Source organism: Equus quagga, chromosome 13 (genome assembly GCF_021613505.1).
Source record: "Equus quagga isolate Etosha38 chromosome 13, UCLA_HA_Equagga_1.0, whole genome shotgun sequence".
NCBI classification, from domain to species: Eukaryota; Metazoa; Chordata; class Mammalia; order Perissodactyla; family Equidae; genus Equus; species Equus quagga.
In genome coordinates this window covers 36,042,219-36,114,307 of record NC_060279.1, presented here as the reverse complement: position 1 = coordinate 36,114,307, position 72,089 = coordinate 36,042,219, and the positions used below count along the sequence as shown (strand labels likewise).

Genomic DNA, 72,089 nt, shown 5'->3' with positions numbered 1-72,089 from the left:
GAGTGCATACTATCCCCCAGGGATGGTTAGATGTAAATAATAGCTGAGAGCAGTTCATCACTGCTAAGGGGGGTCTCAGGGTTAATTCTAGGGTTGACATTACCCTCACTCTGTCATAAATCTACGGGATATACTAGCTCTCAATCCTTGATGCTCAGATCTCAGAATTTAGGTGGTCTTGACAAAGGTGTACTATTATTTGAATATAAAATTTAAATAATAATTTTCACTATTCTTAATTATTTATTTTTTCTGATGAACTTCAAAATTACTCTCTAAATTTTATAAAGCATTCTAAATTATTTTTGGTAGATTAATTATCAAATTCAAATCCCCAGTCATCTATGTCCCTCCTATTGGTGAACTATCTTTGGCAGGGCAGGGGATTATATAAAATGTTAATCAAAGAGGTGTTGTGGTGAAAATTCTGACAGTTGTGTTTGATAATCCTTTGGTTAGAGACTGATATCACTCTGCTTTTTGAACTTTCTTAGTACTGAGTTTAAGGCCAAGTGATAATTATGCATGTTTTATTTAATGAACGCTTACATAATGCTACCTATATGCCGGACATTGTTCTAGGTGATTTACAAACATTTATTTACTCTTCATAATAACCTATGGGTTATCCTCATTTTAAGGTGAAGAAACTGAGGCATAGGAAGGTTAAGTAGTTTGCTCAAAGCTACACAATTAATAAGGGATGGATTTGGGACACACCCGAGGCAGCAGATTCCAAAGGCTGTGGTCTTACTCCATACATGATGATGGCAAGTGTAAAGCATTTAGCATTTCAAAAAGATACAAACACACTATTAATTTTAAATCAATGTGAATTAATATAAAAATTGAACATTCAAGAGTGAGCTATATGGCAAGCTAACTCAAGCTGCTGTTTCCTCCCACAAACTCACCCTAAAGTTTTCACAAAAGCAAGAGAGGATTCAATTTAAAACTTGAGATCTCTGTGGAGATAAAAGACAACAGATATCCAATTTAGGAGGGAAAGAAAAACCCAGAAATGGAGTCTCTTTATGTCACTTCAGAGTAGGTAAATGTGAGAACTTGTCTTTTGTTCATTCTGCTTTCTCAACTCTTTGGATATTGATAGCTTAAGAGAAGATAGCAGAAATAATTTCCTCACATAGTGCCTTGGATATAGTAGCAGTTCAATAAACATTTAACTAATAGAAGAAGATATTGGGAAAAGAACATGATGAGAACCAAAATGATGACACAGGTGGCTTGCCTAGAGTCCCTGAAGCACATTCTGTCTGTGACAGGTTATGAGAGCTGAGCATTTTTACAAGGTCCTATGGCAGTCCTTAGGGCTGCTCCACCCTTGTTTCTGGTCTCCCCCTCTTGTTCCTCCAAGTGTTATGCCTTCTTCACACCAGAGTAGATCACTTAGGAGTCCTAGGAGAAACACACAGAAGGAAGGACTTAAGTGAGCAAGAGAAGGAACATGGTGGAGGGACACAAGATGAAGAACTTATAAGGAGCCTAGCTCAATATGTTCTCCAGAAATGTCCTTCTGGTGTTTTCTGTGAGGAGAAAAAAATTACTGCGCTCTTGAGTTCCTACTTATACCTCACTTCCAGACTTTATGCCCCAAGACACAGAACTGCCATGCTTAATGTGTGGATTTCCATCTTCACATGCTCTTCCGTAAAATCCATCCTTTAATGTTGCCCACTCTGAAGTGCCTCAAAGACTCCATCCATCCTATAGGCCCTCCACCAACATATATCAGACAAAACTCTTCCCAGCTCTAATGCAACTTCCATGGTTTATTATTCTTATGATCTTTTCCCTTTTGGTTTCACTGATCATTCTGTCAGAGCCCATTTTCCTGTCATTCCTCTGTGTTCTGTAGATAACCAAACATATAGAAGGAAATTGGAGACATAAATAAGGAGAGATCCTGTCACACGGCAGCTTGAGTGTGTGGCTGCAGGGACTGCTTAGTGATATCTGTTTCTTTCTCCCTTTTTACAGGTGGGCATAGTGGGACTGAATCTCCTTTTTTCCCTTAACCATAGATCAACATCTAGAGGGGTCGAAGATAAACATCCAGTGGAGATGACTGTGCCTTTTCCATTTTGCTGGGCTATTCACAGACAGAGAAGGAGAATCACAGGATAAGTGATTCTCTATAGGAAGCTGTAGTGGCACAACCGTAAGCCATGCTGGCAGAAGACCCAGCTTCAGAGGCTTAGTAGAGAGTGGCTGGATGACCATCTCCCAGGAAATTGGCTGAGCTTCTAGCAGCCACTTGTTCCTTCAGGAGCAGCTAGGAGCACAGATCAAAGGGCAGGTTTCAAGGTTGCAGCTTCAAGGAAAGTGAAGCAGCAGCTTGAAGGCTCTGCACTGCTAAATAATTGTTGTCTCAATTCTTGCAAAGTTACATGTCAAAGTGAAAACTCTCTAGGTTAGGTGATTTGTTTAATGAATCCTTCCATCCCATTCCAAGACTTCAAGTCCTTTAAAAGAGGCACTTCAAGACCCTCTTCAACTGAGACAATTCCTCCTGGACTTTAGACACCATGATTTTAGATGTTCTCACTCTTGTCTGATTCCATCCCTTTGCCTTGTATCCCAGATTCTCCCTGTCTATTCTCATCTGAATGAAGTCTCAATGGACCTCCTGTCTTTTTTTTTAAACTCAGCTTCTCTACAAGAACCAACTCAAATATCTCTTACTCCTTCTTGGATCTACAGATTTCACATCAAAGGCAATTGATGTTTTGAAGCCTTTATTATGCACACTATGCCACTTTCCTGGGAAGATGCATCTAACAAGAACCACTTTGCCATTTCTCACCTGCGCTGCTGGATGCTCCAACCCTGGGAATAAACCACATTCACATCTACAGGGCCCACTGCAGAGTTCACTGATGTCGGTGGATAAGGGTTCAAATATCATACACATTTCCCAGTCCTCTGCTTCATGACTATCCTCTCAACCCTAAGATGACTCTGAGGGAGTAATTTATTTATTGGGAGTGACTGGGATTCATGGGGTTGAGGTGGTTAAAACACCTCATGGTCTTTTCTCTGTTCTCTCTTCCCTCCTGGCCTCAGCCACAGAGCCCCTTCCAATGGGAAGACTCACCATTGACATACACTGGTTGCTGCTCCTTGATGGCTGGAGTGGAGAGGAGTGGGAGTGGGCTGGGGTGGGTGGACTCTTGAGGGTTTGGACTGGAAGCCTCTCTGTGATAAAGAGAACTAAGTACAAGATAGTCTCCAGGACAGTGAATGACAACTGAGAGGACACAGGCTAGGGAGAGTATGGCACTCTAAGTGATATTATGTCCCTTTGTATAGACTGTGTGTGGTCTTTCAGGTTGTCACTGAAGATGGGCAGCCAGACATAAGTCACATAATCACAAAGTATTTCCTTAATAGGATAGCCACTCTGACTTGGTAAAAATTTTTCTGTTTCTCATGCTTAGCTTTTTCAAAACTTATAAGTAAGACAATGATATTGCCCCAGATTTATTTTTTCTCTTATAAACTCATAGAACTTCATCTGCCTCTTTATCATTACTTTCTCTCTCTCTTTTTCTTAACTCTGTGCATATGTCACATTCCCTCTACAGACAATATGTCCCTTGAGGAAATAAATTCCATTCTATGCATATTTTCACCTCTCAAAACCTAACAAAACATTACTCATACATTATAAATACTCACTAAATAATCTTGAATATATGAACTAGTAAATTAATTTAAAAATATCTAATCCTGTGCAAGATAACACCTAGAATCACATGGAGCACTCTAAGACGGAACACTGATAGTATAAATATAGTAAAGTAGAGACACGAGTAAGTGTTATAGAAAAACATTGTGTAATCAAATAGCCTTTATGTTTATGTACAGAGTAGTAATACTTATTTAAAATTATGAATAAAGGAGGCCTCTAGAGTTGCAATTTTGAATAAGGAGAGTTTTCACTTGGGTGCATTTGCTGCAAAACCTCCTTCTGAAAAACAGATAAAGGAACATTCATTTCAGGGGAGAAAGCTTTATTTTTTAAAGCTTTTGCATGGCTTAACCATGTGTAATCAGCTGGTAAAATATAAGATACAGAATAAGAATTCAATTAAATTCCATCCAAAGACTACTTATTTATTACATCACTGTAGTTGAATAGTCCATTCTTGTTTCCCAATTGATTTGGAATTCCACTTCAAATGGTGAATCCCACAGACATTGCTCACTGTTTCTAGATTTTCTTTCTATTCTGTTCTGATTGTCTCTCTCTAATCATGCACCTGTACAATGCTGTTTTACTTATTATAAAATATTTGTTAATTTTTGATGGCTCTAATTCTACTTTACTACTCTTCTTGTTTAGAATTTACATGACCATTCTTACTTTTTAAATTTTTTTATATTTGCAAAATCCACTCTATAGCAGTGGTCTTGGGGTAGGCTTGATATTGACATTCATAAGACCTAATAGGCTGTGTTTTGCACCATTTAGCTTTACAGAGAGATACAGAATAAGAAACACAGCATATCAGCATGGATGTATCAGATGTGTCACCAGAGGGAGTCTTCATAGTGGTCAAGGAGCTCTTTTCTAGTCCTCCAAGTAACAGCTCAGAGGACAAGGCCACATAGATGGGTATCGGGGCCACTGCGAGGGACATGCTCAGTTTCAGGGGTCACATTGCACTTGAGGTTGCCCCTATTCTGCTTCCCACCAAACTGTTCAGAGTCCTCTCAGTTTAGATATGGTTTACTAATCATCAAAACTGTTGCCTGGTAACAGAGTCCGTGTCCCAGCTTTATCAGGTTTCCTGGAAAACAGTGTTAGAAGATTAACCTAAGTTTATTTTCCCAAGGGGAGGAGAAACTATAGTTTATTTCATCTTCAAGAAGAGGAACAATGACCTCAGGATTTTCTACCAAGCCAAACTGTCCTTCAAGCCTAAGGCAAGAGGCACACATTTTCAAAGAGTGTGAAATCAGTGTATATGATTCTAGCAACTCTTTCTTGAATAAATTATTTTTAAGATAAACTTTAGTCTACTTTCTAAGCATAGTTGAACAATAGCAAAAATTGATGATATGTTGGCTCACAGAGAAAACTTCAAAAATATTCCAAAAACTGGATATGACATAAATAATCCTCTCTAACTATAGCACAACTGGTAATTCATAACAAAACTATGAAAAAATCTAGATATGCCAATAACTTTAAATTTAAGGGAATTAAGTCTCAAGCTACTGAATATGTATAAATATATAAGACAAAGGAAAACAAATGTATTAATACCCAATTTGTTCAAAAGAACGAGACTAACAACAGAAGGAAGAAGTTAACAAAGATGAGAGCAGAAATTCCAGAATTAGAAAACAAAATTCGTACATCAAACAATTCTAATAGCTTTACTTCTTAATCAAAATGACAAATAAAACATTTTCTATATTATTTCAAGAACAGAAAAAGAAGAAATTGTGGAGTAGTAACCAGACACAGGGAAAGCTACAAGAATCACAGGAGACCACTATGTTCAATTCTACGTAAGTAAATTTGGAATCTAGATAAAATGAATGATTTTCTGGGAAAACTTCCTAGAAGAGAAAATGTAACATATTGTAACAGTCAGGATGGAGTATGTTATGCTGTTATACAAACCTCAAATTACAGTGGTTTAAAGCAACAATGGTTTATTTCCAACTTGTGCCACAAATCCATCATATATTTGCCAGGCAGCTCTGTTTACTACAGTTACGCAGGGACCTATGCTGATGGAGGCTGCACTATCCTAAGATGCTGTCAGGTCAGCATGTTTCCATAATCACTAGAACATGGGAAGAGGAAATGGAAAATCAACCCTTCGCTCTTAAATGCTTCTGCCAGGAAATGACGCATATTACTTCTGCTAACATTTCACTGGTCGCGTGTAACTTCAAGGAGACAGGGAAATGCAAACTTTCCACATGCCCGGAAGTAAAAGAGAACTAGATATTGGTGAACATTAGTAGTAACATCTCTCACAAGATTAATCACAAGATCAGAAATAGAGAAAGTTGTCAAAGAACTAACTCCTTCAAAACCCCACCAGGCACAGATGGTTTCACGGGGTTTTCACAAAATCTTTAAAAAACAGATAATTATGTTGCTGTGTAAACTATTTCAGAATATAGGAAAAGAAGGGAAAATTTTGAACTTCCTTTGGTAAAGATAGGAAAATATTGAGTATAAAACCCCAAAAAGAGCACGATAATGGCAAACCTGGCAAATTTCACACATTAATATTTACGAAAAAAATCTTCACTAGAATGCTTGTTTATATTAAAAAATACATCATTAAAATTGGATTTTTACCAACAATGCAAAAGTTATTCAATATTAGATATTCTGGCATAATATAATTAGTTGATTTAAAAGATGAAAAAGAAATATTATATGATTATCTCCACAGGTATTAACAAAGTATTAGCAAAATTAAAAGTTGTTCCTGAAAAATAGTACTAATAAAATAAGAATGCTAGAACTTCATTAAAAGGAGTATTTGAATATATTACATATTAGAGAAACACAACAAAATTTCTTTTAAAAGCATGAGCTAGACAAAGTTACACGCTGTAACTACTATCTTTCAATGTACCAGAGGCCCTGAAGCATATAATTAGACTTGAAAAAATAATTTGCTTAAAACTTGAAAAGGAGGAAGTAAATGTTTTATTGTATTGCAGATTATTTGCTTCTAAATTTGAAAAAATCTATAGAATTGGTGTGTTACTTGAAAAAATGAAAGAATTTAACAGAGTGAATGAATTAGAAATTATTTTACATAAATATCTCTTTTCATATACATATATTTTATAGCAATTAGAAACTCAATGAAAGAAAAAACAATTTCCAACAATGTTAAATTGGACTTTTCTGTTTCCATTTTGGCTGAAGCATGAAAACAATCAGTTGCAATTATGGCCACATTCCAAAATAAGGCATTCCAAGGACTTAACTTAACTTAAACATTTACATTGCAATTCTGTTGTACTCCATGCTTGTTCTGTATCTTATAAATTAAAAAATAACACCTTACTAAAATGAGTGAAACTTATAAGAGGAGAATAATTAAAGTCAGGAGGTGCATATGGTCAGGCAAGTATGGATTCTGGTCTTAGCTTTGCCCTCTACTGGCTGTGTGAACACGGCAAAGTACTTAACTTCTCCAAGATTGTTAAACATGGACAATAATTCACACTTCAAGTTATTTTTTATAATTGCAGATAATGTGTGGTATCTTGCCATACAAAATAAACCCAATAATCGGTCATTGGTAACATTTTTTTGGCCAGTACAATGCCAGTAGGGGTCAGTAGGAGACACTGATTAGGAGAATTATCTAAATTCTTGATCTTAAAAATAATATGTTATAAAGAGATATGGTTATTCTGAAAATACTGAAAACACAACAGCTTTATGAAGGTGTTGGTTATAAAAGATGGAAGCTTTTACACTTTCAGTAATATGGAAGGAGAAATTAAACTAACTTTCTTCTGAGAATAACTAGAAATTCTGGGAAAATACTTTTAAAAGTCTATTTAAAGGTATTGAAAAGGTAATAAGATAGTGAAGAATTTCTGAGACAAGATGAGAGGGAAGAGAGGCTTATGGAGATAAATCCGTCTACCAGAACCACTTGTTCCACAGGGCATTTGCCAAGTCCAGAGAGGGCAACCAAGGGGCTTGTGGGGTTGGGAGGCATGGACTGGAATTCGTGATGGTGTATGTGGAAATTTTAAAAATATGGCTGCAAATTCTTTGACAGTTCTCCCATTTAGAGGTGCAGTCATTACTCTCTCCCCTTGAATCTGGATAAGTTTGTTAGGCACTAGGACTCAATAAAATTGTGGTGGAGGTGACACTGCATAATTCTGAAATTAGTTGATGAGAAGATGTTGCAGATTCACTATCACATTTGCTTTAGAAGCCTAAGCCAACACGTAAAAAGTTTGACTACCCTGAGGTCAAGATGCTACGAGGAAATCCAGGCCACATTGAGAGGTCACACACATGTGCTCTAATTGATGGTCTTACGACGTCATCGATCATCAGACATGTGGGTGACGATGGCCCCATATGGTCCATATAATAGATCCAAGAATTCAAAAAAGAGTCACTGCTCTTGTCATGAATAGGATATCTAATAAGCAATGGATAAATAAAAGAGAAAATATTACACTAAATTGTTTTAATTCTTTTAAATACAGCTCCTTATTACATTTTACTCTACTGCATAAAAACTAAATATGCCTATTGAAAGTTATTAAATGGTATTTAATAATCAGACATTTTTATTTAGAATGAAAGAGTATGTTAATAGTTTTAATCTCAGGTGACTGCATACAAGAAAAATGACATTATAAAATTAGTAATATGGCAACGTTGACCGCTCCTTGTGAAGTTTAAAAAGAATTGAACAGATATTGGAAGGGTTTTTTTTCCTTTTTTCTTTTTTCTCCTTTTCGCAAATCCAACCTGTATCAGTAATGGAAAAGGTCACAGCAATAAATGATAAACAAAATAAATAGTAGATACCAACCTGATATCTTGTGAGACCAGCAATAAAACCAAGGACACTAAACAGCCCCTAAGAACTCTGGCTGTGACAAATTCTATTCTATAGCCACCATTCCCTGAGGGAAGAAACCAGTACTTCAGCCTCAGAGGTTAAAGGCTTGGGCCATGAAATCCTTATGAATACTTTGCAGAAACGGTAAATATAAATTCATGTAATTTTAACTAAGTATAGTGTGTACTTTTCAGTTAGTGTGGAGAGAAGAGAAGCAGCTAGGCCTTTAGATCACTTTCTTCAACTTCCCACACACAGGAGACATGACCTAGAACTCCATCCATCTTCTGAAACCCCAATATGGTACCAATAAAGACTTCTGGAACAGAGCCATTGATCATAATACTCCTGTATCCAGGGATCACCAACTCACTTGAGATGGAGAGTGGCACTACTCCACTGCACAGAGCCCCCAGGCCATAGTCAGCCTCACAGGAGTAGTTTCTAGAATGTCCAGTGGTCAGAGAGAGATTGAAGGATACTCCTCCTTCAGAGGGAGCCAAGACATTCTCCAGGTTGACATCCTCATGATAAAACTGATACAGGATTGGGGGAGAAGCCTCACAGCAAAGCTCCACTGTGTCCCCCATGATAGCCCTGGCTGCAGGAACCCTGAGGGTGAGGACAGGACAAGACACTGGAACTAACAGACACAAAGGGGACTATCAGAGAGGATTTGTGATGCTGAAGTAGATTTACAAACTCCCAGACTATACTAGAATCTCAGCAAAGGGCCTGGCCCCTTAGTCATTGTGTATTCCTTCCGTCCTCACATCCACTCCAGAACAATCAGAGGTTATTTTCTCAACCATGTCTTTAGAAATTTGAGGGAACATCAACTCTGGGGTCCTGTCTAGAGATGTGGTCATTTGTCGTTCTCATCTTATTTTTTTCTAATGCCAATCCAGCCCTTTTTATATTTTCTTCCACAAAAAAGAAAAGTGTCAGCAGTTTAACTTAGAAGAGTAATCCACCTTCAAATTGCTGTTGCTTCTCCACAGCACTGATTTCTGGGAGCTGCTGAAATTTCTTCTTGACTCCTGGGCACTGTGACCTTGGTTTTGGGATTTCTGTCTGAGATGAATGAGCGTGCAACTCCCTGCTCACAGGAATATTCACCACCGTGCTCTGAATGGGATCATGGTTATTGTCAGCTCTAAAATAAAATTGGCCAGCCTCGCACTCCTTCGCAGTTGGAATCTGCAGCTCTGCTGACAGGAAGTGCTGGGTCTTCTTTCCCAGACTTATTCCTGTGGCCTCTCTGTGCCAGGAAAATGTGATGTTTCCTATGCCCTCAGCCACTGAGCAGAGTAGGACAAGATTCTCTCCTTCAATCACCTGTCCCCCCAGGGGGCTGGGTCTCTAAGCTTGGATTAGCAACTGAGACTCCTGAGGACATAGAAGATAACATGTGAGAACACTGATTATAGACGATTCTGTGACCAGAGGATAGACTGATTTCACTATCTAATGACAGGAGTGGGAATATGGGTATTGCATCTGTAAACCATTGTAAGTATACCAAGATAGAGAATCCATGGTAATTATCCTTGAAGGATGTGGATGCAGATACTTGCATGTCTTAACCCTGATCCTGGCTAATTTCATGGGTAGCAATCATTAAAGAATTTGTGATCGGGGCTGGCACCATGGCTGAGTGGTTAAGTTCTCGCGTTCTGCTTCGGTGGCCCAGGGTTTCACTGGTTCGGATCCTGGGCGTGGACATGGCACGGCTCATCAGGCCATGCTGAGGCGGTGTCCCACATGCCACAACTAGAAGGACCCACAACTAAAATATGCAACTATGTACTGGGGGGATTTGGGGAGAAAAAGGAAAAAAAGAAAAAGAAGATTGACAGCAGTTGTTAGCTCTGGTGCCAATTTAAAAAAAAAAAAATTTGTGATGGATCATCCACTCCATGAGACGGGAAACATTTTAGGGGCATGAGTCATGGTGCAGACAGATGCCTTTTGTGTATAATGAAGAGGGTCACTGGTAGCATCCATCCTACCTTGGAAAAGGCACTGTTTCTAATAGCCATATGAAGAACAATTCCTCCATTATTCTCAATTTAAAAGATCAAGACAAATCGCAACCCCTTCCGTAACCTTTCCAGTTCACTTTGATTTCTGATTTCTCTGATGCTTCATTTAGCCCCATACTCTGTAGCACCATGTTGCCTTCTGATAGGTCAATTTGTCTTGCAATCTAGCATGTGGAGCTACTTGGAGAACAGATGCCTTGCCTTTTAAAGTTCCCAGCCCACTGCAAAATGCCAAGACATGCAGCCAGTGATCAACGAAGATTTGGTCAATGAATATTACTTACCTAATAAAGAAAAGAAAGATTATAAGGAGCCTAGTCCACTTGTTATTCTTATGAAGAGAGATGCCAAAGGCAATTTGGAGAGTTTCTGTAGGTCAGTTCCCACTTTCCACAAGAACAGTTGCACAAAGTCACAAAAAGACTAGCAGTCCAAGCTGGAGCTAGAGCACTCCTGTTTTTCCCCATGCTTAGCCCCACTAATACCCACTCTGCACATGAATTTGGGATTGGAAACTTGGTTTTCTGACTCTGTGAGTCCTGTCTCTGCCTTGCATCAGTAAGATCCTGAGTCTTCACTCCACTCGGCATGGATCTGGAGCTCTGGGGAGCTGCTCCAGCCTGAGCCGAGGGCTCTGCTCTCTCTGAAAAAGCAAAATTGGAGATGGGCATCTGATCTCTATGGAGAGAGCTGGGTCTCACTGGTCAGGGGCACTGGGCTACCCTCAGCGGGCCAGGAGGGGCTGGCTCTAGCATAGGTCATTAGGTCATGAAACTAGCTCCAGAGAAGGATCATAACAGTTCCCAGAGCAGTGAGATTTATGGTTCCTGCTGAAAAGTATCTGGTGAGAAGCAATCCCAACAAACAGGACATTCAGAACCAGACATGTCACTCATCATGTCTTCCTTGCATGGTCAAATCACAAACACTCCAGAATAAGCTGGTTACTGGAATAAGGTCCACTATTTTTAATTCTAAGAACTTTCCACTTGAACGTTTTCAAAAGTTCTCTCCTATCCATTCAATGTGTAACGAGGTAGAGATGTATTTTAACCCAAAGCTCTTAGATGACTGATTTTAGTGAGAAAAAAATCATTGCCAAAGACTAATGTCTTCCTTCAAGGCTTCTCTTGTTAGATTGGTCAAGGATTCTCTAATTTCTACCCCGTCACTTCATGTATTTGTAGTACCAGACTATTTTCAATGTTTGTGACATCTGCATTATATTTTAAGATTATAGTTGAGGATTTTGAGCTTAGGTTGAGGAACTAAGTTCTGTTTCAAATAAAAATCTTCTCCCTACCACTGTTCAATTGTACGATGACTGCCAGAATTTGGATGTTCAGTGTAAGGAAGCAGAGGTCAGTCACATAAGGAAGCAGAGGTCAGTCATATAAGAAATGTGATGCCTTATAATATACCACTGCAGGGCCAGAGCCAAAATACCACAGGAAGCTTGTGGAATTAGAATTGTAATTTTTGGAAAAATGTATGGTTTGCTACTGCCTGTTCCAGGTGGAGAGCCAGATTTACCTGTTGGACATTAGTAGACAATGTTTTGGATTTTTTTAAATGAAATTACGAGGGAAGGAAAGGGGGGTTGCAGAAACAATTAGCTTAATTCAAGATTTTTGCCCTCCTTCGTAGATGGAGACTAGATCCTATGGGGATTTGGCTTGAGACTTATAATCAAGACAAGTTTTACACCACTAGTATAGTCTTCATCTAGAAACTGGAAAAATTCCCAGTGAGAATGCTGTCAGGGATAGGAGAGAAATACTCTGAGTCATGGTTAGAGATGCCATTGAAAAAGCACGTGATGGGCAGCCTCACAGGTTTAGGGCTGCAGTTGACTAAGTGAGACTTTGAGTTGGTCATTAAGGATTATTCACAGAACAGAATGAACGCAAGAGATAAGTCTTGCTCCTGAACAAGCTCCAGGCCAGAACTCCTGTAGGTCTCCCTTGACATTCCTGTTTCATTAATGTCTCATCATTAGAAGTGAGAGAATAATCTGTTTATTCCAGCACAGTTTCGTAGAGCCCAAAGAGTTCTTTCCACTTCGTGGTTAGCATTGGATAGGCAAGGGAACAAGTCTCCATTTCTTTAGGTTTAATCTTGGCTCATGGAGATTTTGTGTCTAGAATAAAATATTGTTTTCATTTACTTCCTTTCTTGAGCACAGCTTTAAATTAAGAAGAATAAGATGAAATTAGTTTTAGTTATACAACTTTAGAAAAGCAGCACATTAATGAAAAAATTCAGAATTAAATAATGGTCTAGAGTAAGGGTTGGAAAACTATGACTTGTGAGCTGGTAAGTTGCTTGTTGTGGCAAATAAAGTATTATTGGAACAAGGTCAAGTCCATTCCTTTACACACAGCCTATAGAGGATTTCTTGCTACAAGGACAGAGTTAAGTAGTTACAACAGAGACAAGAAAAGCCTAAACTATTTACTCTCTGGCTTTTTACAGAAAAATCCAGCCAACTCCTGATCTAGAGTTAGAGAAGCAATGAGGACACTGGCCATTCTGACCAAGCATAAATTCTTAGCCATATTCCTCAGAGATGACTTTTTCAGAGCTGTGAGGATGTTTAGTGATGTTGAAGACTTATGGTCCTATGGCCAGGAAAACAATTCTCTCTAAATAGCCCTTCTGTCCAGTCTGCACATCCTCTTTCAGATGTCACTTCCCTCCCTACTCCTGGGGTTTTGACAAGGAGACCAACCCTGGGGCTTTGGGAAGGCTGAGCAGGGCCTGATCACCCAGCCAAGCACACAGTGTCAAGGGCAGAGACTGTGGGATCCTGGAGCAGGTTGGCCCAGGGAAGCAGTAACACTAATACTTCTTCCCAGTCTTTCTACATCCATCTCTACAGGACCTTGAGGTAACCTGGTGACTGATATACCAGAGACCAAGAACAATAAAGACAAGGAGTTCCTCAGCTGCCTGTTCACTGACAAAAGCTGTGAGGGAATCAAAAATCAGATGTTATCACAGAGCATTTGCCCTCACAATTTAGAAACTTATATTACTCTGCTAAATTACTTAAAAACTTTCCATCTTTTCCTCCTTTTCTATTTCCATACTGCATTATCGCCAACAATTCAATCTCCCTCAAGCACACAACTAACCCTCATTCCTTGTAAAATCACAAGGTGAGTTGCAAACTCATCCCTTGACCAAAGGGATTGGCAGGAGCAAGTCCCATGGATACTGGATGTTTACCAATTTTCTCCTTCATTTCATTTTCCTTCTGCCTTACCCCGCCAATGGCCCTCACATCCACGCTTTTCAAGGGTATGTGATAACATGTTCTCCAGTCCCATAGAGTTCATCAGGAAACATACCCAGTGAGAGTTATAAGACTTGAACAAATCCTGAATTGATCCCTTTTCTCTGGTCATATTTTATGTGAAGAGTCCTTTTACTCAATTAACAAATATTTATTTAGTAACAACTGAATGTAGAGAAAGGAATCTTGTTTTCCAGCATCAGCCCTCCTCCCCGTCATTGTCCATGATTAAACAGAGGAACATTAACAAAAGGTTTCAATTCATCTTCTGAATCCAAATCTTGTAGATAACTATCTAAATATTTTTCATAGAAGAGTATTAAGCATTGAAATTATGAAAATTTTATGAGGACATATTACTCTCTGAGATCTAAGATATCAAAACAGAAATTTGTGACCAACAAATGATGAGGTGGGCTGACTTGAACATCAAGGATTAGGATACATTGCAATTTGATTTTCCTGGAGCCCACAGCTTTGCATCTGCCTTTGAAATCTAAGCTGGAAGCAGAGACCTGAGCATTCGTACTGGTCCCTGGGGTCTGATAAATCATTAGACCTTTCTGGAGCTGGAGATCTCATCTTACTGCCACCTCAGTGCTAACTCAAATTATTGAGCTCATCAAAGATGATCAGCAATGACCACAATGATATGAAGACCTAGTTCAGTTAGTTGAGAAGAGATGTTCCCTAAGCCACCAGCTGTGGTCTGTGTGCGGAGAATAGAAACTGCTTTTGCAAAATAAGTTTTGTATAATTAGCAGAAAAGGAAGTAGAAGAGCTCTGCAATATCTGACCTTATCTTCTTTCCTGTAAGTGCTAAGAGGATTAAAGATGATCCTCTCAATGCCAGAGAAACTCCACATCTTGACATGGATGATAGCTAACATATAGATGGCTGTTAATGAGTTGGACACAATTCTAAGTGCCTTATGCTCACAAAGTTATTTAATAGCCTCAGCAAGCTTCTGAAGTCAGCAATATCCCATTTACACAATTGAGGAAATTGAGGCACCAGAAAAGGCAAGTAGACTGATCAAGATCAACATAGACAATTTCTAGTAGTGACAGCTGGGAGTCAAACCCAGGCAGTCTAGTTCCACAGTCTGGCTCTTGCACACTATAATATCTTACTATAATATGTTACTTCTCAATGTTCCTTAAGATAACAGGGCCATTGTTGCAATGGCTCAGGTATCTAAGGTGAAATTTTCCGTAGGTAATTTCTAACTTTCTAGAATAGGATTTTACTAAGATTCAAAACACCTGCTCTATATCAAAGCAAACACTGTCCCCTTCCCTATTTCTAGTCCATATTGCTATTTGTACCACAGGCTGGTCCTAATACAGCCACACCCTGCAAAGCACGCATCATGCCAAAGCATATTATCACTCTCATATTGATTAGCTGTAGTCACCATAAATATTGTACATAACAATGTGCTCAAGATTGGGCCGTCCAGGCAGATGCAAGTTGCCCTTTTGGATCTTATGCAGCATGAAACTTTAAATCACAAATCATGGGTATTTGTAACCTGGTGAGTGACTAAGAGTAAAGTCATAATCATAGACTCAAGGTCATCTGTTAAGGTGAATACTTAACATTATCACTCACTCACTGTAAACCTAGTTTTACTTTGGGAAATTCTGTTGTATGTACGTGATGTCATACATCATTATAAAAGTGTAAAAAGAAAATTCTAAAAATACCCAACAAAGGCAGATTAAAAAGTAAATTATATGCTAGACAGTGGACCACTAAGCAGCCATTAAAATAACTCTGTAGAGAATATTTAATAGCAATAAAAGATGGTCATGACATATTGTTAAGGGAAAAGTGGCCCCCCAGATGCAATTTATGTGCTGCACTCAGCTCTCCCACCCCTCAGTGAAAAATGTCTAGGACAATAAACCCCAAAGTGTTGCTGTAATTATATCTGAATAATGTAATTAAAGGTGATTTTTACTTTTTTCATTTTATTCATCAGTGTTTTCTAGTATTCTTACAATAAACATATGCTATGTATGTATTTTTAAAAGCGTCATAAAAATAAGGCCCAGGTTTTATGCGGTTTGTAGCCTCTATCACCTTAGAGTATGTCAAGTATTGCTACTTTAACTTTCTACATAAACAAATGTTTTACTTGTGTTTGGAAGAGAGTGAGTGAGTTTTTCTCTCCCTGGGACCAGAGCTGGTCACTGAGCTTCTTATCAAGTCCTTGCCTGCTGGAACGGTTTCTAGGTGGCCTGTAATACCTCCTCATCCTGACCAGGTGCAGATTATCTGTAAACTCTGTTCAATGTCTTGAATGGGACACAAAGTGCAGTGCCAAGATGGGGTATGCCAGGATTGAGACAGAGACAAAGAGAGTCTCTATGAAATAAAATTCAGAACAAAATAAATAACATGTCTCATTTGATGAAGTTGATTACTAGGACAGTTAGAATGGAAAAATGAGTTTGGATAGCTCCAGAGACCTTTGGATATATTTGGTTGAACTTGTGGTTCGAAGGTCACTGTGACAGAATTAAGTGTCATAATGTATACAAATCACTTATAGTAAATTTCTGAATACACGGCAGAAAAGTAGTCGTAATCTTGATCATCCTTGTTGCGTGGTGGTAGTTGTAGTAGTAGTTTTAATAGTTACTGTAATTATCTTGAACAACAAGATATCTTTGTTGAGTGGGGCTGGACCTAGAAATTTTATGTCCAGGGTAATAAATATATACTTTGGGAGGTGATACTGTTTGTTGGAGGCCTTCAGAAGCAGGACTGACTAGTGGGCATCTAGATGTTGTCTATGTAGACACTCTCCAGATGTTCTTTAGGCAGACACAGATGACTCTTCTGCCCAGGATATTCCCTACAGTGCAATTCATTCATTTCTGGAAGTCTACTGGAGCCCTGCATAGGCCAAACAGCATGACAGGGAACTCAGAATGAATAAGAATGTCTGCAAGCTGTTGCTCGTTACCTCCCTGGCAGAAATGAAGATGGAGATGCTCCAGAGATCCAGATTCTAAAAGAAGTATCCACATATTTGCTCCAGACAATCACAGAAAAGCAAGAGTAAATTTAAGTTTCAGACAGTGAATGTTTTAAGAGAGTAGAGTTTTACAAAGCTCAAATTTTTCTTTTTCATGAGGAGTCTCATTTTCTTCAGTGTCAGTAGAAGTTATTATAAACTCCATCTAAAAAAAAGGCCTTGCTATTTCAACTGTGGGAAGTGGAAGTGAACCCAGTGTTGGAGTCTGAGGGAAGACAGAGTCACAAGAAGACTTAGTGAGGCTCTCAGTAGATATCTGAGCAGCATCTGCATTAGGGAGAAGTTCCCCCTTCATGTGTGAAAATGCCTCCTGTAAGTGGTCTGGGCTCCCAGGGGACAGCAGGTGTGGAGAGGCCTCCAGGGATTAAAGACAATTCGATCTGAATCCTTCTACTTTCTGTTTTAATTGTATGTGTGTGGGTTTTCCAGAAGGGGGATGGGTTATGACTTTCAAGGCAGGAAGGTGAATGACCAAGGGGAACTGTGGATCATGTGTCATTGACTATACCAACCCTTAATAGTCACTCACAGCAGCTTCCTGTGGGTATCTTCCTGGCAGTTGAACATAAGTTTTTGGTGGCAGGAGAAAAACCAACAACCAAGATCCAGATTGTACTTCCAGCTTTCAATCTTAATTTCCTTTCAAGGGTTTTGCTCACTCTTGTAACATAATTTACTAACATCTCCTTCTCAGTTCACAAATGTTGATCTCCAGTCAGAGGTGGCCTTCATTCATTCATTCATTGATGGGTAAATGTTACATAATTTTTTAAATGCAAAGCCAAATAGGAAAGAAATAAGGGAAAATCCCCCAATACACCTAAAAAAAAGAAAGAAGCAAAGTGTTAAACATGTAAATTGACATTATTGTTCCCCTGGGGAGGAGTGGGGAGGGAAACATTCCACTAAATAATTTTTGTAAAATTAGCATTTAAAGTCCATGTGGAACTAGGAAACAAAACCTTGGGCCTGCAAAGGGCATAAACTTGAAACTAAAACACCTACATAAAATACAGACCATCAGAAGACTTTCCTTTTAATAAATGTGTGGTTTGGTGGAGAAAAAGTTCACCCACGGGCACAGAGAGATGACAAGTAAGCTTATGTTTGTATGAGCTCTGGGAGAAATAGAAAGTTTCCCCTGAAATAACAAAACCTCAAGACTGTGCTACACTCATGGGTGTGCTCTGGGAAACTCCAAATAAAGAATTGTTATAAAAATTACTCCTGGGCCCATGACCTCCCAGGGCTTAGAAGAAGCAAATACAAAATCACTTTTGATGGACACCATCAGAAGTCCAGGTCACATGGAATTCCTACACTGCACAAGAAGCTTCTTAATCCAAACTCACAAAACCCACAAAAATATGATGAACAAGATTCGAAATATGTGATAAATGTAGGCTTAAATAATTAAAAATTCAGGTAGAAAAAACTATCTAAGAATTATAATAAATTAAATTTATTTAAACTAATTCAGGTTCTAAAATGAAGTATTATGCCCGTAACAGTAAAATACTATAAATAACAAAGAGACAAATTTGAAAATGGATAATAACAATAATTCATTTTTGAGCACTTAATGTGTGCCAGGTACACTTTTAAGGATTTTAAACGAATAATTTTACATAATTAGCAAAATGACAGAATACATTAGATACAATTACTATCTAAGTTTTAAGCATGAAAAAACACAGAAAGGTTAATTAACTTGACCAAAACTTCAGAACTAATAAATGGTGGAGCCAAAATGTAAATCCAACAATTCTTCAGAAACCATGCTTTTAAACATTTTGCTATCAATACCTCTAAAAAAATGTAGTCATTGAAATAAGAAGGAAGCAGATTAAACAATAAAGTAGATATAGCTGAAAAGAGGATCACTAAACCAGAAGAGAGAGATTAAGAAATCACCCAGGATGCAACAGGAATGATAAAGAACTTAAAAATAAGAACGACTAACTAGGAGTCATGAGAAAAGAATAAGAAGGTCCAGCAATCTTCTAATATGAATTTATTAATGAGAGAATTAAAATAATAATGATGTAGCATAATAATAAAGAGATAATAATTAAATATTTTCTAAACTTGAAGAAAGACATAAATCCTCAGATTTAGGAAGCATTTATCTTGAGTAAAATAAATTCACATTTAGATATATCGTAGTGAAACTATAATACCAAAGATAGAAAGACTTAAAAGCAACTGGTGGGGGCAAACCCTGTGGCATAGTGGTTAAGTCTGGCACACTCCACTTTGGTGGCCCGCATTCATAGGTTCGGATCCTGGGTGAGACCTACACCACTTATCAAGCCATGCTGTGGTGGTTACCCACATACAAAATACAGAAAGATTGGCACAGATGTTAGCTTGGGGCAAATCTTCCTCATCCAAAAAAAGAGGAATATTGCAACAGATGTTAGCTCAGAGCAAATTTTCCTTACCAAAAAACAAACAAACAAACAATACAACTGGTGAGAAAAGACAGATTAACTACAAAGGAATAACAAACTGAGAGAAGATTTCTCAAAGGCAACAATAGAAGCTGGAAGACCATAGAATAAAATAGTAAAACTGTTGGGCAAACCTAAACTATCAGTCCTAAATTCTGCTTTTGGACTTTTTGGACAAATGAAGTCACAGACTCTAGCAAAAAAAAAAATAGAAAGTCGGAGTTCATAAAGAAAGAAATTGAACCATAGTGACATCATTATCATGGAAGAATAAGAGTTTTCTTCTATCATTCTTCCAAGACTACCAATTTAGATAATCATTCAAGAATAAAAGAGCTTTTGTGGAAACCCAGGAGTCTAGCAGAGAAGTCCCAACACACTGTTGGAGAAAAAAATCAGATATTAGATACAATAAAGACAATTACTAAGGTGTGCTGTGTTACTGAGATTTAGGGAGAAGCTTGGAAAGCATAAAATAGTGCTCTCAGAGGGGACCAGAGGACGCAAATGCTAGTAAATGCATCACGGAATCTGTTAGGAAGACAGCCCATGAGCCATTGGGGATGACTCACCTGCAGATCCCTCCAACTGGCCCACAGACACCAATAGCACTCTGCAGGCCTCACTCACACACGTCCCCAACTCCATGGCTGGCTATCTGTGCATGCTCCCCATGGCAGTGAGAACCAGCTTTTGAAGAAGGCAGATGAACATACACAGAAAGCCAGACCAACTCTGCAGGTCTAAGAGAAATGACACAACTTAAGCATTCAGCACTACCCAAAGGAAAGTAAAAAGAAGTCTGTCAGCACCTAGGCTGGCTTTGCAGGATCAACAGAAGGAATACAAGCTTAAGAATTCTACTAGAAGAGAGAACACATAATGTGGACCAGGTGTACTCATAGAAAAGATCTAAGAAAGCCTCAGAATACCTAGCAGGATTGACAGCAGGTATTTCTCTCCCAAAGTCAGTCAGTAAAGACGGGGGAAGTAACTGATTTCTCAAGTGCAAAGACAGGAATGCAAGGCTTCAAGAAACATGAAAAATCAAAGAAATATAATGCTACCAAAGGAATACAATAATTTTCCAATAATTGACTCCAAAGAAATGGATCTATGATTTACTCAATAAAGAATTCAAAATAGCTGTTATAAGGAAACTCAGTAAGCTACAAGATAACAGAGAAAGACAATTCAACAAAATCAGGAAAAAATACATGAACAAAATAAGAAGTTTAACAGAGAGATAGAAATCATAAACAGGAACCAAACAGAAATTCTGGAGCTGAAGAATACAACGAATGAAATGAAAAATGCAATCAAGAGCATCAACAATAGAGTGGATCAAGCAGAAGAAAGAATCAGCGAAGTAGAAGATAGAGCCTTTGAAATTATCCAATCTAAGGAGAACAAAGGAAAAAATGAAAAAGAGCAAAGAAATTGTATGTGAACCATCAGATACAATTAAGAGAAACAATCTATTCATTATTGGAGTCCCAGAAGGAGAAGAGAAGGACAAAGGGACAAAAAGCTTATTTAAATAAATAATGGCTGAGAACTTCCCAAATCTGGAGAGATATTTGGGCATCCAGTTCATGAAGCTAATAAGCCACCCTAAAATTTCAACCCAAAACAATCTTCTCCAGGACACATTATAATAGAATTCTTTTAAAGCAAAAACAAAGAATTTTAAAAGCAGCAAGGAAAAAAAATCCCTCATACAAGATAACTCCCATAAGGCTATCAGTGGATTTCTCAGCGGGAAGCTTGCAGGCCAGGAAAGAGTGGGATGATATATTCAAACTACTGAAAGAGAAAAAATTACCAACTAGGAAAACTATTTGGCAAAGTTGTCCTTCAGACATGAAGGGAGATAAAGACCTTCTCAGACAAACAAAAGCTGAAGGAATTGATCATCACTAGATCTGCCATATGAGAAAAGCTGAAAGGAGTTCTTCAAGTTGGAATGAAAGGATGCTAATTAATAACATAAAAATATATGAAAATATACAACACATTGGTAAAGGTAAGTATATAGTCAGATTCAGAAGACTGTAATATTGCAATACCGTGTTGCATTAACAACTTAACTGTAGTATAAAGGTTAAAGGACAAATGTATTAAGAATAATAATAGCTACAATAATTTATTAATAGCTACGCAATACAAAAAGACATAAATTGTGACGCCAAAAACATAATGTGGAAGGAGGAGTAAAAGGTAGAGTTTTTATATGTAATGGAAATTAAGTTATCAGCATAAAATTGACAAGTATATCTATAAGATGTTTTATGTAACAACATAGCAGAAACAAAGTAAAAATTTACAGTAGATACACAAAAGATAAAGAGAGGAGAATCAAAGCATACTGTTACAAATAATCATCAATTCCAAAAAGAAGACTACAAGAGAGGAAGAAAGGAGCAGGAAACTACAAGATAGCCAGAAAACAATGAATAAGATGGCATTAGTAACTCCTTACCTATCAATAATTATTTACATGTAAATGGATTAAATCTTTCAATCAAAAGTCTAAATGGATAATAAAACAAGATCCAACTGTATGCTGCTTACAAGAGAAACACTTCAGCAAGAAGGACACACATAGGCCCAAAGTGAAGGGATGGGAAAAGATATTCCAAGTAAATAGAACCAAAAAAGAGCAAGAGTAGCTATAATTATATCAGACAAAATAGACTTTAAGTCAAAATCTGTAACATGAGGCAAAGAAAGTCATCACATAATGTAAAAGTGGTCAATTCATCAAGAAGAAATAATAATTACAAATATCTATGCAGCCAACATTGGAGTACCAAAATATATAAAGCAAATGCTAACAAAACTAAAGGAGAAATAAACACCAACACAGTAATAGTTGGGGACTTACATACACCATCTTAACAATGGATAGATCATCCAGAGAATCAATAAGAAAACAATGAATTGGAGCAACGCCATAGACAAAATAGACTAAACAGACATATATAGAACATTCCATCTAAAAGCAGCAGAATACACGCTCTCCTCAAGTACATATGGAACATTTTCTGGATATATCATGTTAAGCCACAATACAAGTCTCAACAAATTTAAAACGAAAGAAATTATATCAAGTACTTTTTTTCCTATTAAATTAGAAATCATAAACAGGAGGAAAGCTGGGAAATTCACAAATATGTGGAAACTAAACACACTCCAGAACAACCAACGGATTAAAGAAAAAAATCAAAAGGGAAATCAAAAAATATCTTTTCAACAAACAAAAATGTAAACATAATATACCAAAACTTATGGGAAGAAGCAAAGCAGTTCAAGGAGAAAAGTTTATGGCTACAAATGCCTACATTTTAAAAAAAGAAAGATCTCAAATCAACAACCTAACATTACACCTCAAAGAACTAAAAAAAAGAGGAACAAATTAAACTAAAAGGAAGAAATGAAACTTCCTTTTGCTAACTAAACTGCTAAACAAAGTTACCAAAAGGAAGGAAATACTAAAGATCAAGCAAAAATAAAGGATAGAGAAGAGGAAGACAATAGAAGAGACTAAGAAAAATGAATTGATTCTTTGAAAAGGTAAACAAAACTAACAAACATTTAGTTAGACTAAACAAGAAAAAAAGGAGAGGATTCAAATAAATAAAATTGTCAGTGAAACAAGAGACACTACAATTGGTATCATAGAAATAGAAAAGATCATAGAAAACTTCTATGAACAAGTATATTCCAGAAAATTGGACAATCTAGAAGAAATGAATAAATTCCTAGAAATATACAACCTTCCAAGACTGAATCATGAAGAAACATAAAATCTGAACAGATCAGCAATGAATAAGGACATTGAATCAATAATCAAAAACCTCCCAATGAAGAAATGCCCAGCACCAAATGGTTTCATGGGTGAATTCCACCAAATATTTAAAGAAGAATTAAAGCCAATACTTCTTAAACCTTCAAAATATTGAAGAGGAAGTAACATGTACAAAAACATTTTTGAGGCCAGAATGACCTTGATACCAAAGCCAAATAAGAATACTATAAGTAAATAAAACTACCGGCCAATATCCCCAATAAATATGTATGCAAAAATTATCCACAAAACACTAGGAAATCAAATTCAACAACACATTAAAAAGATTGTACACCATGATCAAGTGAAATTTATCCCTTGGATACAAAGATGGTTCAATATATGCAAATCAACAAATGTGATACATCAATTTAATAGAATCAAAAATAAAATGATCATTTTAATAGAGGTAGAAAAAGTATTTGATGAAATTCAACATCCTTTCATGATAAAAACACTCAACATTGAGTATTGAAGGAATGTACCTCAACATAATAAAGACCACATATGACAAGCCCACAGCTAACATCATACTCAATGGTGAAAAGCTGAAAGCTTTTCCTTGAAGATCAAGAACAAGCAAGAATGTCCATTCTTGCCATTCTTATTCAACATAATACTGGAAGTCCTAGCCAGAGAAATTAGACAAAAGAACAATCAGAAACGAAGAAGTAAAATTATCTGTTTGCAGATAACATGATCTTGTATATAGAAAACTCTAAAGACTCCACCAAAAAAACTGTTGAAAATAACAAACAAATTCAGTTAGGTTTTAGGATATGAAGTCAACATACAAAAGTCAGTTGTACTCCAATGTCATCAACATAGTGGTGTGAGAGGATCCCTTTGTCTCTCTCCTTCAATCTACAGCAAGTAAAACATTCATAACCCAACAAAGGCTACATTACCCAACACACCAGGACACTGGAGAGATCCACACATCAGTATATATGAAGGTGGGTGGATTGGAGCATGTAGAGGAGGCAAAATGGGGGAACAGCAGAGGTGGTGCCCAGAACTGTGGACCCCCAGTCATGGCAACTGAGCCAGCCACCCCTAGCACCAGAGAACTCAGTAGGCAGCAGTGGAGCTGTATGTGTGACTTTAGCCAGCCAGCTGTGACAACACCTACAGCCATGGGGAGCCAAGCATAGTGAAGGCAAAGGCCCATAATTCCGGGACCTCCAGCTATCGCTCAGAACCTGGTAACAGCAGCAGAGGTTCTCATGTGACTCTGACATCCCAGTAGTGGTGCCTGCAGTCACAAGGTAACAGGAAACAGCTGTCAGTGCCCCCACAAACTTGTCTCCCTCCCCACCCCCCCAATACAGCAGCAGAGCTTCTGACCCAGGTCATCCTGGATCTGACGGAGGGATCAGCCGTTCCTGTACTCCACACAGTGAAGCCAGAGACCACAATGACACTGACAACAGTGAGGCATCAGTGACCCCTAGAGGTGCAGGCAGCGATGACGAGAGTATCAGTGACAACCTGTACAGAGGTGGTGCAGGGTGGAACTTGCCAATCCTCAGATATAGCCAGAGGCGGCTCAATTAAGAGAAACCAAAAACCAGTGCTATAGCGCCACCTGCTGAAAGACAAAAGAAAGGCTTCTAATTTTCAACCAGTTGAATAGTTTGAATCAAAACAAACGAAGCTATACCTAAATAAGAAAAGTGTTCACTATGACAAATGCACCAGTGTCAGAATAACTCAGCAAGCACCACAAAAAGCCACAGTAACATGGTATCACAAAAAGAAAATAACAATACTCCAGAAAGCAAATGTAGAGTCGTAGAAGATTGTGATCTAACTGATAAAGAATTCAAAACAGCTGTCATGAAGAAACTTAATGAGCTACAGGAAAACTCAGAAAGGCAGTTCAATGAGCTTGGGAATAAAATCAATGAACAGAAAGAATACTTTACCAAAGAGATTAAAACTCTCAAAAGGATACGAATAAAAATTCTGGAGCCGAAGAACTCAATAAATGAGATGAAGACTGTATTAGAAAGCATTGGAAATAGAGCAGACTATATGGAAGAGAGAATTATGGAGCTCAAATATGGAAACCTAGAAATGATGCAAGTAGAATTGGAGAAAGAACTAAGATTTTTTAAAATGTATAAGTTGTACAGAATTATCTAACTCCAATAGAAAGGGTAACATAAGAATAATCCCAGAAGACAAGAGGAGGGGAAAGAGTTTATTTAAAGAAATAATATCTGAGAACTTCCCAAACCTGGGGAAAGAATTGCATATACAAATTCATTGAGCTAATAGAACACCCAATTATCTCAACACAGAAAGACCTCCAAGATGCATGATAATAATACTGTCAAAAGTCAATGACAAAGAAATAATATTAAAGACAGCCAGGGAAAAAAAGCAATAACTTACAAGGGAACCCCCATAAGTCTATCAGCAGATTTCTCTACAGAAACTGTACAGATCAGGAGATACTGGAATGATATATTCAAAATATTGAAAGATAAAAACTGTCAGCCAAGAATCCTCTGTCCAACAAAGTTATCTTCCAAATATGAAGGAGCACTAAAGGTTTTTCCAGAGAAAGGAAAACTGAGGGAGTTCATTTCCACTAGACCTCCTTACAAGAAATGTTGAAAGGAGCTCTTCTACCCTGAAACTAAAAGGCTAAGGTACATAAAGCTTTGAGCAAGGTAATAAATAGGCAGACAGAATCAGAAAATTGCAACTCTATATCAGGACAGATTAGCAAAGAATTAAAACATAAAGGTTAAACAGAAAAGAAGCATAAAACTAACCTCTTTGATTTGGTGACAAACTCATAATTTAAAAGGAGATAATTTGTGACAACAAAAGCATCGAAGGGAAGAGGAAAAGGATAGAACCTGCATAGGCAAACGAAGATAAGGTGCTATCAGCAGAAAAAGGACTATCTTGTTTAGGAGACCTTTTATACAAACCTCGCAGTAACCGCAAAACAAACTTTCAGAGCAGAGACACAAATCATAAAAAATGAGTTGACTGAGAAGAACGTCAAAAAAACCCCACCAAATTGAAATGGCAGACAGAAATGATGGAAATATAGAACAATCAGAAAACAAAAGACAAAATGATAGTAATAAGTCCTCATATATCATAACCACCCTAAATGTAGATAGATTAAATTAACCAATCAAAAGACAGAGTGGCTAGATGGATTAAAAAACAGGACCCAACAATACGTTGCCTCCAGGAGACCCGTTTCAGACCTAAAGACAAACATAAGCTCAAAGTGAAAGGATGGAAGATGATATTCCAAGAAAATGGTAGCCAAAAGAAAATGAGTGTAGCCATGCTTATATCACACAAAATAGACTTCAACAAAAATGATAAGAAGAGATAAAGATGAACATTATATAACGATAAAGGAGATGACCTATCAAGGCATAGAGCATCAAAATATATAAAACAATTATTAACAGACCTAAAAGGAGAAATTGACAACAACACAATAATACTAGAAAACTTTAATATCCCATTTGCATCGATGGATATGTCATCCAGACAGAAAATAAACAAGGAAACAACAGCTTTCAATGAAAAATTAAACCAGATGGACATTCTGCCCCCAAACAGCAGAATATACATTCTTCTCAAATGCATGTGGAACATTCTCAAAGATAGACCATGTGTTGGGAAACAAAACAAGTCTCAATAAATTTAAGAAGATTTAAATCATATCAAGCATCTTTTCCAACCACAACAGTATGAACCAGAAATCAACTACGAAAGAAAGATGAAAATGTCAAAAATACATGGAAGCTAAACAACATGCTACGGAAAAATTATGGGATCAACAAAGAAATAAAAGGCTAAATAAAAAATATCTGGTGGCAAATTAAAATGAAAACATGACATACCAAAATCTATGGGATGCAGCAAAAGCAGTACTAAGAGAGAAGGTTATAGCAATATAGGCGTATCTCAAGAAACAAGAAAAATCTCAAATAAGCAATCTAAATTTACACCTAAAGGAACTAGAAACATAAGAAACGAAGCTCAAAGTCAGTATAAGGATGAAAATAGTAAAAATCAGCAGAAACATATAAAATAAAGACTAAAAGGACAACAGAAAAGATCAATGAAATTAAGAGCTGAGTCTTTGAAAAGATAAACAAAATTGACAAACCCTTAAGTAGACTCACTAAGCAAAAAAGAGAAAAGACTCAAATAAATAAAATTGAAAATTAAAGAGAAGAATTACAACAGATATCACAGAAATGAAAAGGATTATAAGAGAGCACTATGAAAAGCTATATGCCAACAAATTGGATAACCTAGAAGAAATGGATAAATTCCTGGGATCATACAACCTTCTAAAATGGAATCAATAAGAAATAGATAATCTGAATACACTGAACACTAGTAAGGAGATTGAAAAGTAATCAAAAACTCCCCAAAAAAGCAAAAGTCCAGGACCAGATGGCTTCTCTTGTGAATTCTACAAAACACTCAAAGAAAATTTAATACCTATCCTTTTCTAACTCTTCCAAAAAATTGAAGAGGAGGGTATATTTCCTAACTCATTTTACAAGGCCATTATTACCCTGATACCAAACCACACAAGGACAACACAAAAAAGGAAAATTATGAGTCAATATTGCTGATGAACATAGATGCAAAAATCCTCAGCAAAGTACTAGCAAACAAAACACAACATTACATTACATGGATCATACACCACAATCAAGTAGGATGCCAGGGATGCAAGCATGATTCAACATCCACAAATCAATCAGCCTGATACATTACATTAGTAAAATAAAGAATAAAAATCACAAGATCATCTCAGAAGATTTGGAGAAAACATTGACAGGATTCAGTATCCAATTATAATAAAACTCTGATTAAAATGGGTATAGAAGAAAATTACCTCAACATAATAATGCCCGTGTATGACAAACCCACAGCTAACATCATACTCAATGGTGAAAAACTGAAAGCTAGCCCTCTAAGAACCGGAACAAGACAAGGATGCCCATTCTCACCTCTGATATTCAACACAGTACTGGAAATCCTAGCCAGAACAATTAGACAAGAAAAAGAAATAAAAGGTATTCAGATAAGAAAGGAAGAAGTAAAACTGTCACTATTTGCAGATGACATGATTTCATATATAGAAAACCCTAAAGAATTCACCATAAAACTGTTAGAAGTAATAAGCAAATACAGTAAAGTTGCAGAGCATGAAATCAACATACAAAAAAAAAGTGACATTTCTATACGCTAAAAGTGAACAAGCAGAAGGAGAAATCAAGAATACAATCTGATTTACAACCACAACAAAGTGAATAAAATACCAAGGAATAAATTTAACCAACAAGGTGAAAGACCTGTACACTGAAAACTAGAAGGCTTTGTTGACACAAATCGAAGAAGACATAAAGAAACGGGAAGTTATACCATGCCCATGGACTGGAAGAATTAGCATAGCTAAAATGTCCATACTACCTAAAGCAATCTACAGATTCAATGCAATCTTTATGAAAATCTCAATGACCGTCTTTATGAAAATAGAATAGCAAATTCTAAAATTTATAAGGAACAACAAAAGACCCCTAATACCCGAAAGAATCCTAAGAAAAAAGAATAAAGCTGGAGATATCACACTTTCAAAGTATACTGCAATGTTGTACTAATCAATACAGAATGGTACTAGCAGAAAAACAGACATACACATCAATGGAACAAAAATGAGAGCCCACAAATAGATCCACACATTTACGGACAGCTAATTTTCTACAGAGGGGTCAAGAACATACAAAGGAGAAAGGAAAGTCTCTTCAATAAATGATATTGGGAAAACTGGATAGTCACATGCAAAAGAATGAAAGTAGACCACTATCCTACAGCATACAGAAAAATTAATTTAAAATAGATTAAAGACTTGAATTTAAGACCTGAATCCATAAAACTCTTAGAAGAAAACATAGGCAGTATGCTCCTTGACATTGGCCTTAGCAGTATCTTTTTGGACATGTCTCCTTAAGCAAGAGAAATAAAAGAAAATATAAACAAATGGAAGTACATCAAATTAAAAATCTTCTGCACAGCAAAGGAAACAACTTACCAGTTGGGAGAAAATATCTGCAAATCATATATCCAATAAGAGTTTAATATCCAAAATCTATAAAAACTCATACAACTCAGCAACAACAAAATAAACAATCCAATTAAAAAATGACCAGAGGATCTGAACAGACATTTTTCCAAAGAAGATATACAGATGACCAACAGGCAACAGGCATGAAAAGATGTTCAACCATACTAATTATTAGGAAAATGCAAATCAAAACCACAATGAGATATCACCTCATTCCTGTCAGAATGGTTTTATTAAAAAGACAAGAGTGACATCAGCATTATGGTAGACTGAGCTGTTCCAGAAATCTCTCCCCTCCACCACACAATGTAAAAGACATTCATACTCCAACAAAGGACATCCACACAACACAAAAGACCTCTGAGAGACCCATGCATCCACATGTCTGAATAAACTACTTAGGGTGGAGAGGCTGGAGTTCCCCTTGGAGGAGGTGGAACAGGGTAAGAGAAAACTTCATTCCCTCCCCAAAAGACTGCTATCCAGGACTGTGCACAGCCTCTGAGAGGGAAGAGGGGAGGGGATGCTAATGCAGGGATGATCTCATTAAGCCCACACCACAGAAGAGCAGATAGGGAGAGCAGAGCCAGTAAGCCCACAAGAGCACACAGAAGAAAGTGCCCCTCCCACCCACCTACGCAGCACTGGCCCCAGAGCCTGGGATCCTGGCAGAATGCAGAAGGCTCAGAATATGCAGCTCTTAACCCCCACCTAGTGGTGATAGTTGGTAACTGCAACCAAATAATAGCAGGATGGGAAAGAACAAAGTCACACCCTCTAGCTGTATCAAAAATTATGTTAAATCTCCATATCAGAAATAAAATGACAAGTACCCAGAAATCAGTCCTGAAGACACAAAAATATGTAATCTAAATTACAGAGAATTCAAAATAGGTATAATCAAAAACCTCAATGAGTTAAAGAGAATGTAGAGAAACATTTCAACAAGTTCAGGAGCTACTTCACAAAAGAGATTGCAACTATAAAGAGGAATCAATCAGAAATGTTGGAGATGAAAGACACAATCAATGAGATAAAACAAAATATAGATTCCCTTAATGTTCAAGCAGACGTCATAGAGGAGCAAATCAGCATAATCAAAGATAGGCATATTGAAATGCTCCAGATAGAGGAGGAGAGAGAACTAAGACTAAAAAGAGGTAAAGAAAGTTTCCAAGAAATATCTGACTCAATTAGAAAATGCAACATAAGAATTATGGGTATTCAAGATGGAGAAGAGAAGGAGAATGGAGCAGAAATATTATTCAAAGAAATAATAGCAGAGAACTTCCCAAACCTAGGGAAAGAGATGGAAATCCATATGGAAGAGGCTATCAGATATCCTAAATACACCAATGTAAAAAGACCTACTGCAAGGCAGATAGTAGTGAAACTGGCAAAAGTGAATGACAAAGAAAGAATCCCAAGGACAGCAAGGCAGAAGAAAATAACCTACAAAGGAACCCATATTAAGCTTTCATCAGATTTCTCTGCAGAAACCTTATAGGCTAGGAGAGACTGGAATGACATATTCTAATCTTTGAAGGACAAAAACTTTCAGCCAAAAATACTCTATCCAGTGAAAATATCCTTCAGATATGATGGAGAAATACAAACTTTCCCAGATAAAAACAAAAGCTAAGAGAGTTCATAGCCACAGGACACCGCCCCCCACCCTCAACAAGAAATTCTCAAGAAGGCTCTCATACCTGGGGAAAAATAGGTTAGCAAATTCTCAAGTATAACATTAAAGATAAAGGGAAGGAAAACACCAAAAACAGACATAATCTTATCATTTTAACCACAAACTCACAACACAAGATTAATAAGATGTGAGAAAAACAACTTAGGTGGGAAAGAGGACAGGGACTGAATCAGTTTAGTCTAAGGAAATAAGAAGCCATCAGAAAATGGACTATCTTATCTATGAGATGTTGAATACAAATCTCCTGGTAACCACTCAACAAAAAGCAGAACAGAGACACAAATAATACATAAGGAGAAAACAAAGAAACACAACATAAAAAAACTACATAACTCAATTGATAGACCAAAACATATGACAAGAAACAAAGGAAAAGCAATAGAACAGGAAAACGAGTGATAAAAATGGCACCATTAAGGGCTCATATATCAATAGTCACCTTAAATATAAATGAATTGAATTGTCCACAAAAGACACAGAGTGGTGAGATGAATTAAAGAACAAGACACAAAAATATGCTGCCTCCAGGAAATACATCTCAGCTCCAACGACAAACACAGGCTCATAGGAAAGGGATGGAAGACGATGCTGCAAGCTAATGACAAACAAAAGAAATCAGGTGTCTCAATACTTATACTAGACAAAGTAGACTTCAAGATAAGACAGATAAAGATAAAGAGAGACAAAGAGGGGCAGCATATAATGATCAAAGGAACAGTCCACCAAGAATACATAACACTTATAAATATCTATGCACCCAACACAGAAGTACCAAAGTAAATAAAACAATAAAACAACTATTAACAAACCTGAAAGGAGATACTAATAATAACGCAATAATAGTAGGGGATGTCAATACTCCACTCACATCAATGGATAGATCACCTAGACAGAAAGTCAACAAGGAAACAGTGGAATTAAATGAAAAGCTAGACCAGGTGGACTTAATAGACATATATAGAACACTCCATCCAAAAACAACAGAATACACATTCTTCTCAAGTGCACATGGAACATTCTCAGGGATAGACCATATGTTGGGAAACAAGGCAAGCCTCAATAAATTTAAGAAGATTGAAATAATAACAAGCATCTTTTCTGATCATAATGCTATGAAGCTGGAAATTAATTACAAGAAAAAAGCTGAGAAAGAGACAAAGATGTGGAGACTAAACAACATACTATTGAACAACCAGTGGATCACTGCAGAAATTAAAGGAGAAATAAAAAAATTTCTGGAGACAAATGAAAAGGAAAACATAATAATTCATATGGGGTGCAGCAAAAGCAGTACTAAAAGGAAAATTCATCACAATACAGGCTCACCTTAACAAACAAGAAAAATCCCAAACAAGCTGTCTCAAACTACACCTAACTGAATTAGAAAAAGAAGAACAAATAAAGCCCAAAGTCAGCAGAAGGAGAGAAATAATAAAAATCAGAGCGGAAATAAATGCAATGGAAACCAAAAAAGGCAGCAGAAAAGATCAATGAAACAAAGAGCCGGTTCTTTGAGAAGATAAACAAAATTGACAAACCCCTAGCCAGACTTACAAAGAAAAAAAAAGAGAAAGATCAGATAAATAAAATTAGAAATAAAAGAAGAAATTAACAACAGATACCACAGAAATACAAAGGATTATAAGAGAATACTACGAAAAGCTATATGCCAACAAAATGGACAGTGTAGAAGAAATGGATAAATTCTTAGATGCATACATCTTCCTAAAGCTGAATCAAGAAAAATAGATAATCTGAATAGACAAATCACAAGTAAAGAGATTGAAACAGTAATCAAAAACATCCCAAAAAATAAGAGCCCAAGACCAGGCAGCTTCCCTGGAGAATTCAACCAAACTTTCAGAGAGGATGTAATAGCTATCCTTCTCAAGCTATTCCAAAAAATCAAGGAAGGTGGAATGCTTCCTAACACATTCTACGAGGCCAACATCACTCTGATACCAAAGCCTGACAAGGACAACACAGAAAAGGAAAACTACAGGCCAATATCACTGATGAACATACATGCAAAAGTCCTCAACAAAATATTGGCCACCCAAATACAGCAATACATCAAAAGGATCATACATCATGATCAAGTTGGATTTATACCAGGGACACAGGAATGGTTCAACATATGCAGAACAATCAATGTGATACATCACATTAACAAAATGAGGAATGAAAACCACTAAATCATTTCAATAGACACAGAGAAAGCATTTGACAAGATCCAACAGCCATTTATGATGAAAAACTCTTAACAAAATGAGGATAGAAGGAAATTAGCTCAACATAATAAAGGCTGTGTGTAACAAACCCACAGCCAACATCATATTCAATGGGGAAAAACTGAACTCCATGCCTCTGAGAATAGGAAGAAGACAAGAATGCCTACTCTTACCACTCTTACTCAACATAGTACTGGAGGTCTTGGCCAGAGCAATTAGGCAAGAGAAAGGAATAAAAGGAATCCAAATAGGGAGTGAAGAAAAGAAACTCTCGCTGTTTGCAGATGACACGATCTTACATATAGAAAACCCTAAAGAATCCATTGGAAAACTATTAGAAATAATTAACAACTACACAAAGTTGCAGAGTACAAAATCAACTTGCAAAAATCAGTTTCATTTCTATACTCTAATAATGAATTTACAGAAAGAGAACTCAAGAATACAATTCCATTTACAATTGCAACAAAAAGAGTAAAATATCTAAGAATAAATTTAACCAAGGAGGTGAAGGATTTATACAGTGAAAACTATAAGGCATTGTTGAAAGAAATAGATGATGACATAAAGAGATAGAAAGAAATTCCATGCACATGGACTGGAAAAACAAGCATAGTTAAAAATCTACAAAGCAATCTACAGATTCCAAGCAATCCTAATCAGAATCCCAATTACATTCTTCATGGAAATAGAACAAAGAATCCTAAAATTCACGTAGGGCAACAAAAAACTCCGAATTTCTAAAGTAATCCTGAGAAAAAGAACCAAGCTGGAGGCATCACAATCCCTGGCTTCAAAATGTACTACAAAGCCATAGGAAGCAAAACAGCATGGTACTGGTACGAAAACAGGCACATAGATCAATGGAACAGAACTGAAAGCCCAGAAATAAAACCACACATCTACAGACAGCTAATCTTCAACAAAGTTGCCAAGAACATACAATGGAGAAAAGATAGTCTCTTCAATAAATGGTATTGGGAAAACTGGACAGCCACATGCAAAAGAATGAAAGTAGACCATTGTCTTATGCCATACACAAAAATAAACTCAAAATGGATCAAAGAATTGAAGATAAGTCCTGAAACTATAAAACTCCTGGAAGATAATGCAGGTAGTACACTCTTTAACGTCGAACTAAAAAGGATCTTTTCAAATACCATGTCTTCTCAGAAAAAGGAAACAAAAGAAAAAATAAACAAGTGGGATTTCATCAGACTAAAGAACTTCCACAGGCAAAAGAAAACTAGAATCAAAACCAAAATACAACCCACCAACTGGGAGAAAATATTTTCAAATCATATATCTGACATGGGGTTAATCTCCATAGTATATAAGGAACTCACACAACTGAACACCAAAAAACAAACAGCCTGATCAAAAAATGGGCAGAGGACATGAACAGACATTTTTCCAAAGAAGATATACAGATGGCCAATAAACACATGAAAAGACGTTCAACATCACTAATCATCAGGGAAATGAAAATCAAAACTACACTAAGATATCACCTTACACCTGTTAAAATGGCTATAATCACTGAGACTAAAAATAACAAATGTTGGAGAGGGTGTGGAGAAAAGGGAACCCTCATATACTGTTGGTGGGAATGCACAGTGGTGCAGCCACTATGGAAATTCCTCAAAAAACTAAAAACATAAATACCATATGACCCAGCCATCCCACTACTGGGTATCTACCCCAACAACTTGAAATCAACAATCCAAAGTAACATATGTACCCCTATGTTCATTGCAGCACTATTCACATTAGCCAAGACATGCAAACAATCCAAATGACCAATGATTGGATAAAGAAGATGCGGTATATATATATACAATGGAATACTACTCAGCCATAAAAAAGACAAAATCATCCCATTCGCAACAACATGGATGGACCTGGAAGGTATTATGCTAAGTGAAATAAGCCAAACTGAGAAAGACAAACACCATATGATTTCACTCATATGTGGAATATAAACAAACACATGGACAAAGAAAACAGTTCAGTGGTTACCAGGGGAAGGACAGGGTGGGCACAGGGGTGAATGGGAGCACTTATGTGGTGACAGACAAGAAATAATATACAACTGAAATTTCACAATGATGTAAACTATTGTGAACTCAATTTTAAAAAGACAAGAAATAAGCGTTAGAGAGGATGAGGAGAAAAGAGAACCCTTATACACTACTGGTGGTAATGTAAACTGGTGCAGCCACTATGGAATACAGTATGGAGTTTCCTCAAGAAATTAAGAATAGAACCATCATATGATCCAGCTATGCCACTTCTGGGTATTTATCCAAAGGACATGAAAACATTAATTCAAAAAGATATATGCATCCTTATGTTCACTGCAGCGTTATTCACAACAGCAAAGACAGAAACAACCCTAAGTGCCCATCAATGGATGAATGCATATAGAAGATGCAACACATATATTATATTATATATATCATATATACAATGGTATACTACTTAGTCACAAAAAAGGTTGAAATCTTGCCATTTGCAACAACGTGGATGGACCTTAAGGGTATTATGCTAAGCAAAATAAGTCAGATGAAGAAAGGCAAATACCATATGATTTCACTCATACGTGGAAGATTCAAAATAACAACAGACAAACACATAGATACAGAGAACAGATTTGTGGTTACTAGAGGGGAAGAGGAGTGGGGAAAGGGTGAAAGGGATAAAGGGGCACATTTGTATGGTGATGGATGGAAACTAGACTTTTGGTAATGAACACAATGCAGTGTGTACAGAAGTTGAACTATAATGACATATACCTGAAATTCATGTTACAAACCAATGCTGCCTCAGTAAAAAAAGAAACTCAATTGCATTTCTATACACCAACAACAAATTATCTGAAAAGAAATAAAGAAAACAATCCCATGCATTATATCATCAAAAACAATATCATACTTTGGAATAAATTTAACCAATGAGGTAAAAGATGTGTATACTGAAAACAGTAAGACTGATGTAACACATCGAAGAAGACACAAATAAGTGGAAAGATATCCTATGTTTATCAGTAACAAGAATTAATATTATTAAAATATTTATATTATCCAAAGTCATCTACAAAGTCAATGTAATCCCTATCAAAATTCCAATGATTTTTTAAAGAAAAGGAAAAAACAATCTTAAAATTTATGCAGAGCCATAAAAGAGCCCAAATAGCTAAAGTAATCTTGAGAAAGAAGAGTAAAGCTGGAGACATCACTCTTTCTAATTTCAAATAATATTACAAAGCTATCATAACTGGCATTAAAACAGACACTTAGGCCAATGTTACAGAATTGAGAGCCCAGAAATAAAACCACGTATATATGGTCAACTAATATTTGACAAGAGAGCCAAGAATACTCAATGGAGAAGGTAGACTCTCTTCAATAAATGATGTAGGGAAAACTGGATATTCACATGCAAAATAATGAAACCAGACTCCTATCTTACACCATTCACAACAATTAACTTGAAATGGATTAAAGGCTTAAATGTAAGACCTGAAATCTTAAATCTCCTAGAAGAAAACAGGGAAAAACCTCCTTGACATTAGTCTTGGCAACAATTTTTTGGATATGACACCAAAAACACACGGAACAAAAGCAAAAATAAACAAGTGGACTACATCAAACTAAAAAGCTCTGCACAGCTAAGGAAACAATCAACAAGATGAAAAGGCAACCTATTTAATGGAAAAAAAATTTGTAAACCATATATCTGACAAAAGGTTAATATCTAAAATATACAAGAAGCTCATACAACCCAATAGCAAAATCAAATAATCCAATTCAAAAATGGGCAAAGGACAGAAATAGACATTTTTCCAAAGAAGACGTACAAATGACCAATAGGTTCATGAAACGATGCTCAACATTACTAGTCATCAGGGAAATGCAAATTGAAACCATGAGATGTCAACTCATACCTGTTAGAATGTCTATTATCAAAAAGATAAGAGAAAATAAGGGCTTGCCAGGATGTGGAGAAAGGAAAACCCTTGACACTGTTGATGGTAATGTAAACTGGTACAGCTACTGCAGAAAACAGTATGGAGGTTCCTCAATAAGCTAAAAAGAGAAGTACCATATGATTTAGCAATCCCACTTTTAGGTATATATCTGAAAGAAATCATTTTCTTGAAGAGATATCTGTACCATCATATTCATTACAGCATTATTTGAAAAAGCCAAGACATGTAAATAACCTGTGTCCATCGACAAGTGAATGGACAAAGAAAACGTAGCGTATATACATACAATGGAATATTATTCAGCTACGAGAAAGAAGGAAATCCTGCCATTTGTAGCAACATGAATCAACCTGAGGGCATTATGTTAAGTGAAATAAGTCAAAGAAAGACAAATACCAAATGATTTCACTTACATGAGGGATCTAAAAACATTGATGAGTAGAAACAGGGAGTAGAATGGCAGTTTCCAGGGGTTGGATATTGAGGGAATGGGGATATATTGGTCAAAGGATACAAACTTCCAGGAATAAGTTGAATAAGTTCTTGGGATCTAATACACACCATGGTGACTAGAGTTGCTAAGAGTAGATCTTATATGTTCTTACCACACACAAAAATAGGTTATTGTGTGTGGTAATGAAGGTGTTAAATAATCCTGTTGTGGTAATCATTTTATAATATATACGCGTATCAAGCTTTGCACCTTAACCTTACCCATCGTTATATGTCAATTATATCTTGGTAAGGCTGGGGAAAAAAAAAGAAAGAAATTGATTAAGAAGTAAGGAGTGGAATGTAAGAAGTGATGGAGAGGTTTGCTGCAAGTGTTAAGGTAAAAGTTGATCATACTAAGAAGTTCAAGCTTTTCTGAGCACGTGGTGCTCCAATTTCATCCTTTGAGACCCTCCTTGAGGTCCAAGTACATAGCAGTGGCAGACAAAATATAAAATATAAAAATCTACATTTGTCCTAAAAAAATGCTAAAAATTTTTGTGGGCCAGAAACAGAAACTCAAAGCAGAAAATGCAACTAAAGGAAATAAGAGAGCAAGGCTATCAGGAGGAATAACATTCAAGGCATAAGAAATAGCAAGTATAGAATTCCTGAGTTGGGACTATATTTGATGTATTTGAGGAATTCTAAGGCTAATGTGGTTGAAGCAGACTATGCAACAGGAAGAATGGTAGGAAGATCTGTAGTATTAAACAGAAAGTTCAAATAAGCCATGTTGTATTTGGATGAGATAAGATAGCATGGAAATAAAACAAAAAGGAACACTGGTTGGCCCAGTGGCACAGCGGTTAAGTTCGCACATTCCACCTTGGCAACCTGGGGCTCCCCAGTTTGGATCATGGGTGTGGACCCATACACTGCTTGTCAAGCCATGCTGTGGTAGGCGTCCCACATGTAAAGTAGACGAAGATGGGCATGATGTTAGCTCAGGGTCAATCTTCCTCAGCAAAAAAGAGGATTGGCAGCAGATGTTAGCTCAGGGCTAATCTTCCTCAAAATTATTAATTAATTAAAATAAAGTCCTATTTAAAAAATAATAAAAAAAGAACAGACTATTTAATAAATAAGAGTGGGCAATTTTTATGTTTGAAAAAAATGAAGTCAGATCTCTATCTCACATAATTTTTTAAAATCCAAAAAGATAAAGACATAATAAAAACAAAAACAGGAAAAGTTAGATTCTTACCCCAACCAAACATATACATGACAGATTGGATGAATATAAAAATAAAATTATGAAAACATTATAAGAAAATATAAGAATATTTTTATAACGTAGTAACGTGGTCTGATAGAAGATGACCCAAAAGAAAAGCAATTCAAGCCAAGAAGGAAAAAATTGAGATTTAGCAGCACAGAAACTAACATTCCATATTTCAAAATTCACTGTAATTAAAAGTGAAGTGAAAAATTAGACATATACAATGGAGAAATGATTAAAAGACAAAGTTCAGTAGTTGTTTCTAGAGGGGCAGAAATGGAATGGGAGGGGATATGAGGGAACCTTCTGGAGCAACGGAAACATTTTATATCATGATAGGTTTCTGGATTACTTGGGTGCATGCATTTGTCAGACTGATGGAACTGTGCACATGAAATCTGTGCATTTCACTGTATATAAATTATACCTCAATAAATAGTTCCTATAAAAGCTATAACAAAAAGCCAAAGGAGCACACAGAAGGTGAGCAAAGAGTAAGCATAGGAAATTTTTAGAAGAACTACAAATTCTCAGTGAATGTATGGAAAGATGCTTGACTGCATTAACAATTTTAAAAATTGTAATTGATACTTTTCTCCCACTAATTGATTCTCTCATATACTGTTGGTGGACGTATGAATTAATACAGCCTTACTGGAGAGTAATTTAAGAGTATTTAACAAAAAAACATCTAATGTGCATAACCTAAAATGCAGTAATACCAAATTTACAAATTTATCCTTCAGATGAATTAACAGGAATGCATAAATATGTTTGTATAATGACGTATTTTAGCATTGTTTTTATAATACAAAATTTTTGGAAACCACCTTAACGTCCCTCAGTGGTTGAAAGAATTAAAATATATTGAGATAGTATTTAATGGTACTGAAATGTACACATTAAAATGGGGGCCTGCCTGGTGGGGTAGTGGTTAAGTACACACACTCTGCTTCAGCAGCTCAGGGTTTGTAGCTTCGGGTCCCCAGTGTGGACCTAGCACTGCTCGTGAAGCCATGTTGTGGCAGCATCCCACATAAAATAGAGAAAGACTGGCACAGACATTAGCTCAGTGGCAATCTTTCTCAAACAAAAAGAGGAAGACTGGCAACAGATGCTAGCTCAGGGCCAATCTTCCTCAGAAAAAATTAAAAACTGGTTAAAATGGTAAGTTTTGTTATATATATTTTACCAAAGTAAAAGAAGAAAAATACATACTATGATTTACCTATGTAATAGAATACTACTTTTAAAATAGTACAATAGATCTTTATACAGACTTGAAAGTATTTCATAATATTTTGTTAAATGGATACTTTTATAAATTTGTACATATTTACATGTATGTATGTGTAAGTGTGGGTACAAAAATAGAAAAATATCTGCAGAGCTAAGATTTTAACAATGCTAAGTTTTTAACAATGGGTGCCACTTGTGGTGTAAAATTATAGGGAAGACTTTAAATTTTTACATTATATACTTTTAAATTGTTTTAATTTATGAGTTAGTGCATGACTGTTTTAAAGTTAAAATACAGACTCCAAACTATATTATCATGTTTTCAAAAAGTTTGTGAATAAAAGAAGAAAATTTATATTCATAAAGCTTCTAGAGGCAGCAATAAATACCGAACTTTGGATGTGGTGAAACTTACAAAGATTGTATCTCATTATAAACATGAGAGCGTCTAGATTGGCCTGTGCATACAAAATATGTCACTAAAATTAAGTGTAGCCACAATAACTTCTTATGTAACTTTATTTTAATTCTAATTTGGTAACAGTGACACCCAATGCACTGTCATATTTTACACAGAAACAGGATGATTGACATAAGTGACAGGTCTGGAGTTCTGTACTGTCTGAGCAGAGAAAGCCCTTGGACAAAAGGATGGACACAGCTCTCGGTATGGAGGAGTCCCACAAAATCACTAACCTTGGGTCCATGCATTCTAAGTATCACTGTCACTCTACCCCAAGATCCCAAGTTCTTTTTGTCCCATCCTGCTTCCTCTTGTAAAAAGAAGTTAGAGCACAATTTGACCTGTGCCTAAAAGAGCCAGTAGGAATCCGGTTCTAGTAACAAAGTCCTTCCCATTTCTGCATTCATGTCGGTTCTCCTGGGTGAGTTCTTCAGGGTTTGAGCCTACTTCACTTCACAGTAGTTGCAGGAATAGTCTCATGGAGGAAAGCACCTGGATGAGGTGTACTGGAAACTGACTCCCCCAGGACCTCTGAAGAACATATTGGTTCTGAGACATGGGGTCATGGATGGTTGCCAAGGAGCAGAACTTTCCATAACTTTACATAGCATCTTCATAGTCCAAATCTGTAATGCTTGCCTTCTTCAGCCAAGAATATATGGCTGAGGAGTCCTAGAAGCAAAGGCACATGAATAGGACCAGAGCAGGGAAAACAAGAAGAACATGCCTCCCATGGTTTCTCTTCCCCAATCAACCTGGATGCATCCTATCATGGTGCACCACACAGCATATAAATTGGAGACTCTTGGAAGACTGTGGCCCTAGGCTAGCATTTTCAAAGGGCTGCATCCCACTCATGGGCCACAGAAGTGCCTCTACTGTGCTGCAAGCTGATCAAAACATGCAAGGCCTTCTCTCATTCTAATGGGCCATTGTTATTTCCATGGGCTGTCATTTTTTAACGATGTCAAAATTTTATATTCATAAACTAAATTTAGTGTGTCTCTGGAGTTAACCAAGGACACAAATTCTGTCCTGAGTCATCTGGCTGCCACATCACTAGACAAAATTACAATGCACCTGCTGTCCTTGAACACATGACCAGTTGGAATACCTGCAATATTCTGAAGGTATTTTTGTATCATCAGTGATGTCTTGAATTGTTCAAGGTTTACAAATTACTGAGTTTTAATGACATAAATCACTATTGGTTTAGCTTCGTTCAATATTAATTTCATTTTCTACGGGTGCTTGGTTAACTTTAGAGCATGGTGGTGTGTGTATGGTTCAACAGTATTTCCTGATAAAGATTTTTAAGTAAATAGAACTCTTAGACTAGGCACGCACTACAATTTAACTGCAAATCATCCATATGCGCATTGTTAAAGGAAATGTATATGTAACTTCCAAAGTTTCCCTATACAGTGACACTTTATTGTTATAACCAAATGTCTTGATCCCCATTGTAGGGGGAAACAAGGGAGAAGGTAGACCATGGGATCTTTTGACTTTCCAAAGTGGCCATCATTTTAAAAGTTAGAGAACCAGTCCCCAGAATAAAGAGAGAAAGAGCATACAGGAAAGAACAACAGGGATTCCAACTCACCTTATCCTCAATATGTGTCCTTGGGGGTCCTACTGTGGAGGAAAAGGTACGATACATGCTGTCAGATTCCACTTATACTTAAAGTCCTTCACTAAATTAGTGTTAATAAGGGCTTCTTCCTCTCCTGTCTATTTCCTGTGGATTTATTTCCGTTAATACTTTTTGTCTCACTTTCCTGCCTATCACAAAAATGATTCCTTTACTATAAAGAGGAAAACTGGCAGCCTGGGAGTGGGAGGGTAAGTAGGTCCCCCCTGGCATTTATACCTCTCAGCTGTTCTGGGTCCAGCATGTATAGGATAGGACAAAACAATAGTAACTAGGCAGCTTGATGCAGTGCAACAGGGAGTGCACAGGGCTACTCAAAGAGGGCAGGCAGAAGCCACCATCTCCAATCTTGCCATCTCACTTGGGTGTGAGATATGCAGGAGATGAATTAGCATCAGCACTGGGCTCTACTGGAGGCAGCTTCCAGGTCAAAGGTCAGTGTTCAGATAGGCATAGAAATGCTCATGGTCAGCTTCAAGGGCAGAAGCAGCAGCAAGGAAGAATGCTGCCATATACATACTGCCATACACAGCCACTGATTATCCTCTTGGTTCCAGGAAAAGATAAAAGTCAGAGACAAATTCACTCCCTTATGTCTCACCTGCTGCTGGTTGCAGTTCCTGCTGCATATGGTACACCAAAGAATAAACCTCATCCCCGCGTACAACATTCACTGCAAGGGAACAAAGGATGCATCATGACACAGTCGCTTCGTCCTGCCGTTGAACTTACTCCATACTTACCACCTTCACAGCCAAAAAGACAGATGCGTCACCTATTTGCAGAAGTGGCTAGGGCACAGCAGTGTCAGGTTTGCCCAGCAGACATTACTCCGTTGCCCCTTCCCCCAGCTTGCTCTACCTACTTGTCCCAATTCACTTGGGAAGCCTCACCATTTTCGTATACAGGATGTTGTTGCTCCGGGTCAGGTGAGTTGAGGTAGGTAGATTGTTGGGGTACAGGGCTGGGAGGGCTCCTGCAAACACAGAAACACACGCTATCTATCTGGGATAGCATCCCAGATATCCCAGACATCACTATCTGGGATTATGAGTAAGACACTGAAGGAAAGAAGCCTGATAGAAAGTCCTGAGCAGAATACTAATTTACAGGAAAATCAGCAATCAGCACAGCTGTACGGTACAAGCCACGGCCCTATACCTAGGCTGAGTAGGGCATTGCAGAGTATCACTAGAGAATGTACCTCATGAATGTAAAGTCCTTGTCTGACTGACTCATTGTGGTATTGTCCACACCCAGAATAGTACCATTCACATCACAGGTGCTCAGTAAATACTGAATGAAGAAATGTTGATTCACTCCAGATGGAAAATATGTTGCTAGGCAGAAGAAGCAGCTTGAGGAGAAAACAGTCTTGCATGTACATGCACCACTGAAAGTGTGCTACTCTGATTTGGGGAAAAAAATCAATATTTTGTTGGCATAAACAATAATACACTATAAAAATATATCATCTAAACATTGGTTATCCCCAGATGGCAGAATTTTCAAAAATCTTTTCCTCCTCTAAACTTCTAAAGAACTTCATCAACAATTTTTCATTATGTTTATTACTCTCTGGCCTATATTACAGAAACGCATATATATCTTAACTACTCAAAGACTCTCAAGGCATTTCCATATTTTCATGCCTTTCAGCACTCAACAGAATGACTTATAGACCCTCAGATATTGGTTAATTGACTGAATGAATGCGTGAAACGGGTCAAAGTAATGTAACTTTCTTATTCTGCAGATTTAGTGAAAGAGATAATCAGGAAGAATGATGAAAGGATTTAAATTAACTAGCTATTATATAAAAGAAGAGGAATCACAAATGAATGTTCAAAGTTGTCAGTGGGACGACTCTCAAATGGTAGTTTTGGGTACAATAAAACATGAAAAAAACTCATGAGAGAGGACAATTCAAATTTTTTGAATAGATTTTTCTACATTGCCAGTGAACACAGAAAAAGCAGAGACCTCACCTGGGTGGATCCCTGGCTGCACGTCTTCCTGCAAGTCAAACAAATGAACATACATGTCAACGGAGGAACTCTTTCTTGGGGCTTTTATGTAGCCCTTGTGTGAGGAATGTTCCTCGTGCCAGGATGCCCATCACAAGGTGCCACCGTGTGCCCAGAGGACATCCTGGCAATCGTTTAGGCAGATCCTTCATTTTTTGACGAAGAGACTCAGGCCAGAATAGTCAAGTGAGCTTCCCAAACAGTTTATACCAGAGCTAGGACTTGAGTCCAAGTCTTAGAAATCTTACATCTATTATATTTTTTCTTTTGGTATTACAATCATACCACCTAATCTTATCAGAACAAGAGTCCTCAGAAGCAGGAGCTGCCACAGCCATGTTATAGAAGGATGAGGTGCCCAAAGATGCAGGAAAAGCTTGGAATTTAAACGAGAACTCACATTGTCTTCTCTTGCTCCATCTCCAACTTGTTCAATGGAGAACAGGAGACCAAGATTAAACACACAAACCAATATGTAATTACCAATTGTGATAAATATGAAGCTAAATAACTCAGTACTCTGATGAATAATAATAGAAGAGAATTGTAGGCTGTGTGGCGAGGAGGAGCCTCTTGGAGAAAATGATATTTACAATGAAAAGTGAGAAAGATCTAGCAATGAGTAGAATGTATGGATGTGTAGATGAGCATTTCAGGGAGAAGAAAAACCATGTGACAATACTCTAAGATGAATAAGAATTATTGCATCGGTTGGGGGAGGGCAAAAGCAGTAAAGGTGGACATTTGTATGGTGATGGATGGAAACTAGACTTTTGGTGGTGAACACATTGTAGCGTTTACAGAAGTCAAATTATAATGATGTACACCTGAAACCTATATAATGTTGTAAATCAACGTTACCTTAATAAGTAAAAAAGAAGTGATGCATTGACTTTAACTAGGAGATGATTGGTGTAGCTGGAACTGTTAACTGTACTTCTCTTCCAGTAGCTGATTAGTTATTTTAAATAGAGTTACATTTTTGTATAAAAATTAAATCACAGAAGCACCAGATCTAAACTGATAACACATGGTGGATGGAGAACTTTAGTAAAAACGTTGCACTACTTTAATAGGTGCCATTCCCATGCTGGGAGTTATGAGTAGATCTATAGGCAGATGGCTAACAGGATATATTCATCCTTTACAGTATATATGTCACAAATCTAGCCTATTTCCGTGAAAACAAAGGTCATAGTAACCAAATACCAATCCCTATAGATACTCACCTATTTTTCTCTTGAGCCAGCAGCAGAATAATAGGGCCATAGTGCCAAGACCAAGGATGCCAAGCAGTACTTCAATGACTCCTGAAGTAAGAAGTTCTTTTCTGTCCCTTGTAGGCACTGAGGGGAAAGACCTGTACATGAGCTGCTAAGGAAAATGGCTTGGGTTTGGAGAGCAGACATCTTGACTGTGGGTTGAGGCCAAGATCTACTCTTCCTGGAGGGAGGGGAGGGATGGAATTATTTATCTAGGGACTTGCAACTTGTCACATTGATTAAAGGAGAAGAGAGGCACCCAGCCTTCATGTCCTCCATGCCCCCTCAGATATACCTCCCAGGACAGCACCACCTGCAAAAGCCCCATCTTTGGTAGCACACCACCGAAAACATTTGGGGTCAGCAAAACTCTCTCACAATGCTGGAAAAGAGACATTGACCAAGACAATTCCATAGCCTGAGCTATACCTGTGATGTTGAGTGGCACCAGCTCACTACGCTGGGCCCCCAGGCCATTGTTGGCCTCACAGTAGTAGTTTCCAGAATATTCTGCAGTCAGAGAGAAGTTGAAGGACACTCCTCCTCCAGAGGGGGCCAAGCTGTTCCCCAGGGTGACATCTTCATGATAAAACTTGTACAGGATTGGAGGAGAGCCTCTCTGGGCCTCACAGTGAAGCTCCACCACGTCCACTACCACAGCCTCGGCCCCAGGAGCCCTGAGGGTGAGGACAGGACGAGACACTGGAACTGACAGAGATAGTAGACTGTCAGAGAGGGTCTCTGATTATGGGATAGATTCATAATCGCTACCCACAGAGGCTCAGCCCCAGTGAACTTCCTCAGGGTGCCCCAAGGGAGCATGGAACCCAGTCTGCAACCTGCTGGTTGAGCTGAAGCGTAGTGGAACTTACTTCTGACAGTGATGCTCACCAGCCCACTGAGACTGGGGCCATAGCCATTGTCAGCTGCACAGTAATATTGCTCAGCATCACTCTCCCTCACCGTAGGTATCTCAAACTTCGCCATCAGTGAACGCTGGGTCTTTGTTTCCAGGTTTAAACCCAGGGCCCCTTTGTACCAGAAGAAGGTGATGTCTCCTGTGCCCCCAGCGACCAAGCAGACAAGAACCAGCTTCTCTCCCTCCATCACAAGTCCACCTGGAGGTTGTGTCTCCAAGCTCACATTACTGACAGGAACTCCTACATGAACACAAGAAGACACAGGAGGACCCTGAGTAGGGAGTATTTCAGGGACATAGAGTAGGTGTGACAGTCCTGAAAGCAAAGGCCTCAGATAAAGTCAATACTTTATATAGTTTAATGGCAGGGGTGAGGTGGGGCGGAGGGCAGTTCTGCTTATTTGGAATTGGTATGGCTGAGTTGATGATGGCAGGGTAAGAAGGGCACCTTAATATTACCATAGAGGATGCGGCATCACCTCCCTGCCTAGGATAATGTGATTCCCAGAACCCTGATCTCTCAAACTCATTTTTCAAAGCATAGTAATATAGTGGTTACAAGTCCAGGTTACAAATCAAACTGCCTGGGTTTGAATGCTGATTCCAACTCTTACTGTTTGTTTGATCAAATTACTTAACTTCTCTGAGACTCAATTTCCTATATGTAAAATGGAGATGATAATGACAGTTATCTCCTACAGTCGTGAAGTTTCAGTTGAACAACATGTGTAAAGCTCCAGAACAGGGCCTGCAGCATATGAACTGTCCAGTGTTTGTGTGTGTGTGTGTGTGTGTGTGGTGGTCCAGGTTCACCAGTACTAAGTTCTAAGGAAGCCTGGGGAAGCCCAGCCTTCTGGAGGAATTAGACATTTGCTTTATGGCATGATGGATACATCTTTGTCTGAGAAGGGGAGAGGATGTCAGAAGTGGCAACCCTAACATGGAATAACATGGTTCAGAATCACAAAACTCTCTCTTTTCTTTTTATCTTTCAAAATCAGGCCCCAACTTCTCCTCCTTAAGCCCTTCCCCAACATCCCCTTCCACAAAGCCTTCTCTTACCACCTCAGTCAGATTTCTCCTTTCTCTAGGGTTTCTATTAACACTCAGCACTACACCTCACATATTTCACCCTAGTTGTTTAGGGCGCTGGTTGAGCATCAGCTTCTTATAATCAGGGACGATGTATTATGCAGCTATTTCCCCTACACTCTCCAGCACAGTGAAGACACACAGTAAGGGTTTCCTAAATATTCTTCTGTTTGCTTGAATGGGAATAGCAAGGATAAGGGAAGATTCATTAAGGACTCTGATAAAAACAGAAGCTCAGGTATATCTCTTAAACAGCTCCTATTCCTTCAGGATACAATAGTCAGGGAAGGCCAGCCTCATGCCTCTGCCCTTCTCAGCCCACCCCAGCAGAGGGCCCCCTGGCACTCACTCTGCACTTGTATCTGGATTCTCCGGCTCCATGTCTCTATGAATGGCACTGTCTTTGCTCCACACCAGTAGGACCCTGAGTTTTCCCTCCAAATGGTGGCGATCTGGAAGTCTGGTGAGCTGTTCCAGCCCTTCCCCAGGACCCGACCATCTTTGAAGAAGCAAAACTGGAACTGGAAATTTGACTTCTGTGGAGGGTGCTGGATATTACAGGTCAGGGTCATTGAAGTCCCCTCTATGGGCTGAGAGGGGCTGGCTGTCAGAAACACCACTAGAGAGAAAGATTAAACACATATTCCAGGACAATGAGTCAGAGTTTCTGGTAAAGGTGCTTTGTGTTCTCAGAATTTGAAACAAGATTCAAAGAACCAGCCATTTGAACAGACAGACCACCCCTCACGTTACCCCCCCAAGTGGCCCATGGGCTTTTCTGCTGACCCCTAGCACAGCCTGCCCCTGTGCAGCATCACCTCCTTCCACAAGGCAGCTCTTACCTTTGACTTGGTTCTTACTCTTTGAAGTTTCTATCCATGAACGAAAAAGACCTTTTTCAGACGCAGTGCAGGGTTATTGATGACTGTCACTGGCGTTGGCATTGGACATGGTGAAGCTTGAAGTTTTAGGAAATGTGAATATATTTCATTCATCCTTGTTGTAAACTATATTGGTTATTTTCTTCTGTTCCCTTTCCTCTGACATCTCAGACCCATACTATCTCTTTCAAAGACAGAATCTGAGGACTGGAGAATCAATCAGTCTAGGAAAGACTTAAAGGAACTCAATTCCTTTGTTACTGTTTCTCATCTGCCCCTATTATTTCTATTCCCAGTGGAAGGAACAGGCGGGCACTTGCCTGGACATGCCCTGCATCTGCACATTCTAAGTCACAGCTCCCCTGCTCTGGGACTCCTATACAAACCTCTGTAGAAGCCATGGTCATAAGAAGCAAATTCAGTCCATACCTTACTTCTCAGGGATGTATCCCTTTTTCGTCAAAGGGGCTCTTTTCTGTATGAATTAAAGATGAGCAAAGTTGTGTCCTGCTTTCATCTCATCTTCTTATTGGCCCCAATTGCAGAAGCCCATGAAACATCAAAGCCCTGGTAGTATTGACTCTTTGGGTATTTGTTTTTCCAACCCTCAGAGCCTCTGCTCTTTGGGAAATTTAAGAATTTTCTTAAGAAAACCTTTTTCTTTCTTCATCAGATGAAAATGCTAAATTGGGATGCTTTACCCTGGAACTTTTAAGAAATCAATTCAACCATGGTAACAGAATGTTTGCTCTGTAGTGAGGCATGGAATACCCTGCACATTAGTGTGACTTTATCTCCTTAGAAAACTGTAGTCCCCAGAAGACTGGGGAGCAGCTTTGGGGCTGAGCAAAGAAAGGAATAAAAAAATGCATTAGGCACTTGTAACCCACTCTTCTGAATGGGACTGGGGTGGAGTTGGACTAGGATACCAGACAAGACAGTTTGCAAGGATCTAGAGCTTGGTCTTGCAGCCCAGAGTTTCTTTTAGATAATTCTCGGGCACAGAGACTATCTGGCAACTTACTAGCAGCAGAAGCTTTGTTACTTCATCCTGGATGTGACTTTAGGTTTCAGCTTAGGCTAGGATTGGACACATACAATTATAGGGTAAAAGCTGTTCCAGGCATAAGGCAACATGGCATTAACACAAGGCATGTGTTAGACTTGGACAAACATCAGGGAAGGAATCCAGAGGCTGAGTTGGTTCTAAATACCTCTGGTCATGGGAATTCCTAATCCTGTGTTCCCTAGTTGCACATGCAGCCTGTGTTCTTGAGGTCAAGGATAACCTCTTTTAACCCTATGGTTAGTATGTACAAGAGAGCAGTTCTACTATAGATTAGATTTAAACATGCTTTAGTGAAAGATTCCTTGTGGGGGGAAATTTCCTCCTCTTTTCATATGGTAAAACTAAGACTTTGAATCAGAATCAGAGCAATGAAGTAAGTTTGCAGAAGCCAGAGTCTGAGAGAAAGAAATTGCACTGGGGTAATGGTAGTGGCTGCAGAGCAGGGCTGAAAATAGAAAGGAGGCAGCAGTACCACTTTGTTTTGTGCATGGCCCAAGGATTGAGTGTAATGTTCTCCATGGATGTGTGACTTTGGCATTTCTTCCATCACTTCTGGTGGAGCACCCGGTTGGGAATACATAGAGGTCTTGAAGCCCCAGAGGCTGGGAAGGCAGAGATTCTTCTAACATCAGTCTTCTACACCCTCTGACTTCCTTGGGCAAACAGCATCTTCCTCCGTAAGCTGGGATTTCCCAGAGGAAAGACTGTGATCTTGAGAAGGTCAGAGCAAGCGTGCTCCTGAGGTGAACAGGCATGTGTCAAGTACAGAAACTGGTGTGAACACAAGCAGCCCTGGCCCAAGGGAGCCACTGTCATTTGCATATCTCAGCAGCTGTCACCCGATGTCAGACAGCCATCCACAGGCCTTTTGCATTGGCTCAAGTGACAAGATACCCACAGACCGTGAAGAAGAAAGGGAAGTGCAACTCACCATTTGGTTCACAGAGTGGAGCTGGGAGAGAATTCAGCAGAGATCAGTACAGAGAAGCAAATCCCAAATGTACACAAAGTTTAACATCCCCAAGAGCTTTCCAAACAACACATCTACCTTCCCCATCCTCTCCCCACATCTCTCCCTCCCTCTCTCCTTTAGTCTTTCTCTCTCCTTTCCTCTCCAACTTTTCTTCTCTCCCTCCCTCCTTCTTTTTCTCTCCCTTCCTTCTTTCTCTCTGTTCTTTTTCCTACATTCCACATCACCCACAAAACAACACCTAGTTCATCTTTATGACCCTAAAGTACTTTCCAATAACTTTTCTAATCTATGGTTAAGAGGTGGTGCCTTTGACCTATAACAACCTAGCAACTCCCCTCTCCAAGCCCCTGATTCTCATCCCCTCCTCTCAAAAGTCTTGATGATCCAACTCCAGACTGGCTGACTCATGGTAACAACAGTCAGGCAAGGACAGTGGAAGGGCTCATGCTCGAGACATGATGCCCCTTTATTTACCAACTTCAGATCAAAGGTGATCTAGGTCCAGAGAAGTAAGTCAGATTCCTGCAAAGATTCTCTTTAATCTCAAGGATTTGACCGTAATATTATGGCATAATGATCAAGAATGGAAAATTCTGGGGGAAATGCAGGCTCTGCAGCCAGATGGCATAGATTTGAGTCTTGGCACTTCCTCTTACAAGCTGTTATACCCTGGGAAAAATGCTTCATCTCTCTCTGCTTTAGTTTTCTTTTCTCTAAAATGGAGATAATTATTGACCTACTTCACAGAGTTTTTGTGAGGGTTAAATAAATTGATATCCATAAAACGCTCAGAATAGTGCCTGGAATTTATTTAGCATTCAATAAATATTATCTCATTATTATTATCTATTTTAGCCCATCTTTAGTCTAAGATGCCTGCTTTTTTTAGGTTAAATGCTTATTTGAATAATTAGTTCCTCAGGTAGGAGAAGGGAATCAATGGGGGCTAGCATTTATTCATCCACACAACAGACTATTTTGAGTGCTTACTATATCCCAGGCATTGCACATGGCACTGGGGTCACAGGAGTAAATGTGAATGACAGTCTTTGCTGTCAAGGAATTTACATTATAGTGGGAGTGAGCCAATTAAAAAATAATATATAACATGATTTCAGAGAGTGATCAGTGTTATAAGTGAAATAAAGCAGAGAAATGTTACAGAGTATCTTAGGATGATTTTGACTATTTAGATAGATGTCAATTGAGCAGAAACCTGAATGAAATTAGAAAGCAAGCCTTCTGAATATTTGAGAAAGAGCATCCTGGCAGAGAAAAGGCAATTTCAAAGACCTTGAGAAGGAATGAACTTGTCCAAGGAGGAATGAGAAGGCAAGTGCACCTGGAACTGACTAGGTTGGGGGACAGTGGTAGATACTGGTGCATTAGAAGTAGTCAGGAGGCAGTTGTGGAGGACTTTCTGGACTTGGTAACAGCTTTGGATTTCATTCTAGATATGATGGGGAGCTATGGACAATGTTGACAATTTATATTTGTAAAATCACTCTTAATGTGAGAAAAACAGGCTATGGTCATGCAAGAGAAGCAGGGAGAACATTAGTGGGAATTTAGTCTGGAAGAGTGAGGATGATGGCTCAGGTTAGGCAGTACTGGTGCTGTGAAGCAGCCAGATTTCAGGATAAATTTTGAAAGTAGAATCAATAAGAATTACTTATGGATTGGATATAAAGTACAAAATAAAGAGAGGAATTAAGTATGATTCTTAGATTTTTGGCCTCTGCAACTGGAAGAATGATAGTGACATTTACAGAAATGGAGAAATCATGGGGAGAAATAGGTTAAGTTTTGTGGTGGTGGTGGTACATGTGGAAGATCAAAAGATCTGTTTGGACATGTTGAGTTTAAGATGTTTGTTAGACAGCTGAATGGCAGCTAAATACATGAAAGGTGTTCAAAGGAGAGATGAAAGCTGGAGAAATAAGCATGAGTTTAAGCAGTTTAAGCTTAAAGTGGCAGGTAAAGTGACTAAATTGTGTAATTTTGGAGTGTGAGTATGGATAGAGAAGTGTAAGTATCAACCTTGGGAAAGTGAAACATTTTGAAGTCAGTAAAGCAGCAGGTATTGAGTTAGACAGGGAAACAGCAGAATATGATGTTCCAAAGCCAAGTGAAAAAGTATTTCAGGAGGAAAGAGTGATTAACCATGTCAAATACCCCTGAGAGGTTAAAAAAAATGAGAAATGGAAATTAAATCCTAGATGGGGCAACATGGAAGTGGTTGATGATATTAGCAAGAGAAGTTTCAATGGAGTGGTGGAGATGAAAGATTAATTGAAGTGGGCTCAAGGAAAGATGAGGAAGAACTACAAGGACTAGAACAGTTAAACAGAAGTTAGGAATGGGGGAGAATTCTATACATAACTAAGATATATGACTAAGAGCTGATTCTTTGAAAAGATAAACAAAATTGACAAACCCTTAGCTAAACTCACCAAGAAAAAAACAGAGAAGCCTCAAACAAATAAAATCAGAAATGCAAGAGGAGAAATTACAACGGACACCTCAGAAATACAAAAGATAATAAGAGAATACTATGAAAAGCTATACGCCAACAAATTGGATAATCTAGAAGAAATGGATAAATTCTTAGAAACATACAACCTTCCAAAACTGGACTAAGAAGAGGTAGAGAATTTGAATAGACCAATCACCAGTAAGGAGATTGAAAGAGCAATCAAAAACCTCACCAAAAATAAAAGTCCAACACCAGATGGGTTCCCTGGTGAATTCTACCAAACATTCGAAGAAGACTTAATACCTATTTTTGTCAAACTCATCCAAAAAATTGAAGAGGAGCCATTCTATGAAGCCAACATTATCCTGATACCAAAACCAGACAAGGACAACACAAAAAAAGAAAATTACAGGCCAATATCACTGATGAGCATCAATGCAAAAATCCTCAACAAAATACCAGCAAATGGAATACAACAATACATCAAAAAGATCATACATCATGATCAAATGGGTTTTATTCCAGGGATGCAGGGATGGTTCAACATCTGCAAATCTATCAACGTGATACACTGCATTAACAAAAGAAAGAATAAAAATCACATGATCATCTCAATAGATGCAGAAAAAGCATTTGACAAGATACAGCATCCATTTATGATAAAAACTCAAAATAAAATGGGTATAGAAGGAAAATATCTCAACATAATAGAGGCCATATATGACAAACCCACAGTTAATATCATACTCAACGGAGAAAAACTGAAAGCTATCCCTCTAAGAACAGGAAGCAGACAAGGATGCCCACTGTCACCACTCTCATTTAACATAGTATTGGAAATCCTAGCTAGTGCAATCAGGCAAGAAAAAGAAATAAAAGGGATCCAAATTGGAAAAGAAGAAGTAAAACTGTCACTCTTTGCAGATTACATAATTTTATATATAGAAAACCCTAAAGAATCCACTAAAAAACCTTTTAGAAATAATAAATGAACAGAGTCAAGTCACAGGATACAAAATCAACACACAAAAATCAGTTGCATTTCTATACACTAACAACAAAGTAGCAGAAAGAGAAATTAAGAATATAATCCCATTTACAATTGCAACAAAAAGAATAAAATACCTAGGAATAAACTTAACCAAAGAGGTGAAAAACCTGTACACCAAAAACTATAAAACATTGTTGAAAGAAATAGAAGACACAAAGAAATGAAAAGATATGCTGTGCTGTTGGATTGGCAGAATTAACATCATTAAAATGTCCATACTTCCTAAAGCAATCTATAGATTCAATGCAATCCCTATCAAAGTTCCAACAACATTTTTCACAGATATAGACCAAAGAATCCTAAAATTTATATAGAACAACAAAAGACCCCGAATAGCCAAAGTATTCCTGAGCAAAAAGAACAAAGCTGGAACTATCATACTTCCTGATTTCAAAATATACCACAAATCCATAGTAACCAAAACAGCATGGTATTGGCACAAAAACAGACACACAGGTCAATGGAACAGAATCAAGAGCCCAGAAATAAACCCACACATTTATGGACAGCTAATACTCAACAAGGGAGCCAAGAACATACAATGGAGAAAGGAGAGTCTCTTCAATAAATGGTGTTGGGAAAACTGGACAGCTACATGCAAAAGAATGAAAGTAGACCATTCCCTTACACCATACACAAAAATTAACTCAAAATGGGTTAAAGACTTGAATGTAAGACCTGAAACCATGAAACTTCTAGAAGAAAACAGAAGCAGTACATTCTGTGACATCAGTCTGAGTAGCATATTTTCAACTACCATGTCTGACAGGACAAGGGGAAAAAAAGAAAAAATGAACAAATGGGACTACATCAAACTGAAAACCTTCTACACAGCAAAGGAAACCATCAACAAAATGAAAAGACAACCTAACAAGTGGGAGAAGATATTTGCAAGCTATAGATCAAATAAGGGGTTAATATCCAAAATACACAAAGAACACATACATCTCAACAACAAAAAAACCAAAAACCCAATTAAAAAATGGACAAAAGATCTGAACAGAGATTTCTTCAAAGAAGATATACAGATGGCTAACAGGTATATGCTTAACATCATTAGCTATTAGGGAAATGCAAATCAATACTACAATGAGGTATCACCTCACTCCAGTCAGAATAGCTATAATTAACAAGACAGGAAACTGCAAGTGTTGGAGAGGATGTGGAGAGAAGGAAACCCTTGTACATTGCTAATGGGAGTGAAAACTTGTGCAGCCACTATGGAAAGCAGTATGGAGTATACCCACAAAATTAAGAATAGATCTACCATATGATCCAGCTATCCCACTGTTGGATATTTACCAAAGAACTTGAAAACACAAATGCATAAAGATACATGAACCCCTATGTTCATTGCAGCGTATTCCCAATAACCAAGACTTGGAAGCAACCTAGGTCCCCATCAAGGGACGAATGGATAAAGAAGATGTGGTATATATACACAATGGAATACTACTCAGCCATAAGAAGGGATGAAATCCAGCCATTTGTGACAACATGGATGGATCTTGAGGATAATATGCTGAGTGAAATTAGTCAGAGGCAGAAAGTCAAATGCCATATGATCTCACTCATAAGTAGAAGATAAAAACAATGACAAACAAACACATAGCAATGGAGATTGGATTGGTGGTTACCATAGGGGAAGTGGGGAGGGATGTGGGCAAATGTGTCATTAAGCTCACATATGAGGTGATGGACTATAATTAGTTCTTGGGTGGTGAACATGATGTAATCTACACAGAATTTGAAATATATTACGATGTACATCTGAAAGCTATGTAGTGTTATAATCCAAAGTTACTGCAATAAAATAAATTTTAAAAAAAAGAAATTGAGGGCATGAGGAAATGTTTGAAGTGATGGAAATGTTCCGTTTTTTTATTGTGTTAGTGGTCACATTGATATCGACTCTGATATCAGTTTCCCCACATTAAACCCAGCATATATGAGGTTAGAACAAAAACACTCTTTCTCTGCTTACTCTCTGGCTTCCTGGCTCCAGAATCCACTATCCTCTGTGGAGACAGACACCACCAAGGACAAGCACCTGCATTCACTATCTCCTCCCTGCCAAGGAGATACAGGCTGGTGGGAAAGCTGCTGACCAGCAAGGTCCCAGGCTCCCTCCTCTCTGTGAGGAGTCTCAAGGCCACAGACAGGCTGGTGGGAAAACTGGCCAGCAAGGCCACATGCTCCCCCTCCCCTACCTGAAACCCCAAATAAAAACCCTTCCTTTTAGCTTTTCAGGGAGTTTGGGATTTCAGCGTTAGCTGCCCTCTCTCCTTGGTCAGCGCTGTGCAATAATAAAATTTCTACTTTCTTCCACTACACCTGGTGTCAGGTCCTTGCTCATTTGGGAAGATCTGCATAGCATATCTTCATTTGTTGGGTGTCCCCCGAGTGTAGGACATGGACTAAGCTGGGACTGGAAGCACTTTGGTTTTTGGTTTTGGTCTTTGTTTTGGCTTCTGTTTGTGGCCCAGGGTTTTTGGGAAAGTGTGCTTGTTTGGTATTTGTTGCTGTCTGTTTGTCTTTCCTTTTAAAAGTATTAACATGGGAGGTGCCGCATCTATTCCACCTAAAAGCCCCTTGGGAAAACTTTGGCTAACTGGTCGACCTATAGTTATAACCCAATGTCTAAAGAGGGAGATTTCCTTTTGTAACACCATGTGGCCACAATATTCTTTAGACTCTGGAGGAAAAAAACAAGGTCAAACAATGGATCCTTAAGTTGGGAAACTTTTTAGAGAGCTCTTATGATAAACAGCTGTTTTATTGGTACCTACGAAAAGACCAAATTAAAAGGAAACTATAATGACTAGTCTTAAGAACTTAATCAAACTTGGGGTCTCAGCTTCTTCTCGTGGTCTTACAGATGCTAATGAAGACATTAAGTTAACAAAGAGAAATCAGAAAGGGAAGAGTCACAGGACTCATCCCAATGGGATAAATGGAACAGACGTGAATAAAGTTAAAACAAAGGTTTTAATAAAACACTGCCTAAGGTTGAATGGGCTAAAGGGACCCCCGTATTGGCTCCCCAACATTAAAGGGCATCAGACAAGCCTGTTCTTTCTTTTTTTTTTTTTAGTAATTTATGACTCTTTTATTTTCCACTGTATTTGTGGATATTTCCCTGTTATCATTTCTAATGTGAGGTATTTGTGTTGTTTTTCTCTCTTTTCTTTTTTGCTTTGAATTGGTTAGCCAATGATTTATCTAATTCGTCACTTTTCACAAGCAAATTGTTCTTTATTTTTTTTTTTTCGGATATACATCATATTTCAAATTCTGGATACATTGCATCATGTTCACCACCTGAACACTAATTATAGTCCATCCCCTCACATGTGACCCTAATCACCCCTTTTGCCCTCCCCACTCCCTCCTTCCCCAATGGTAACCACCAGTTCAATCTCCAGTGCTATGTGGTTTTTTTTTTTGTCATTTTTATCTTCTACTTATGAGTGAGATCATATGGTATTTGACTTTCTCCCTCTGTCTTATTTCACTCAGCGTAATACCCTCAAGGTCCATCCATGTTGTCACAAATGGCTGGATTTCGTCATTTCTTATGGCTGAGTAGTAGTCCATTGTGTATAAATACCACATCTTCTTTATCCATCCGTCCCTTGATGGGCACCTAGGTTGCTTCCAAGTCTTGGCTATTGTATATAATGTCGCAATGAACATAGGGGTGCAAGTATCTTTATGCCTTTGTGTTTTCAAGCTCTTTGGATAAATACCCAGCAGTGGAGTAGCTGAATCATATTGTAGATCTAGCCTTAATTTTCTGAGGATACTCCAAACTGCAGATAAGCCTGTTCTACTTACCACAGTTTGAAAAAATTTAAAAGGTCAGGAGGCAAAAATCAGAGAGAAAAACCTGACCAACGATTGTTTGGGGCAACAGTTAGGCTACTAATGTTAATAAGACTATAAATATTAAAGTGTTTAAGCTAATATTATATGAAGAGGTTATGTCAACTTTGCCTGAATGTTTGCTTTGGGAATAAATGTTATGTCTAACTGGGAATGCTTCCCCTACACAATATTGTAATACCAAAACTTGTTAATGGAATTCTAATGTAAGTTATAATTAAAAGTATAAGAGTTAGTAAAATTAAAAGTTTTGTAAAAATTGATATACTTAAGTGGGCCAATTTCAGTTCACACTAACTGATATATGCAATTGGAAAAGCCAGCTGCAACAACGGGGAGCCTGTTTGAATCTTTTGAGACTTCTAAATAAAATTAGAAATACTTTACTACCTCTTTAAGAAAAAATAATTACATAATTAAACATGCCAGCAGCTAAACCCAAATCTACTGCTTTTGTCTACTCTCTTGCTGAGCTTCCCAGCAAGCTGAACTTCTCTTCAACTCCCCCAAAATTCCTGCTCCAAAATTAAACAAGTAAAAATAGGTAAACTTTTGAGATAATTAGAAATTACAATGGTCATTCTGGGAAACCTCTGTTTCAGAGAAGAGAGGATTCAAAATCTCTCATAATGAAATGCAGTCTTCAATTAATATGCAAAAACTTTTAAGAGACAAAGTTATTTAACATGATATAAAATGATTGATGAATGAAAGCCTGTTTAATTTTGCTGGTTTGATTTAAAATAGAGATGTCCTCAAAGTTATCAGCATTGGCTGTGATGCAGACATACAGCCTGGGTTTACTGCTCAAATGAGCTCATGTCATGTCTGTTACAAAATTTATCAGCAAAACTAATAACTCAGTATAATAGCTAATTTTGTTTAATGTCTCATGAGATTTTTGTAGATGATCTAAATATAATTGCTAAAGACAGGTAAACTAAATAAATACAAAAGGATAAAAGTTTTTGGAAAAACTTTTCAATGATAATTATATGTATTATGATATATGTACTTAAAACAACTGAGGATGATAGTTAACTGCTGTAATGTCACATGAAGTTTTAAAGAGTAATTTTTAAAACTGGGTAAGAGTTTTAAGTACAATAATTATGTTTTATAGTCTGTATACTTAAAAAATAGCTTCCAAAATCTTTTTGTAAACTTAAACTTTATAGTTTTACTAAGTTAAGTTAAATAATAACAGTTTATTGGGTATCTAGGTCATTTCCACATAAGATACAATATTAAAGGTTAACTACTAAGCACATATTTGTCTGGCTTTGGTTTCTCATATCAAAAAAACTATAAATGTGCTTAGGTTTATTGATAAACATGTTTTATGTATGCTGAGAAATTTTCTATGAGAAAACATATATTTCTAAAAGGTCTGTATACAAAGAAAGTAAAATATACGTTTTCAGTAAAAAGGTATAAAGAATAGAAATATTTTTGTTTCTTGAGTTGAGAAGGATAAATTTGTCCTAAAGTACTGGGACAAATTCTGAATGTAAACGAAGTAACCAAAGGTTTGTAAAAGTAAAGCCCTAAAGAGTTTTATGTCTGGTCAAGTTCGCTAAGATTAAAGTAAATCCAATGAAGTAAATAAATTTATAAGTCAAAAGTCGACTGGTACAAAATTAAAATTTGGTCTCCTCTTTCTTAAAAAGATAATTTTCCTAAACTTTTAATCTGCTCTTGATAAAAAAATTATAAAAAAAAGTTTTTTTACTATTTTAACTCCGTTTCCCCTTGACTGTTTCTGTTATGACTTTGAATGGATACCTGAACACGGTTTCGCAGTGAACCTGGTTTCCTATCTGAACAAATGTTTTAAAGCTTTTAATATTTTTGACAAGCTTCCCCGCACGCATAAATATTCAAGTCCTGAGTAAAACCTCTCTTTTGAACTGGAAGTAGAGGGAGGGTTTCTTTGGGGATTTTCAGAGGGCCCATGGGACTTCTTAGAGAAATTTGCTTTCTTCCTATAAGAAAAATGCTAAACTAAAAAGGCTTATTTTGTATGTTAAATTACATAAGAAGCATTGTCAATTAAGTAATGATAAACTTTTTTAAATGGTATTATGTAAATGAGTTTTATTGATATAAGTATTTTAAAAGTTATCTGATCTGTTCTGATTGTCAGTCATAATTCTGGTTATTATCTCAAAATGTTGTATATCACAGAGATGGTCAAATACCTTTGTCAATTACCACTTCTGAATGTTTTGTTATTTACAGACAGCTGCTGTTTTACTTTGATGTTTTTGCAAATATGTTTCATCTTCAGGGAAATTCATAGAAAGGACTCTGGCGCTTACTCTAGAGTACAGGTTTTAATAAACGTTCAGATTGTAAAACTAAACAGGGTAGAAATTACAGAACTCCAACAGAGAAACTGATGACCTCACAAACTGCTGACAGAAGATTAAGATCAAGAACCAATTACATGGGACAGAATAAACTGATAGGGATGATTATAACTTTTATGGCTTTTTACTTAAGATATTGCTGATTTTTGATGTTTTGTTTTTTTCAGATTTAAGAAAGCCTTTTTCTCTATTCTCTTAAGGAACTATGACTTATAGCAATTTGTAAACAAAATTGAAACATTTATCTTTTTCTCCCTATCTGAACCCTCTAAAACGTAAAAACTCCTGATAAGTAAGTATTCTTATTCTCATGGCAATATGGTTGTTTGCATAAGTCCAATAAGACTCTGTTCTTCTTATAACAGGATACAATTGGAAACACTGGTTATAACACCAAGGCTTTGACTTGAACTCATATTTGAGAAAAACACACAAGCTCGGATATGACTAGGCAGCTTTTGAGGAATGAAGGTTGACATCCTGGAATAAAGCCACTTGGAAATATTGGCCTGGTACCTTGCTTATGGATTCAGTGACCTGGTAAGGTTGAGCAAAGAATCTTGCTCCCTCTGGCAGGCACAAGGAACCTCAATATTTTGGGGAACCTCACAAAGAGAGGAATTCACCCAAATCTGTAGGTACCGAAGGCAGAATCTGATGACAGTTCCTTTGCTTGGCTTTCCTTGAGAGGCTTTTAAAGTTCAACCTGAGATTCTTTATAAGGTCCCAGCAAAGCAGATTTAAAAGAGCCTATATAATCAATTACTATTCTTGCTGTACTTATGTAAATAATTATGAAAAATCTATTAAAACTAGACTTATTTTGCAAACCAGTTAGTCTTAATTTGGCTATGTCTAGTGAAATTGAGGGTGATTTTAGAGAGGAAGATTATGTTTCCATAGAAAGTATAATATACGCTTATAGATATTGGATTTTAGTTCTTTTAATTGTCTGAAATTTTTGTTTTACATCTGTTAACTGGAATGGATCTTGAATTCTTCCAGTCTCCTGAAATATCTGGCTACAAACCTCCAAACTAACATTTTCAGGATTTTTTCCCAACATTTTCATCTGGAATCATTGAAAACTAAATCTGCTCTTTTTCTTGAAGCCTTACAAACTGAAGCTGGAGGACCTAATACAAACTTAAGAGAGATTCATGTCTACTGCTGTGTAAGCCACTCAAAAAGCTACCTGAGTGGCTGATGACACCATGAAAAACATTTCAAACTGCAACAGATGCTTCAACCCTGACTTCTAGGAATCTTGATTGACTGCCCCCTGGGCTCAGAAACTGGTTTATGATTTTCTCCAACCATTAACCTTGTTTTTCTCTTTATTTTTCTCTAGAAAAATTTCTTATTAAATATCTGGCTACTTACATCACACAGGCCTAACTTCAGGAGCCCACCAGCATCACTGCCTTATTAAAAGACTGGTTCAGTAAGATGAAACAACCTACGCCCCATTTCAACAGGAAGTAGCTGGATCAGTCACCACCCCAAATCCCTCAAGATTGAGGGATGGACATAAAATAAGGGGGAGTTGATACAAACTCTGATATCAGTTTCCCCACATTAAACCCAGCAAATATGAGGTTAGAACCAAAACACTCTTTCTCTGCTTACTCTCTGGCTTCCTTGCTCCAGAATCCACTATCCTCCATGGAGACAGATACCACCAAGGACAAGCACCTGCATCCACTATCTCCTCCCTGCCAAGGAGATACAGGCTGGTGGGAAAGCTGCTGACCAGCAAGGTCCCAGGCTCCCTCCTCTCTGCAAGGAGTCTTAAGGCCAAAGACAGGCTGATGGGAAAACTCTGGCCAGCAAGGCCATATACTACCCCTACCCTACCTAAAACCCCAAATAAAAACCCTTCCTTTTAGCTGTTCAGGGAGTTTGGGATTTCAGCGTTAGCTGCCCTCTCTCCTTGCTCAGCGCTGTGCAATAATAAAGTTCCTACTTTCTTCCACTACACCCAGTGTCAGAGATTGGCTTGCTGCGCAACGAGTGAGCAAACTCACTTCAGGTTCGATATCAACATAACCCTAAATCTTTGTCAAAATCATAGATGGTGTATCAAAAAAGTGAATGCTACTATCATTTAAGGTAAAATGAATTTTAAAAAGAAAGGATGGGACGAGGTGAAGTAAAGATAGCAACTCGCTGAAAACTTTATGAAAGGAGACAGAGAAATGGTGCAGTAAATACAGAGACCATCAGGTCGCATTTCTATTACTTTAAGATAAAAGATACTGTAGAATGTTTGTATATTTAGGGAATGGGGAATGGAGAAATCTTTTGGTGACGGAGCAAAGTTTTTGAGAAAGCAAGAGAGTCTGAGACCCAATGTACACATGTAGAATTCTGTCTTTGATAGGATGAGAGAAAATATATTCATTGTAGGGGGAGAAAAGGCAGGGCATGAGGATGCAAACGTAGGTGGGTTGGTAGACATGACAATAGAAAGATGAGGAAATTTTCTTCTGATCACTTTTATTTTCTCAGTGAAATATGAAGCAAGATTATAAATTGAGAGTAAGAAGGGAGAAGTTTGAAAAAAAAAGAAGGTATGAAATAGTAATCATCAAGAATGGGAGAGCATTGACTATGAAAATGTAGGAGGATTCCCTGGTACTGCTGATGGTCATCTGAGATTTGCGGTCTTACATGTTACCAGAGATAAGTCAACAGGATTGGACTTTTTGTTTAAAGTCACATTCAGCTGCTTAGACACAGGTATGAAGCATGCAGAAGAGTGTGTTAATCAGGAAAGTGCTATGGAGGAAGAGAAACGACGGTCTATCCAAGGGAGTATTGTGATGGACTACAGAATCTAAGCTGAGTACTGTGAGAAGTGAGGACATGGAGTGTAGTTATTGACAATGGAAAAGTAATCCTGGGGACTCGAAGACATGTTGGAAATGGAGAGTTAGAGAAAGTAAGCTGAAAATACAATACAGTTGTGGGGGCGAGGGCAGGGTGGGGATGCTGAAAACAAAGATTTTGAAAGTCGGGCAGTTGTTAGTGTTGATAAATTCTAGGGTTAGATGGTAGGAATGGGGAGGTCCAGGAGGGATAAAGGGAAATAATATTGATAGTAGGAAGGACAAGGTACTAAGAGGGCAATTTGTTGTATGATTTATCTCTGTGGCTATTGAAAACGCCAAAAATAAAGACAGAATTAATATTGGAAAGAAAGACAGACAGTGAACACTTCCTATGAGATAAAAACTGAAATGATAGTTTTCTTCAAAAATCTGTCTTTCAAATATTTACCACTTTCTTGCTGACTCTGAGCTCTCAGTTGGAAGTAGACATCTCAGCATCCCTGAGCATCACCAGGCAGAAACTTAGTCCCGAGAAGTCTCACAGCTCTTCAGTAGGCAGAGCCCCCAGTGTTTGAAATCCCATACCCTGCTCTGAGCTGTCCTACTCACCACAGATCAACAGCAAGAGCCTCAGCAGCATGAGGACCAGGTCAGGGCTGCAACTGGAGATGTTCTCTCATCAAAAGAACAATTCACCTCATAGTCAAGAAATGATGGTTTGTCAGATGTTTGCGGAAGTCAGGATCGGAAGTCACTCTGCAGCACAAGTTTCCAGAAATAGAAAAAGGAACAAGAGTCTTCAGATGGCCAATCTCTATTTCCTCTCCTGTGAAGGCTGACAAATGAAAAGTGCTCCATTTTACAGATTGGTTCAATTTCCACAACTTCAAGATAATACATCAGGTCCTTCTTCAAGAACTCAGGTATCTCAAAGGAAGTTTCTCAAAGGCAGATTTTGACTTTGATGAGAGTGTCACCAGGCTATAGTCCCACTGAAATTCAAATGGCATGCGTTTCATATTTGATAATGATATCTCCTGGACTATATCTAATCAGCACATCCTTTTGTTTCTCAGCAGCTTCTATTGTAGTCACACTATGCAAACATGTTATTAAGCCAGGGACTGACAGGCTGTCACCCATGTTATGTGTAGTGTCTGACAGTTGTTGCACATGACAATTTTTACAGAGTCAAGCTATTAGTGAGCTGAAGTTTCACAGTTCACCAATAAGTGAGCATGAAACGGCTGAAAAACAAAATCACAGGAAATCACAATCTGCAAGATATTTGAAAATGAAAACAGGAAACAGGTATATGCAAATTAGCTTCTGGGCGTTTGGGGAGAGTTCACCATTATTACTAACTCTGGCATTTGTGATATTGCTTCTGCCTTCCCCCAAAATCAGGATATCTATAATTTCTCCCATTGCTTCCTTTAGCACATTGGGACTATCAGTTCCTGGCACTTGAAGTCTGTATGTAATTCAGATTATGGATTAGAGGAGAATAAGTCATCTTAATTTTCAATATTTCTTGAATCTTTGAGTATCTAAGATTAAAAAGAAACAGACAACGTGTGGAAGCTAAACTTTAAGAGACACAGGAAGATGCTATTCAGTAATGATATCCAAGTCCAGATATCAGGTCCAAAGAGGAAGATTGAAAAAAGAAACAAGTGGTAAGTGATGTGCAAAACTGGAGGGAAGAGGGAGCAGTGTCAGGAACCATGCAGAAAATTCAGTGAGAAATGTGGAGCCTCTACATCCAGGGTGTATAGCTATGTTTTTGCGTATACTATGCAATGTGTACAGCTATGTTTGTGCTATTTCACACCTCTTTCCTGTACTTATGCATGTGCCTGCACAATTTCTTCAGATCAAAATATCTCTCCCCTCCTTCCCTATGGGTTTAAAGGCTGTGCATCATTTGTTAAGCTCTCACATTTTTATTTTCATAACATAATAATTAATACATACATGCTAAGAAATGTAACATGCATACAAATTATGAAATGCTGTGATGAAATAAAAAACCAGGAACCCACCTACCAAGGTTCTAATGAGGTAAATGGGGATAATTCTGATTCAGGAGGCGGTGAGTGAAAGGGTACACTACTGGAGAGGAGAGAGAGATGTGAAAAGAATTTGTGACTGGGGTCCAAACGCAGGTTAAGAATTTTCCCGAGACAATGACCTGGAACTTCTATTGGGAAATCAGCACCTTTTGCTCCATGGAGTAGTGGTGAAGGTACAAGGTGATCCAAACTCAGATGCAAGTGTTTGGAGAAAGAAGTACCACACCACAATGCAGAGGAAAAAGATCTACAATGCTCCCTGGACATATCTAACAAGCTGAGACTTGCCTTCTGTAGGGAAAGCTGAGATGGTTAACTTTATGCGTCAATTTGCCTGGGCCACAGTGCCCAGGTATGTGGTCAAAGGAGGAATCTTTACTCCGATATACTAAGGATGAAGAAAATGTAGCCCATAGAACAGAGGAAACTTGTTTCGAGTCACTGTAATAGATCGGATTACTGCTTCCCACTATTAGCTCCCTTCTTAGAATTATACATGCTTTCTCATTATCAGATGACTTGCTCAAGCATCGTTTGGGAAAAGTGGATGTTCCTGATTCACTGGCTTTTAGCTTTGTTATGTGAGATGCTTTGGCAAATGAGAGCGAAGAGTACAAGGCATTTGCTGCATCTGTAGACTCCTAATTGCAGTTGCATGGTTTAGCTTGGCTGCTCTTTCAACTCACTTCCCAGAATGAGAAGACAGAGGAAGTTTGAACCCAGCCCAGCCTAGAGCCAAGCCCAGCTGAGTCCAACAAAACCTCAACTGACCTGCAGCCCTCAATTAACCTGGGTAAGAAATAAAAGTTTACATTGTAAGACATCAGATATTAATGTGGTTTGTTACCACAGCAAAAGCTAACACAGTTACACAACAGATTTGTGGCTGGGTACTAACATGCATTATCGCTTTGGTTTCACCTTCAAATTAACATTATTCATTTACTTATTGGATCTCTGCTATGGGCTGTTAGGGGTACACATCCTCTACTACTCATGTTTCCATAAAAGGGAGAGATTTTCTTTCCATAACTGAGGAAGAAAATTATCAGAGATGTGACTTATTTGACTGATAAATTTAGGAGAAGCAACTGAGCACGCTTGGCTTGGTGCTACCTGGGTTCTCTCTTTGAGCTGCCAGGCCTCAGCCTGCTCTAATCTTCCATCATCCATACAAAAGGTGTCTATCCCTGCTTCAGAGGCTGGTGGTTGTCCAGATGCCTGTGACCAGGATGGTAAATACGCCTAGTGTAGCAGTGAGTTAGAACCCACTTAGGTCACACAGCTAAGCCACTTCCTTCAGAGTGATTTTTATTGATGAGAAGGCTGAAATTTGAGCCCTTCCACATGACTCCTGTTACTGTCAATTTTTTCTGAACTTGGATAAGTCAGAAAGGAGTGTTACTTGTTGGTCTCTGAAAATGGCAATATGTACCATGCACTGTACTGCATGTTGAGTATACAGAGATGAAAAACACATGTCCCTTAAGTGCCAAGAATTCACAGAACAGTAGAGAGGAAAGCTATGTAAGCAAACAAAATACAAGGAGGTGTGATGAGCCTGATGACTGAAATAGTCAAAGTATGGAAGTAACATAGAGGAGAATCTAAATGAACTTATAGCAGGAAAGGGAAGGGGGATGGGAATTGAGCAAGGCTTTCCAGAAATGTGACGTCTGAACTGACTTTCCAAGAATGAATAGGAGTTCAGCTAGCTGTCTAGGTAGGGAAGAACATTCTAAACAGAGCAAAGAGAGTGTGTGAAACCATAAAAGTCATGAAACAGTGAGGCATTTTGCGGAGGTATTTGTAGTTTGATGTTGGAACAAAATATGAGGAAGTACTGACACAGAATGAGACTGAAGAGACACAGATAAAGGATAAATGATGAAAGGCTTTATATGCTCTACTGAGAATTTGGGAATGTATGCTTCAGAGAGTGAATTGGGCCAAGTTAGGGCTATGATGGGCTGGAGAAAGCCTTCCCCATCTAGGAGAGCAGTTGCTACTCTGCTTCAGTTGGTCACTGCCATGAGGTTAAAAGGACATGTTGCCAGATCATCTGATTGCTCAAGGAAACCATAATTTCAGAATTTTATGTAAAATCTACTGATTTTTAAATGTTTGAGACTAACTTCTAAAATTATTTAAAAACAAGGCAATTCTGTCGAGCACCACAGCTTTGTGACTTTTACTCTAGGTGATGCGGGTGACAGTCAAGGCAAAGACACAACTAAACATATAGAAGGTAAATTGGTGAGGGGATGACCTGGGCATGATGAAGATCTGAAGCAGGAATTGGAATGGAAAGGAGTGGACTTAACTGGGGAAATATTTGGGAGGACTTGGTGACTGGCTGGAAGTGCAAGAGGGGAGAGACGATTTTTTTTCTGGCTCAAGATGGAATGATAAAGCCACTAACTAAGATAGTAATGGAGAGGGAAGAGAAAGTTCAGGAAATAAAGAGATTATGAGTTTGAACACTTTGAGGTATAAAATTTACTCATTTTATAGATGAGGAATCTTAAACTGAGAGATGATAAGAAATTTTCAAAATTTACTTGTGATAAGAACTAAGGTTGCTATGACTCCAAGGACTTCATCTTACCCCCAGACACGTGCTGTCCAATACAATAGCCACTAACACACGTGGCTTTTGTGCACTTGAAACATAGTTTGTCCAAATTGAGATGTGCTGTAAGTATAAATTACAGAATTTGAAAACTTAATAAGAAAAAAAGAGTGTAAAGTACCTCATTAATAATTTTTTGTATTGATTACATGTTAAACAATAATATTTTAGATATATTGAGTTAAATAAAATATATCATTAAAGTTAATTCTGGGGCCAGCCCTGTGGCTGAGTGGTTAAGTTTGCACATGCCACTTTAGTGGCTCAGGGTTTCACTGGTTTGGATCCTGGGCATGGACCTAGCACCACTCATCAGGCCATGCTGAGGCAGTGTCCTACATAGCAGAGCCAGAAGGACCTAAAACTAGAATATACAACTATGTACTGGGGGGCTTCAGGGAGAAGAAGGAGGGAAAACAGGAAGATTGGCACCTGATGTTAGCTCAGGTGCCAATCTTTTTTAAAAAATTAGCGGAGACATTATCTCTACTTACAAAAAAGAAAATTAATTCTGCCTGTTTCTTTTTTACTTTTTTTTAATGTGGCTACTAGAAAAATTTAAATTATATATGTGGCTCATATTACATATCTATTGGACAGAGCTTCCCTGGACCCATGACTAGCAACAAGAAGATGCATTCTAACTCTGCCTACAGCCAGTCTATAGAGAATGCCTGGACTTGAGCCATTAGGCATACCTTTCCCATTATTGTGTGTCAAACCTCCATAAAATGTGATGCCTTCATCTCAGAGTAGAAGAAAAGACACACTAGGAGGGGAAAGCATGGGTTAAGGGAAGAGTAAAAATGAATTATCTAGCTTCCCAAGCATCTCTGAGGAGCATGCTGGGCCTGTGGTCCTGCATCAGGAGCAAATCATGAGATGAGAACATTCTCACAACTTTAGAGCATCTTCATGAATTCGAATTGATTTGTGGTCCAATCCTATTGATACTCAAGTCTAGATCATCCTCCCATCAGAATAGATTACTGAGTAGTCCTGATGAAGAAATACTGAGATAAAGACCTAAGGAAGGGATAAAGGATCATGGAGAGAAAGCAGCCAAGGAATCAGACTCACCTTATCTGCCTTTTGGATCCTTTGGATGTTTTCCCTGGAGGGGAAAGAAAGTGTCAAACTGTGGGCAAAAATGTCCTCCTTTCTATATATCTCCAAAATTTAAAATGCAATTCTCAAGTATTAACCATACCTCAATGCTAAAATGAACATGAAATTCATTATCCAAACTAGGATAATTTTGAGAGTGAGAGTTCTCATTAAAAATTATTAACAGAAGTTAACTGATCCTCAACAGACATCAACCAATACTGTCTCAGGCAAACTGGGACCAATTCTCTTTAAGACTTCACCAAATCAAAAAGCTTTCCTCCTAAACTAATGTTTTCAAAGACTTTTCCTCTTTCTCATCAGATAACCAGGGATTACCTCTAATGTTTTCCTTCCTGTTTTTCTGAACTTGACAGGGCTCATCTCCTGTGTCCCTGGGATAACCACCTGCGGATAAGTCTTGTCACTACTAGAGACAAGATTTATCAGATCCCAATTCAAGCAGCAGCTTCTCAAAGAGACAGAGTCCAGCAGAAAGGCCACTTAGAGACTGCAGTTTCCCTTTCTCTTTCTCTGGAGGGTTAACAAGGCAGAGTCTCTTTCCAGGCTGTCACTGCACATCATCTACAATGAGAGCCTAGAATATGAGCATCCACCAACACAGCAAGGATGATGGTATCACTTGGGTCTGCTGAGCCAGTCAAGAATAGGTACAACTTCAGATATTGCCTATAACAAGGCTGCAAGAGCAGCCTGGATGGGAAATAGTTGGAGTAATATTAGCTTCTGACTGTTTAAGAGATGTCAAAGACTTGACCATGGACTAAAGACTAATATTCTGGGATGTACAGCACCTGCACAGTTGACACCAGCTCTGAAATGCACAGCAGATACAAATCAGAGGCAAAACTATTTTCCAGTATTCACTTTGCTCTTCCAGCCTCTGGTAGATGCTCCAGGCTTGAAAATAAACCATAGCTTCAGCAAACGAATTCACTAAGAGAGAAGATAGTTTCTCACAGGGGCTTATATGAAAGACTTTTCTTCCAAACTATCTGTTAGATATTTATCCTCCCAGACACAATATTGAGTCACTTATATACTGGAAGTGTCTTGGCCTCAGAATACATGGGACAGAAATAAATGTTCCTTAGTCCACAGCTCATGGTTCATTCCTACAAGCCCTCCTCCTTCCCTGGCCTAGCCTCGATTCCTGCCCGAAAAAGACTCCCCGGCATTAACTTCACACATTGGCTGCAGCTCTATTGGGGTGATTAATTTCATTGAGTGGGCTCTTGAGAGCCTGGGCTACAAAGTTCCCTGTGAAATAGAAAATCCCTGGATATTTTCTGGGACAGTGAATGACACAAGGACAGAGATAAGCCTGAGAGATAGAGTGGAGGGTGGAAAACCCATGATTTGTGGGTGATGCTCTCCTAAGCCTATGCAAGGGTAATTTCACAGAAAACATTAAGGGGGAGAAAAACGACCAAGGTAGACCTCAACCTAAGGTATTTGGCTACGCAGCAAAAGGCAGGCCCAGAGGACAATAATCACTTAGTTGCAATGTCCCATAGGTAGAGTAGCTAAAAGTGTCATCATTACAGCCAGTTCATTATGATAACTTTATTACCCCTTCCTCAAGTTCCATTCACTTCTCAAATCATTCACATTTGGCTTCTGCCTCAACCATTCCACTGAATAACTCAAATTAACCTTCTTTGGAAGAAGGGAGTAGAGGAGAAGTAAATGGAAGAGAGAGGGTGATAAATTCCACAAAACAAAGGAAGTAAGTGACTCTGACTTCTCTGTGAGGCAGCAACTTGAGTCCCATGCCCTTTCAATGCCCTAGAAAGACAGCAGAAGCTCGAAGGGGAGTATTTCTATTTTGCACTTATGGAGAGTGGACCCCATGGTGTAGAATCCAGTACTGAATTCTCAGTCATCTTATTTGACCTGTCAACACAGTTAATGCATATTTACTTCTTGAAATATTTTCTTCAATTGGGTTCCAAGATACCACAATCTCATGTTTACTCCTACTTCACTGTCTCCTACGTATGTGGTGGATAGGACTTATGCACACTGACAGCTTCCAACCTCAAGAGCACATATTTCTTCACTTCTATACTTGTGGCTTTTGCTGGTTCTCATGAGTTGACTCAAACCTATATACAGGAGTTAAGAACAACAGGAGCATTCTCAATCTAATAAGATATAGGTGTTGGTAGATAAATACCCCAGCTTCCCCATTCCTTGGGGAGATGATTTTGAAGTGGTTTCCACATAGTTCCTCAGAAGACCCCCAATGGGAGGGAGACCTAGTTGCCCATAACAGTAACCAGCTCGTTAGTACTCACTTTAATGAATTTTCTCCCTTTCCTACTCACTTTTTTCAGTCCCTCACCAGTGTTTCCTAGGATTACCACCCAAAGGAAAAACTGCACATAAATCCTTGTTTTAAGGAAATCTAAGCTAAATGTTGTGGTGTCCTGATTCTCAGTCCTTGGATCTCAGCTCTTTTTCAGTCCCCACTCATTATCTGGACTAAAGTCCTCCAGTCTCATGTATTTAAATACCTTATATGTGCAGTGATTTTCCAGGTTATGTCTCCAAGCCCAGACTTCTCTCCTGAACTTTTCTAAACATCTCCACATGGAAATCTAAAAGGCATCTTAGACTCAAAACATCCAAAACAAAGCTCCTGATTGCTTCTCTCTCCCAAAACCTGTTCCTCTGGAAGACTTCCTCCAGCTCAGTAAATCTGGTTTGTTTCAGGAAAGAATTGAAGGCCCATGTGGCTAGAATGTGCTGTTAGATGAAAAGAGTAGCATGAGATGAGATTGGAAGTTTAAATGGGGGCCAGATCATGCATAGCCTTTCAGGACAAAAAAGTGTGCATTTAAATTATGTGAAATGGGAAGCTCTCAAAGGGCTTTAAGCAGGGTTGTAAGCTGATATAAATTACATTTTGTAAGAGAAATGAGCCGTTAAGAATGATTAAAAGTTCACCAGGTAGAAAAGTTGAAAAAGAGCATTTCCAA

General features: G+C 38.1%; 1 protein-coding gene and 1 pseudogene across 3 annotated transcripts; both read right to left on the bottom strand.

Annotated features, from left to right (window-relative positions):
- Nucleotides 1-8,824: 8,824 nt before the first annotated feature.
- Nucleotides 8,825-11,413, bottom strand: LOC124250177 (Fc receptor-like protein 2; annotated as a pseudogene).
- A 29,492-nt stretch (nucleotides 11,414-40,905) lies between these two features.
- Nucleotides 40,906-63,939, bottom strand: FCRL1 (Fc receptor like 1). Of its 3 annotated transcripts, none has more exons than XM_046684377.1 (10): nucleotides 63,880-63,939; nucleotides 48,079-48,348; nucleotides 46,591-46,878; nucleotides 46,148-46,426; nucleotides 45,686-45,802; nucleotides 44,418-44,445; nucleotides 43,323-43,405; nucleotides 43,031-43,102; nucleotides 42,382-42,413; nucleotides 40,906-41,447 (listed from the first exon to the last, which is right to left on the bottom strand). In XM_046684377.1, the coding sequence occupies exons 1-10, from the start codon at nucleotides 63,908-63,910 to the stop codon at nucleotides 41,376-41,378; spliced, it is 1,272 nt and encodes a 423-aa protein (XP_046540333.1). In that variant the 5' UTR covers nucleotides 63,911-63,939; the 3' UTR covers nucleotides 40,906-41,375. The 3 variants fall into 3 exon arrangements, 2 of the variants coding, with proteins under 2 accessions (XP_046540333.1, XP_046540334.1); XM_046684378.1 differs by having other exon boundaries at nucleotides 42,382-42,410; XR_006891770.1 differs by lacking the exons at nucleotides 40,906-41,447; nucleotides 42,382-42,413 and adding an exon at nucleotides 43,634-43,838 and having other exon boundaries at nucleotides 43,065-43,102.
- Between the last annotated feature and the right edge of the window lie 8,150 nt (nucleotides 63,940-72,089).

What these genes read in the sequence shown, in the direction of transcription:
- FCRL1 (XM_046684377.1), bottom strand. Translation starts at nt 63,910, where the DNA reads ATGCTGCTGAGGCTCTTGCTGTTGATCTGTG. An exon ending in GCTCTTGCTGTTGATCTGTG is followed by an intron (nt 48,349 to 63,879) that starts GTGAGTAGGACA and finishes CTTTCTCTCTAG; the next exon opens with TGGTGTTTCTGACAGCCAGC. An exon ending in GGTGAGCATCACTGTCAGAA is followed by an intron (nt 46,427 to 46,590) that starts GTAAGTTCCACT and finishes TATCTCTGTCAG; the next exon opens with TTCCAGTGTCTCGTCCTGTC.